This window comes from Macrotis lagotis, chromosome 1, assembly GCF_037893015.1.
Source record: "Macrotis lagotis isolate mMagLag1 chromosome 1, bilby.v1.9.chrom.fasta, whole genome shotgun sequence".
Classification (NCBI taxonomy): Eukaryota; Metazoa; Chordata; class Mammalia; order Peramelemorphia; family Peramelidae; genus Macrotis; species Macrotis lagotis.
Genome location: NC_133658.1, coordinates 458,491,077 through 458,563,165, shown reverse-complemented (window position 1 = coordinate 458,563,165; position 72,089 = coordinate 458,491,077). Strand labels below are relative to the sequence as shown.

Here is a 72,089-nt window from a genome sequence, read left to right as displayed (position 1 = left end):
ATGAACTGGTCAAAACATTCTGGCAAAAAAGAATTGTAATTATGTGAGAAAAGTCACCAAACCATTCATAACTTTTGACCCAATGATTTTATACCTGGGAGTGTATTAGAAAGAAGGCAGAGTCACAGAATTATTGGAATCACAAATTACTAAAAGGGATCTTAGGTACTATCTAGTCCAAACTATACACAAAAGGAATTCCCATCATAAAAAAACAATAGCCAACCTTTATTTAGCACTTTATATTCTTATAAAAAGGACCTTATATATATTATATTGGGTGATTTTTCACAACAGCCCTGTGAGGTCAGTACTATTGTTATGCTGTTAAACAGATGAAGAAACTGGTAGTAGAAGAGATCATGACTTGTCTAGTATCATTCAGCCTAAAAGTGTTGACAAATTACAAATCATTAATGCTATGAGGAAGAATCTGAATTCAATTCTTCCTTATTCCAAGTTCAATATTCCATCATCTCTGCTTCCTATCAGCCTCATCATATCCAATAAGAGTTAATTGAGAGTTGAAGACCTTCAGGAAGAGAAAACCACCACCTCTCAAAGCAACCCGTTCCATCATTGGGTAGTTGGGTTAGGAAGTTAGAGATCTTGGCTCTTATTATCTGTATTAACTTTGGTCAAGTTATCTACCTCAGTTTCATCATCTATAAAATGGAAATAATAGTGCTTATAAAAATTTTGTGAAACTTAAAGTAATATTTAGAATTTTAGATAATACTATAGTTATTAAATGTTTTCTTATAACTAGCTTAAATCTTTTTCTGAAGCTTTCACCCATTGTTTCTATTTACACTCTTTGGGGTAAATAGATAATTTTTTTAAATGTTAAACCAAAAAAAACTTCTTGTGAATATGTTCCCTATTCTTTTCATCTCACACCTGAAATATTTCAGTAGCCTGTTATTTGTTCTTGACAAATCAAGTTTCTCTCCATCTTCTCAGTCATCAAGGTGAGCTTTAGGTTTGACCATGCCATTGACTCCTATTTTATGGCCAAAATCAAATATAAAAATCTCTGCTTTGTTTCATAACCTGACCTACCTTTCTAGCCTTCTACTACCTTATATTCCTCCAGATACTCTATGATCCAATGACACTGGCCTCCTTACTGTTCCCCACACACAACCCTCAAGGTCCTGACAGAGCATTTTCATTGGCTGTCCCTCATACCTGAAATTCTCTTCCTCCTCTTCTCCAACTCCTAGATTACCTGACTTCATTCAATTCTCTACCAAATTTCCTCCTGCAAAAAGCATTTCAGAGTCTTCCTTCATGTTAATATCTTCTTTCTGATAATACCCCCAATTTTGGGGACCACAGTGGTCCCAAAATTCTTAGTACAATTTTAAATTATCCAAGCTTGATAACTTAAGCACTAAGGACTTGTGTAGCTTGAACACTGAATTGAGATTTTTTTGAAACAACCTCATGTATCTATTCTTAGATGTTTATACTTCTTGTTGTCCCCATTAGACTGTGAGTTCCTTAAGAGTGGGAAATCTCTTACCTTCCTTCACATACCAGCACTTGATGACAGCTGGTAGGCATATAAAAAAATGTGAGTTGCCTGCCTGACTCATGACTGAAATGATTTTCTTCCTCCCCTCTGCCTTCTAGCATCCTTAACTCCCTTCAAAGCAAAATTAAGGTAAGAGGTAAGGTCCACCTTAGTTAAATGCTTAGTAAAGTACTTAAGTGCTCTTCACTCTACTACTAAAATTCCTTATTTTGTAAATATTTCATATTTAATTCGCTGTTTATACATTCTCTCCAGTTAAATGTAAGTCCCTTGAGGGCAGATACTGGGTTATGTTTTTCTTGTCTTTATATTCCTCTAGTCTCATACAGTGCACAAGCTTATGGCTTATGGAATTAAATTTAAGCCTAAATTGTTCAAAAAGGTAGATAAAGCTAAAGGAGTTACTCTGTCTTATACCCAATCGATCTTTCCTTCTTCTGCAGACATTAATATTACAAATTGTGATATGTGGTCAGCTTTTGGAGTACCTACCTATACCTCACATCCTTATAAGTGAATTGTTCAAAGAACATCTTTGAGGTGTTAATGAACTAGAAATTAACACAAATTAAAAAAATCTCACACATTCCCAAGGGAAAATGCGAGATATTTCACTCCAAAACAAACCCTCCTCTTCCAATTTAACACCAATAAACTTTTTTTTAAGAATCTAATTAGGTCAAGGCACTGAACTAGGACAAGAAATATGGAAACAAAAAAGGAAAATCAGCCTCTGTCCCCAATATTACATTCCATTATGTGTATATATATATATATATATATATATATATATATGTATTTAAAATTAGTAAATCAATATAATCCAAGCCCCAATGCCCAATGGCATGGGACGTTTTGCTCATTGATGAAGATCAATGCTCTGAGTCTGCAATCAAGGATGGGGAGGAGTTGGGAAGAACAGGAGAGGAGAGATCCAATCTCTCTTGAGACTCTTCATCTTTTCTAGCTCTCGAGTTTCTTTCTTTAGCTCATTTTCAGGCTTCCAGCTTTAAAAGAGAAGTTGTAGCATGACACATTCTCTCTTTGGTCCCTGAAGAGTAGAAAATATTCTGGGAAGAAGCCAACATGAGACCTATTAAGTTCCTGTTCGACCAGCTGCTTAGGAAGTGTTAGGTTCCTGCCAGCTAGCTTATCCTTACCCAGGCGAATGTTGAAGGGGTGGGAGATAAGGATAACAAGTTTTCCTTAAAGTTCTCCTAGTTCTCCAAGATCTCCTAGATCTCCATTTATTAAACCAAATACAAGTGCTTAAATATCCTCCCCACTCCCTGGTCCATTTCCACTCCTGTGGCACTCTGCAATCAATTAGTAAATAAGGCTCTGGTGCTAGAAGACATCAGGTGATGAAAATTTACAGTACTCCCACACACAACAGTCCCTTACAGAGAGGAACTGGAAGTCACCATCATGTCCTTATTGTACTACACTGTGTCTCTGTTTCTCTGTATCTCTGTTTCTCTGTCTCTCTCTCTCTCTCTCTCTCTCTCTCTCTCTCTCTCTCTCTCCTTCTCCTCCCTTATCCCTCTTCCTCTTCTTATCAATCTCCTTCTTCCTTTCTTTCTATCTCCTTCAGTTGAGTTGGCTTGCCCCATTCATGTTACCTGGTATATATTCTCCTATGTATTTTTGTTTGGATTTATATTTTGCTACCAAATTAAATAAATGAATTTCTTTGTTACTTTATATATGTGTCCATTTTGTAACTAATATTTTATGGAAAGGGAGTTAAGCCTTGAATATGGTATTTGGGATTAATTCTCTCCTGTTAATAAATAGTGACAAAGTATTTAACTTGACCTGAAAACTATATGCCATTAGACTGATACCATTTAAGGGAGCAAATAGATATGTCTATCCAGTCACCCTCTCTTTGAAGAAAGAAAAGTAACAAGCCTCTGGACCCAACCTCTACCTTCCCTTCTTGTTTCTTGTTCAGTTATGTCTGATCCTTCATGAACCCATGAATCATAGCACACCAGGCCCTTCTGTCCTCCACTGTCTACTGAAGTCTAGTTAGTCTCATGTTCATTACATCCATGATACTACCTATCTATTCCATCCTCTAGCCCTGACCTTTTTGTCTTTCTTTCTCAACATCAGGGTCTTTTCCAATGAATCCTGGCTATTCTGATATGGCCAAATTATTTAAGCCTCAGATTCAGAATTTGTCCTTCCAATGAACAGTTTGAATCAATTTCTCTAAGTATTGACTGATTTGACCTCCTAGCTGTCCAAGGGACTCCACAGTATCACAATTTGGTTCTGCAGTACTCAGCTTTTCTTACAGTCCAATTCTTACAACCTTTCATTACCACTGAAAAAAAAATAGCCCTGACTACAGGAATTATCGGCAATATGATATCTTTCCTTTGTAGAATACTGTTCAGATGTCCCATAGCTCGCATTCCAAAGATCAAGCATCTGGAGCCAAGATGGCGATGAGAGGATCCTGTCTTAGGTGCTCTCTCATAAAACTTCTAAACAAAGGACTCGGAACCCACAGAGGGACACAATGAGGCAGTTCTCCTACTCAAGGTAACCTGGAAAAGAGCAGAAAGGCTCTGCTCCCCAGGGTTGGAGAGGCGGCCACCAGAGGGGTGGCCCCCCAGAGCGAAAGAACTTCAGCCTCCTGGAGGCAGTCCCAGGAAGCTAGGATCTGTGGCTCACAGCAGCGGGGGAGTTTCCTGACCTATGCCCCGGGAGCACCAGGCACAAATTGGGGTAACAGAGGGTGACCTCTGCCAAAGCAAGCACATGAAGCCCAGCCCTCAGGGCACACAACTAGCAGCTTAGCTGCAGCAGCCCAGATCCAGGAAACAAGCAGGTGGATCCAGTAAGCAGGAGCCCCCAGGGCATGAGCCCATTGAACCTAGGGAGGGGAGTGAAGAGAGAGAGACTGCAGAGCTCAGCCCCTGGAAGAGGACTCTGGTGTTCTGACCACATTCAGATCCTGATCGCAGTCTAGGCTCCCCCATAGAACAGCAGTGCCCCCCGCCACCTCAGCCCCATGGCAGAGTGGGTTGCTTATGGTCATTCACAGACCAGGAGGGAGGACAGAGCCTCACACACTGAGACCCTTGTGGGAGTGTCCCAAAAGCTCAGGAAGCACCCCAAAACCAGGCTAAGGCAGGGAAAATGAGCAAGCAGAGAAAAAATAGGAACACCATTGAGAAATATGTTGCCTGTGAGCCCAAGAAGGATCCAAACACTCAATCTGAAGATGAGGAATCACAAGCTCCTGCATCTAAAGACTCCAAGAAAAACAGAAATTGGGCTCAGGCTACAACAGAGCTCAAAAAAAAGACTCTGAAAATCAAATGAGGAAGTTAGAAGAAAAACTGAGGAAAGAAATGAGAGATGCAGGAAAAACATGAAAATGAAGTCAGCAGCTTAGTCAAGGATATCCAAAACAATGCTGAAGAAAATAGCATGCTAAAAACCAGCTTAGGTCAAATGGATAAAACAGTAAAAAAAGTTATTGAGGAGAAGAATGCTTTAAAAAGCAGAATTGGCCAGATGGAAAAAGAGATAAGAAAGCTCTCTGAGGAAAACAAATCCTTCAGACAAAGAATAGAACTCAGGGAGATTGATGAATTTACGAGAAATCTGGACTCAATACTTCAAAACCAAAAGAACAAAAAATTTAGAAGAAAATGTGAAACATCTCATTGAAAAAAACAACTGATATGGAAAACAGACTTAGGAAAGATAATTATAAAATTATTAGAATACCTGAAAGTCATGATCAGGAAAAGAGCCTTGACATCATTTTCAAAGAATTACTACAGGAAAATTGCCTTGATATTCTAGAAGCAGAGGAAAAAATAGAAATGGAGAGAATCCACCGATCCCCCTGAGAAAGAGATCCCAAAAAACCAACCCTCAGGAACATTATAGCCAAGTTCCAGAACTCCCAAGTCAAAGAGAAAATATTACAAGCAGCCAGAAGGACACAATTCAAATACCATGGAGCTACAATCAGGATCTCACAGGACTTAGCAGCAACTACATTAAAAGCTCATAGAGCTTGGAATATAATATACCGGAAGGCAAAAGAGCTTAGAATGCAACCAAGAATCAACTACCCAGCAAAACTGAATGTCCTCTTCCAGGGAAAAAGATGGACTTTCAATGAACCAGGGGAATTTCAAATGTTGATGTTGGAATGGCCAGAGCTGAACAGAAGGTTTGATCTTCAAATACAGGACTCAGGTGAAGCATAGTGGAGAAGGGGAAAATATGAGGGACTTCATGATGAACTGCATGTATTCCTGTATAGAAAAATGACACTTATAATACTCCTATAAACCTTCTCAATTAACAGAGCAGGTAGAAAGAGCTTTTATAGATGAAGCACAGGAGAAAGCTGAATTTGAAGATAAAATATGGTGTAAAAATGGAGTCAATAGAAAAAAGGGAAATGTAAAGGGAGAAAGAAAAAGGATAGGGAGAATAGGCCAAGATAATTCATATAATAAGATTTTTCTTTATTACAATGAGCTATTGCAATGATATGGAAAGGGAAAAGGCAAGGGGGAATGAGGGAATCTTTGCTCTCATCAGAGGTGGCTAGGAGAGGAAACAGCATGTATACTCAATGGGGTATAGACATCTGGAGTAAGAAGGAGTGGGGGGGGACAGGGGAAAGGGGTGGGGATGTGAATAAAGGAGGAGAGGATGGATGGGAATGTGGTCAGATATAATGCATTTTGTTTTTTACTTCTTGCAAGGGGCTGGGATTGGATGGCCTGTCCGGGACCATAAGGCCAGGTGGATGCTGGGCCTAAGGGGTGATATGGGGGCTCAGGGCCTCTTGGCCCCAGGACCAGGAATTTGTCTGCTGCGGCCACTCAGCTACTCTACAGCAGAGTCAGTCATCTCTTCAGGGTATAGATCCAGTAATGGTATTTCTGGATCAAAGGGTATCAACATTTTTGTTATCCTTTGGGCATAATTTCAAAGTGCTTTCCAGAAAGGTTGGATGAGTTCATAGCTCCACCAGCAATATATTAGTGTCCCAGATTTCCGACAACGCGTCCAACAATGATCATTGTCTTTTCTGGTCTTATTGGCCAGTCTGAGAGTTGTGAGGTGGTATCTCAGAGATACTTTAATTTGCATTTCTCTAATAAGTAATGATTTAGAGCCATTTTTCATATGACCATGGATCGCTTTGATTTCCTCAGCTGTAAATTGCCTTTGCATATCCTTTGACCACTTGTCAATTGGGGAATGGCTTGTTTTTTGAAAATTTGACTCAGTTCTCTGTATATTGGTTAGAAATACTAGTTGTAAAGATTGTTTCCCAATTTACTACATTTCTTTTGATCTTGGTTACAATGGTTTTGTCTGTGCAAAAACTTTGTAATTTAATGTAATCAAAATTATCTAGTTGGCTTTTAATGATGTTCTCCATTTCTTCCTTGGTCATAAACTGCTTCCCTTTCCATAAATCTGATAGGTAAACTACTCCTTGATTTTCTAGTTTGCTTATAATTTTTTTTATGTCTAAATCCTGTATCCATTTGGATCTTATCTTGGTATAGGGTGTGAGGTGTTCATCTAATCTAAGTTTCTTTCATACTAACTTCCAATTTTCCCAACAGGTTTTATAAAAGAGAAAGTTTTTATCCCAATAGCTGGACTCTTTAGGTTTATCAAACAGCATTACTATAATCATTTCCTGTTATTGCACTTAGTCTATTCCACTGATCCACCACTCTGTTTATTAGCCAATACTAGACAGTTTTGATGACTGATGCTTTATAATATAATTTTATAGGGTTTTTTTTGCAAGGCAAATGGGGTTAAGTGGCTTGCCCAAGGCCACACAGCTAGGTAATTATTAAGTATCTGAGGCCAGATTTGAATTCCAGTACTCCTGACTCCAGGGCCAGCATTCTATCCACTACGCTACCTAGATGCCCCCTATAATATAATTTTAGATCTGGTTAGGCTAAGCCACCTTCTTTTGCATTTTTTTCATTGCATCCCTGGAAATTCTTGACTTTTTATTTCTCCATATAAATTTACTTACAACTTTTTCTAACTCATTAAAGTAATTTTTTGGAATTTTTTATTGGTAGGGCACTAAACAAGTAGTTTAGTTTTGGTAGAATTGTGGTTTTTATTATATTAGTTCGACCTATCCATGAGCAGTTGGTGTTTGCCCAGTTATTTAAATATGATTTTATTTGTATGAGAAGTGTTTTGTAATTATTTTCAAAAATTTTGAGTCTTGGGGCAGCTAGGTGGCACAGTGGATAGAGCACCGGTCCCTGGAGTCAGTAGTGCTCGAGTTCAAATCCGGCCTCAGATACATAATATTACCTAGCTGTGTGGCCCCGGGCAAGCCACTTAACCACATTGTCTTGCAAAAAATAAAAATAAAAAAATAAAAAATTTTGAGTCTGCCTTGGCAGGTAGACTTCCAGATATTTTAAATTGTCTGAGATTACTTTGAATGATATTTCTCTTTCTAGTCCCTTTCTGCTGTATCTTGCTAGTCATATATAGAAATGTTGAGGATTTATGAGGGTTTATTTTATATCCTGCAACTTTGCTAAAGTTATTAATTATTTCTAGTAGTTTTGTAGATGATTTTTTTGGGATTCTCTAGGTATACCATCATGTCATCTGCAAAGGGTGAGAGTTTTGTCTTCCTTCCCAATTCTAATTCCTTCAATTTCTTTTTTCTTCACTTATTGCTGAAGCTTACATTTCTAATACAATATTGAATGGTTGTGGTGATAATGGGCATCCTTGTTTCACCCTGATCTTATTGGGAATGCTTCTAACCTATACCCATTCCATATAATGCCTGTTGATGGTTTCAGATAGATGCTGCTTATTATTCTAATGAACAATCCATTTGAGAATAGAAGATATGAGGGAAGGAAAAATGAAAGATGTATGAAAGAGCTTCTGTGTGGAAGATAAAAATCAAACTACTTTCTGAAATTTTGCTTACTGGTCCTTGTTTATTCCATTAGGGATTTTTTGGTAGTGTATGGGATTTTCAGGGTGTACTATTGCTCTGGTATGAGAGCAACCAAGCTCAATTCAGGACTGCTCATCCACCTTTGGTATCTACTTGCCATCCAACTTTTACCTGTGGTTCAAAGAGGGTATAGCTCATGTTGTTCTTAGCAAATGGGCTAAACCAGGTTGAAAGTAACTAAATGAAGTGCCTCAAATCTGTTGGTGAGTTAGGAGGCATTGTCTATCATAAGCCTAAGACTTCTATATGTCCATATGTCTATCATAAGACTTCCCTAGTGGAATAGGTGGATATGAACAATTTGTTCCAATAGGCCATAAAGGAGGTGAAAGCAGATGTTGTGGAGCACTTAGAGCTTGGTCAGACATCAAAGATGCCAATGTCTTTTCACTGAACTCTGATGACTTTGATAAAAGTGAGGTCGAGGATTTCAAGCAATTCTTTCTCAATTCAAATTTCAAAATTCAAATTTCACTCAAAACCAAAGACATCATCCGTACCATTTTACTTTTTTATTATTTTACCTACCTAGAAGTCTTGTGGCGATGGCCTAGTGATAAAGCAGCAGGTTAGGAAAGGACGGTAGTTACAACTCTGTACACTGACAGCCTAGGCCATAGGATCATTTGCTCTTGGCACTGAAGCAGCAGTAGCCTTTAGCAGCTTCCTGGGTTTCTGAGAAGCAAACATTGGCATTTAATAGGCAATGCCTTTGTAAGGAGAAGGGAGAGGCTGTAAGAGTGACAAAGGGGTGTGTGTGTGTGTGTGTGTGTGTGTGTGTGTGTGTGTGTGTGTGTGACTAAGTGCTGGACTAATCACTGACTTATCATCTCCAAACTAAGCATTCAAATTCAACAAAAGTGGTGTCCCCAAGGCAAGACAATTATTAGAAGACTCAACATCAACAAATTAGAAGACTTCTCCATGCATACATGTGTTACTAACTTGGACAGAAAGCTAAACCAACATATGATTGGGAACAATAGAGCAGAAATGAAGTGGGTAACTTTCAGAGAGTTGTTTTATAGCAATAGATTGTACAGCAACAGCAACTCATCTGGAGGTCTACAGATCCATTGTGGCAGTCAACCAGCACCATGTCAAAAAAATTGAACTATGTCCATTTTAATTGTGGGACAATTCTGAAGATCATCTGTCAGGATAAGGTACTGAACCCTGAGGTTTTTTCTTGAGCTGAATTGTCAAGCATTCAATTCAATAGCAGAATGTACAGCTGCAAAAGTCAAACACATTTAAAGATCAAATGTGCCTAAAAGTCTATTTTATGGAGAACTTGCACAAGCAAACATTCATACAAAGGTCAGAAGGAGCAATACAAAAACATTCTCAAGGTCTCTCTGACAAACTTTAATAACAGTTTAGACGCATGGGAGAAACTTAGCATAAGACAGTCCTGCGCATGTTTGAAGACTATGCCTGCTTGAAAGAAAATGCTACGTTCTATAAGCAAAGCAGAATTGAAATAGCTCAAAGGAAATATGAGATGCACAAATTTAGAGACATCTCCTTTCCAAATATTTATACAGACTATTTGTGTCTGACCTGTGATAAAGCCTTTTGCTGGACACCATATTCATTGTCCCTGAAATCATGCCAAGAAATCATTGGTTCTCTTCAAGTATAAAAGACAACAATAATGAGGGATATTTTTTAGGTTTTTGCAAGGCAAACAGGGTTAAGTAGCTTGCCCAAGGCCACACAACTAGGTAATTATTAAGTGTCTGAGACCAGATTTGAACTCAAGTACTCCTGACACCAGGGCCAGTTCTCTATCCACTGTACCACCTAGCCACCCCAAATGAGGGATTTTTTTAAAGCATAATGCTACTCCCACACTTCAGGCCTTTTAATACCTGCAAATGGCTTTGGGAAAGTATTTATTTGTGTTAAACTATAAGGATACAAAATATATGTAAATAGTTCCATCCCAACCATCAAATCTTCAATCTTTTGACTTTGTTGTATTAGTTATTGTTTTTCTATGGAGTCATTAAATTCTCTGTGGTCCATCCTATTTTTCAAGAAGTCCACTACTTGAGTAACGTTTTCCGCTTTCTGTTCTAAGCTATTTATTTTCCTTTCAATTTTTTTCTGTACATATTTTAATGTAATGTCATTTCTAATTTCATCTCTCTTACTTCATTTTTCCCAAGTCACTCTTGTAGTCATTAAGACCAAATCATTTTTTAATTTAGTCTCTACTTATAGTTTTTATGGGGCTACTCTCTTCTGCGTTTACTTATAGAACTCTCAATTCATAGTATTTCTTTATTATGTCTAACATTTTTACTTGTTTACTTGTATTTTTCAATCTCAAGAGATGTGCTTTGGTCAGTTCCCTCAGGCTTTCTGGGATATTTTGGGTAAGACTTGTTTTGTGTTGTCCTCTTTGTAGTCTGGATGCTACTAACATTACTAATTCAGATGAGGTGATTTATTAGACCTCACCCTCTGACTGAATTTCTAGTTTCTATCTCAGTTGTCTTGTGGTCCAGTTTAGGTTCTGGCTTCAATCAGACTTTGATTCTTCTCCTTATATGATCTCTATTCAGGAATATTGGAGATTACATTGGTTTCAGTCCTGAACACCTCCAGCACTGATGTCCAGGTGTTAAATTGGTTTTGTGTCCTGTACGTCCTTGTGTATCCAGGAGTGAACAGTTAGATCATGTTTTTCTTCAGAATAATCTATGAGGGCAGATGTTTCTATTCTGATAACTCAATATTATTATCTAATTTTAGGTCTCTGACTGCCAAAGCTCATCATTACTGGCAACTCCCAAGTTCAGCTCTCTGATTTGATAGAGTGAGTGCTTCCTTTGAGTTAATTGGTCTGACTTCTCTCTCTGGATCAACCAGCTTCCAACTGGTCTTTCCTATCTCAAACTGACTTCCCTAAAGAGAATCTTCTACCCACATCTGATAGCTTCTGGTCATCTTTTTGTGTAGGGCTGAAGTGAATGGAGAAATTTCCTTCTAATGTCTTCCAGTTTTCTTTCTCATTTTTCTTTTGTGATTTATGTGGAACAATTGAACTTCTTTGTGACCTTTCACAACATTATCTTATTTCAAAGTCCCACTTCAACCTTATTAAAACTCCAGTATTTAATCTACATGACTGGTGCTATCTGCCAGAGGCATAATGAGAGCTGGGGGAGGGGGGAGGACCCTTCTTGCAAAGTCTTCCTCACAGATGAAAAAACCTGGAAGAGTGAACACTGAGACAGAAATAAAAGAATTCAGAAGACAGACTTGGTCTCTGAGTTTTTGCTGAGTGGCTCTGAACCTAAACACTTTCCACTCCCATTCTACCACCACCCCTCAAAAAAAAAAAAACAATAGACCTGAGCTATGTGTTAACTTACTAACACAGTTTCAATCATTAGCTATAGGAAGATACTGAATTTCAGCCTCAATTTAGCATAGAACCATTGAGAGATAACACAACAAAGCAAATATTAGTGGTTGATAATCTATGAATAACCAGCAGATGGTAGTGCAAATGAGAAGGCAGCCCAGCAGAAGCAACCAACAGCTTGTACCTCTAGAGAAAACAGTTCTTTTTTAATTAATTATTTTTTTTTAGGTTTTTGCAAGGCAAATGGGGTTAAGTGGCTTGCCCAAGGCCACACAGCTAGGTAATTATTAAGTGTCTGAGACTGGATTTGAACCCAGGTACTCCTGACTCCAGGGCCAGTGCTTTATCCACTGTGCCACCTAGCCACCCCTTTAATTAATTTTTAAATTTTTTCCATCTATTTATTTTTTTTCCATGCACATGTTATAAGTTACAAAATTTCCTTCCACCTTCCCTTCCCCACTTTCTCCCCTCAGCAGCAGTCAGATTAGCACTGTACATATATATCTTAGATAAATATGTTTAGATTAGTCATTTTCAGTATGAGGAATTAGGATTAAGGGAGATTCATAAGAGATAATTTTTATAAAGTGTTCAACAGATTCTGAAGGGATTTTTTTGTTTTGTTTTGTTTTTCTTCCTCTGGATGGGGATAACATTGTCCATAGCCATTCTAAAACTGTTGTCCTAGCTCTCTGAATTGCTAAGAGATGCTGCTTCCATCAAGGTTGATCATCTCACAATGCTGTTAATATGCACATTGTTCTCTTGGTTCTGCTCTCTTTGCTCAGCATCAGATCTCAGAACTCATTCCAGGCTTCTCTAGAGTCTGACCATTTATGGTTTCTTATAGAACAATAATATTACATAGTATTCTTGTACCATAACATACTTTGTTGTATCACAGCTTCAGAGATTGCATTGAGCACATAATCATATGTAATGGAGGCATCCTTAAACTCCTGAGGAATAATCTCTTCTTGTCATATAACACAGAAAATTTCAGTCAGTTTTTGTATGAACCCCTCCTCCCCCACCTTGTAAGTCTACTCATTCATTATCATCCTGTTAGTGATAGAGGGGTGTCATGTAAATATCCTGGCTGTGTGACCCCAGACAAGTAACTTTTTTTCTTACTATCTCCAGTATCTGTCATATAGTTGCTACTTGTTTTGATGGTTTATATCCCCAACAACTAGTACAGTATTTTGCAAATAGGACAAGGGATAGATACTGGACTTCTAGTTTCATTCATATTATTGTTGCTCATGATTCATTCTCAAAGAAGACCAATAACATCAGGCAGTTGATGTCTTGATTTTCAAGTGAAATGAATTTAAGTAAGGCAGGGTTGTGCAAAGTTATCAGCCTCACTTTTTCCTCCAGAGTCATCTGAATCCAATGGCAAGGCATAGGGTCTGGATAATTGATAATGACCCAGGATGTGATAGGAGACTTTACCTTTTTCATGCTGAGGTCTTTCCCAGGTCTTAGTATGTCTGAGGCAACATCTATTCAGTAGTTAAAAACTAGGTAAGAATTGAGGCAGGGAGGGCGGAGCCAAGATGGTGACAAGAAGGGATCCAGTCTTAGGAGCTCTCTGATAAAACTCATAAACTAAGGACTCTAACTAAACTTTCGAGAGACAGAACACACAAAGGGACCCAGTGAGGCAGTTCTTCTACTCAAGGTAACCTGGAAAAGAGCAGAAAGGCTCTGCTCCCTGGGGTTAGAGGGGCGGCCGGCCAGAGGGGTGGCCAACCAGAACAAAAGAACTTCAGCCTCCGGGAGGCAGCCCCAGGGCACTGGGAGCTGGGGCTCACAGCAGTGGGGGAGTCTCCTGAACTGCACCCCGGGGAGCACCGGGCACAAAGTGGGGGAACAGCAGAGGACCTCTGCCAGAGCAAGCACTTGGAGCCCAGCCCTCAGGGCACACAGCAAGCAGCATGGTCTTTCAGCAGCTCAGATCCGGAAACAAAAGCAGGCTGAGCTAGTAAGCAGGAGCCCCCAGGGCATGAGCCCATTGAGCTGAGGGAGGGGAGTGAATAGAGAGAGAGAGAGACTGTTGAGCTCTGTCCTCTGCCCCTGGAACAGGACTCTGGGGCTCTGACCACATTCAGATCCTGATCCCAGTCTAGGCTCCCCCATAGAACAACAGGGCCCCCCCACCTTGGCCCCATGGCAGAGGGGGTTGCTTATGATCATGCACAAACCAGGAGGGAGGACAAAGTCTCATACACTGAGACCCTTGTAGGGAGTGTCCCAAAAGCTAAGGAAGCACCCCAAAACCAGGCTAAGGCAGGGAAAATGAGCAAGCAGAGAAAAAATAGGAACACCATTGAGAAATATATTGCCTGTGAGCCCAAGAAGGATCAAAACACTCAATCTGAAGATGAGGAAGCACAAGCTCCTACATCTAAAGACTCCAAGAAAAACAGAAATTGGGCTCAGGCTACAACAGAGCTCAAAAAAAAGACTTTGAAAATCAAATGAGGGAGTTGGAAGAAAAACTGGGAAAAGAAAGGAGAGAGATGCAGGAAAAACATGAAAATGAAGTCAGAGGCTTAGTCAAGAAAATCCAAAAAAATGCTGAAGAAAATGGCCCCAGATGGAAAAAGAGATAAGAAAACTCTGAGGAGAACAAATCCTTCAGACAAAGAATAGAACTCAGGGAGATTGATGAATTTAACAGAAATCAGGAATCAATACTTCAAAACCAAAAAAATGAAAAATTAGAAGAAAATGTGAAATATCTCATTGAAAAAACAACTGATATGGAAAACAGACTTAGGAAAGATAATTTAAAAATTATTGGAATACCTGAAAGTCATGATCAGGAAAAGAGCCTTGACATCATTTTCAAAGAATTACTACAGGAAAATTGCCTTGATATTCTAGAAGCAGAGGGCAAAATAGAAATGGAGAGAATCCACCGATCCCCCTGAGAAAGAGATCCCAAAAAACCAACCCCTAGGAATATTATAGCCAAGTTCCAGAACTCCCAAGTTAAAGAGAAAATATTACAAGCAGCCAGAAGGTCACAGTCCAAATATCATAGAGCTGCAGTCAGGATCACACAGGACTTAGCAGCAACTACATTGGAAGCTCATAGGGCTTGGAATACAATATACCGGAAGGCAAAGAGCTTAGAATGCAGCCAAGAATGAACTACCCAGCAAGGCCGAATGTCCTCTTCCAGGGAAAAAGATGGACTTTCAATGAACCAGGGGAATTTCAAAGGTTCCTTTTGGAATGGCCAGAGCTGAACAGAAGGTTGATCTTCAGATACAAGACTCAGGTGAAGCATGGAGATTGGAGGAGAGGGGGGAAATATGAGGGACTTAATGAGGATGAACTGCATGTATAGAAAAATGATACTGATAATATTCATATGAACCTTCTCAGTTAATAGAGCAGGTAGAGGGAGCTTTTATAGTTGAAGCACAGGAGAAAGCTGAATTCGAAGATAAAATATGGTGTAAAAATGGAGTCAATAGAAAAAAAAGGAGATGGAATGGGAGAAAGAAAAAGGAGAGGGGGAATAGTCCAAGATATTTCACATAATAAGATTTTTTTATTACAATGAGCTATTGAAATGATATGGAAGAGGGGAGGCAAGGGGGAATGAGGGAACCTTTGCTCTCATCAGAGACAGTTAGGAGAGGAAACAGCAAATATACTCAATGGGGTATAGACATCTGGAGTAAGAAGGAGGGGGGAGCAGGGGGAAGGGGTGGGGATGTGAATAAAGGAGGAGAGGATGGACCATGGGGGGAGAGTGGTCAGATATAACACATTTTCTTTTTTACTTCTTGCAAGGGGCTGGGATTGGAAGGCCTGCCCAGGACCATAGGGCCAAGTGGATTCTGGGCCTAAGGGGTGGTATGGAGGCTCAGGGCTTCTTGGCCCCAGGACCAGGGATCTGTCTGCTGTGCCACTCAGCGACCCTACAGCAGAGTCAGAGTGAAAGGAGAGAGAAAATATAGTACATGGTAGTGGAGAAATAAGAAAGGAGGGAGTTGCGATCAGCAATGGCAATGTTGGAAAAATATGGAAGTAACTTTTGTGATGGACTTATCATAAAGAATGTGATCCACCCGTGACAGAGTTGTTGGTGTTGGAACAAAGACTGAAGCACATTTTTTGTTATTATTATTTGGGGGAGGGTGCAGGGCAAGTGGGGCTGGGTAGCCTGACTGGGGCCACATAGCAGGGTGATCTTTGGGTGTCTGGGCCTGGATTTGGACCCAGGTGCTCCTGGCTCAAGGGCCAATGCTCTGTCTGCCACCCAGCCATGCCTACTATTATTACTATTTTATTTTATTTTGGTCTTTTTTTTTCTTCTTTTTGGTTTTTGCAGGGCATTGGGGATCGGGTGGCTTGCATGTCACATGGCTGGGTGATTGTTGGGTTTACAAGACTGGATATGGACTCGAGTGCTCGTGGCTCCAGGAATGGTGCTTCGTCCATTGCACCACCTGGCCATACCTACAATTATTACTATTATTTTTTTATTTTAATTTTTTTTCTCTCCCCTTTACTTTTTTTGCCCAAGCAAGTCTGTCAATATTCATGGGGGAGAGGGATATTTTGTTTACTTGTAAACAAGAATATTTTATTAATGTAAAAAAACATTCGTACAAAATGAGAATAAAAAATAAATTAAAAAAAAAAAGAATTGAGGCAAAAGATGTCCTAGTTTGCCTTCACAAGAGCTTCATTCAAGGGAAGACCCTCAGAGTCTATTTGCACTTGCTCTGAGTAATCATAATCCAAACAATGAACAAATAAGGCTTGGACTAAGACTTCTCATTGGTAATAAGTGAGTTTTCATTGATATGAAGATGGTGATGATGACATTTGTCCCTTCCTTCTCAAAGAACACCTTGACATCAGAGAGGTAATGCCATGACAAGCATATGAATTAGATCTGAGTGAGGAGATGCTGTACTAAGTTACCAGTCTCACTTTCTCCTCCAGAACCATTTGGGTCCAGCCACCAGAAATGAATCAGGACAACTGGAGATGGCCCTGGATGGATTTCTGGCCAAGATGGCAGACAGAAGACAGGCACTGTGTTAAGTGCTCCTCTTTCCCCTCAAAAATAACATGAAAGTTGCATGAACTCATGCTGAGCAAGATGAATAGAACAAGAAAAACATTATACACCCCAACAGCAACATGGGGATGCTGATCAACCTTGATGGACTTGCTCATCCCTGCAGGGCAACAACCAGGGACAATTTTGGGCCATCTGCAATGGAGAATACCATCTGTATCCAGCAAAAGAATTATGGACTTTGAAAAAAAAGACCAAAGACTATTACCGTCAAATTAGAAAAAAAGTTACATTATTAAGTAATTTTACTATCTCATACTTGATTTCTTCCTTTAAAGGATATGATTTCTCTGTCATCACATTCAACTGAGATCAATGTATAACATGGAACCAATGCAAAGACTAACAGAATGCCTTCTGTGGAGGGTGAGGGGAGGGAAGCAAGAATGGGGCGGAAAATTGTAAATCTCAAAATAAATAAAATCTTTCTAAAAAAATAACATGAAAGAAACCTCTTAACAAAAATTCAATCGACAAAACCCAGAAAGAGAAGCTAGAAGAAGAAAACCTACCAATGAGGTCTTTCTCAAGGGACCTTAGTGAATGAGGAGACAAGAGCAGAGGGTCAGCCAAGAAGCTGGAGGATGCCAGAGTCTCAGCAGCAGAGACTTTGGTGAGTGGCGGGTGTGAGATCCAACTTTAGCCAAGGAATCTTTGGCTGGGGAAAGAGAAGCTACAGGGGAGTGAGATCCATGACAGAGTTTCAGAGCACACCTGGAGAACAACCAGCTGGGCTGGGACCTGAGCTCCATACTTTCAGTGGAGCCCTTTTCCCAGAACAAATAATAAACAACCTCTCACCCCCCTCAGGCTCAATTGTGGGCCACAAAGTTCACTCAACAGAAAGAGATTAACTCCTTTCCCCAGGGCTCAGCACATTGTTCAAGGTCAACTCAGACCTTGCTGCTGAGGACCTCAAACACTCCAGAGAAAGCAACCAGTGATCCCTACTGGCCAACCCTTGGAATTACTAAGACAATTGAACAAAGCCTCTAGGATCTTCAAAAGCAAACCTTTGAGAGCCAGACCCCCCCCAATACAAGATCCTAGAAAGATGAAGAAAGACCAGCAAAAGGGGGGGGGGGGCATGGAGAAATACTTAGAAGAAATAGATTCTAACTAAGAGAGATCTAGCACTTCTGAGGAGAATATGAATTGGTCTCCAGACCAGAAAGATTTCCTTGAAGAAATCAGGAAGGAGCTTAAAAATCAATTGGAAAAATTAGGGAAAGAAACTCAAGAGAAAATTAGCACCTTGCAACAAGAAAACAAATCCTTGGAAAATACAATTGGACAAATACAAAATGAGAATAACTCTCTCAGATCTTCACTTGGGCAAATACAAAAAGGAAATGATACTCTCAAACTACATTTGGGCAAATGGAAAAACTCCTTCAAAAATAGAATTGACCAACTGGAAAAGGAGTTCCAAAAGGTAAATGAAGAAAATTCTTCTCTAAAAAAAGAATGGAATCAGTGGAAACTAATGACTTCATGAGAAAACAAGATTCTGTTAAACAAAAACAATAGATCAAAAAAATCGAAGAAAATGTAAAATACCTCATCAGCAAAACCACTGACATTGAGAACAGATCAAGAAGGGACAACCTGAGAATTATAAGCCTTCCTGAAACACTGAAGAGAGAAAAAAAGATTGTACTTAATATTAAAGGATTTAACAATGGAAAAATGCCCTGATATGATGGAACTAGGGGGCAAAATAGCAATTGAAAGAATACATCTGTCCCCTCCAGAAAGAAATCCTAAAATGAAAAAACCAAGGAATGTTGTGGCCAAATTCTAGAACTATCAGATAAAAGAGAAAATCCTGCAAGTAGCTAGAAAGAAACAATTTAAAAACCAAGGAGCCACAGTAAGGATGACACAGGACCTGGCTGCATCAATATTAAAGGATCGAAGAGCCTGGAATGAGATATTCAGAAGAGCAAGGGAACTTGGAATGCAGCCAAGAATCCACTATCCGACAAAGCTGAGTTTTCTCTTCCAGGAGAAAAGATGGACATTTAGCAAAATGGGAAAGTTCCAACATTTCCTGATGAAAAGGCCAGAGCTAAATAGAAAATTTGGACATCAAAGAGGAGGCTCAAGAGACACCTGAAAAAGTTTTAAAAAAAAGGGTAAAGAAAAAAAAAAGCTGCTATCCAATAAGATAAAATTGGCTATATACCCACTTGTGAGAAAGATTCATAAATCTTGAGAATTGTAACTCTATGAGAGAGAGTATACTTAGCCAGACTTGATGGACACTAATAACTTTTCTGTGACTCAGAAAGAATGATTTAAAAGGGGCAGCTAGGTGTCATAGTGGAAAAAGCACCAGCCCTGGAGTCAGGAGTACCTGGGTTCAAATCCAGTCTCAGACACTTAATAATTACCTAGCTGTGTGGCCTTGGGCAAGCCACTTAACCCCATTTGCCTTGCAAAAACCTAAAAAAAAAAGAATGATTTAAAAACAATACCTCCTTAAAAAGGGGGACAGTAAGGAGAGAGGAGGATGGAGGAGATTGAATGGGGTAAATCTCATTACATCAAGAGGTACAAAAAACCTATTGTAATAGAGGGGGGAAAATATTATAGAAATATTATATTATTAGAGGGGAAAAATAATAATCCTACAAGATCCTGTTTATAAGAAACTCATTTGAAGCAGAGAGATACATATAGAGTAAGGGTAAAAAGTTAGAACAAGATATATTTTGCTTAAACAGGGTAGCAATCCTTATCTCAGACAAAGCAGCTACAAAAATAGATAGCTTTAAAAGGGATAAGGAAGGAAGCTATATCTTCCTAAAAGGTACCATAGATAATAAAGGAATTTCAATATTAAATATGTATGAATCGAATGATATAGCATCCAGAATCTTAGAGGAGAAGTTGAAAGAGCTACAGGAAGACAAAGACTTCTAGTGGGAGACCTCAACCTCCCACTCTCATCTTTAGATAAATCTAATCATAAAATAAACAAGAAGGAAGTTAAGGAAGTAAATAGATTGTTAGAAAACCTAGATATGATAGACTTATGGAGGAAACTGAATGGGGATAGAAAGGAATGTACTTTTTTTCTTGCAATACATGACACACAAAAATTTACCATGTACTAGGGTATAAAAACCTAATGACCAATTTCAGAAAGGCAGAAATGGTGAATACATATTTCTGAGATCATAATACAATGAAAATCATGTGCAATGTTGGGCCAGGGAGATATAGAACCAGAACTAATTGGAAACTAAATAACCTCATTTTAAAGAATGAGTGGATCAAGCAACAAATTTATAAAAAGAATTAATTATTTCATCCTAGATAATGAAAATAATGAAACAACATACCAAAACTTTTTGGGATATACTCAAGGCAGGGATCAGGAGTTATATTATATCTTTAAATGCTTATATGAATAAATTAGAGAAAGAAGAAATTAATGAACTAAATATACAACTAAAAAATTAGAGAAAGAAGAAAATTAAACCCCCCCAATTAAATATCAAATTAGAAATTCTAAAAATTAAAGGAGAAATTAATAAAGTCAAAAGCAAGAAAACTATTGAACTAAGAATTAAAACCAAGAGTTGGTTTTATGAAAAAACCAAGAAAATTGATAAACTTCTGGCCAATTTGAATAAAAACAAGAAAGAAGAAAAACAAATTTTCATAAATGTAAAAGGTGAACTCACCACCAATGAGGAAGAAATTAAAGTAATAATTTGGAATTATTTTGCCCAACTCTATGCTAACAAATTTTTCAATCTAAGTGAAATGGACAAATATTTACAAAAATATAAGTTGCCCAGATGAAATGAAGAGGAAATTAAAAACCTAAATAACCCTATCTCAGAAAAACAAATTCAACAAACCATTACTGAGCTCCCTAAGAAAAAATCTCCAGGGCCAGATGGATTCATAAGTGAATTCTATCAAACAATTAAGGAACAATTGGTTCCAATTCTATATAAACTCTTTGGAAAAATAGGTGAAGATGGAACTCTGCCTTACTCTTTCTATGACACCAATATGGTGCTGATACCGAAACCAGAAAGAGTTAAAACAGAGAAAGAAAATTATAGGCCTATCTCCCTGATGAATAGAGATGCAAAAATCTTTAAAAAAATCTTAGCTAAAACGATTGCAACAAGTTATCACTAGGATTGTGATTGTGAGCAAGTAAGATTTATCCCAGGAATGAAGGGCTGGTTCAATATTAGGAAAACTGTTAGCATAATTAGTTATATCAATTACAAAACAATAAGAAAACTTATGATCATATCAGTAGGTGCTGAAAAAGCTTTTGACCAAATACAGCACCCATTTTTACTAAAAACACTAGGGAGGGGCAGCTAGGTGGCACAGTGAATAGAGCACGGGCCCTGGAGTCAGGAGTACCTGAGTTCTAATCTGGCCTCAGACCATTAATAATTACCTAGCTGTGTGGCCTTGGACAAACCACTTAACCACATTTGCCTTGCAAAATCCTTAAAAAAAAAAAAAACCACTAGGGAATGTAGTAATAAATGAATTATTCCTCAGAATAATAGGCAGTATCTATCTGAAACCATCAACAAGCATTATATGCAACAGGGATAGGCTAGAGGCATTCCCAATAAGATCAGGGGTGAAACAAGGGTGCCCATTATCACTACTACTATTCAATATTGTATTAGAAATGTTAGTTTCAGTGGTGGCTAGGTGGCACAGTGGATAGAGCACAGGCCCTGGAGTCAGGAGTACCTGAGTTCAAATTCAGCCTCAGATACCTAATAATTACCTAGCTGTGTAGCCTTAGGCAAGCCACTTAACCCCATTGTCTTGCAAAAAAAAACTAAAAAAATAAAGAAAAAATGAATGGTAGCTTCAGCAATAAGAGAAGAAAAAGAAATTGAAGGAATTAGAATTGGGAAGGAAGAGGCAAAACTCTCACTCTTTGCAGATGACATGATATACCTAGAGAATACCCAAAAAATCAACTTAAAACTACTAGAAATAATTAGCAATTTTAGCAAAGTTGCAGGAAATAAAATAAACCCTCATAAATCTTCAACATTTCTGTATATGACTAGCAAGATATAGCAGAAAGAGCTAGAAAGAGAAATCCCATTCAAAGTAACCTCAGACAATATAAAGTACCTGGGAGTCTACCTGCCAAGGCACACTCAAAATTTTTGAAAACAATTACAAAACACTTCTCACACAAATAAAATCAAATTTAAATAACTGGGCAAACATCAACTGCCACAGATTGATAGGTCAAGTTAATATAATAAAAATGACAGTTCTACCAAAACTAAACAACTTGTTTAGTGCCCTACCAATCAAAATTCAAAAAAAAAATTACTTTAATGAGTTAGAAAAAGTTGCAAGTAAATTTATTTGGAGAAATAAAAGGTCAAGAATCTCCAGGGATTCAAAGAAAAAAATGCAAAAGAAGGTGGCTTAGCCTTACCAGATCTAAAATTATATTATAAAGCATCAGTCATCAAAACTATCTGGTATTGGCTAATAAATGCAGTAGTGGCTCAGTGGAATAGACTAAGTGCAATAGCAGGAAATGATTATAGTAAACTGCTGTTTGATAAACATAGAGTCCAGCTATTGAGATAAAAACTTTCTCTTTGATAAAAACTGTTGGAAAAACTGGAAGTTAGTATGAAAGAAACTTAGATTAAACCAACACCTCACACTCTATACCAAGATAAGATTAAAATGGATATGGGATTTAGACATTAAAAAAAAATTATAGCAAACTAGAAGATCAAGGATTAGTTTACCTGTCAGATCTGTGGAAAGGGAAGCCATTTGTGACCAAGGAAGAGATGGAGAACATCATTAAAAACAAACTACATAATTTTGATTACATTAAATTAAAAAGCTTTTGCACAGACAAAACCATTGTAACCAAGATCAAAAGAAATGTAGTAAATTGAGAAACAATTTTTACAACTAGTATTTCTGACCAAGGACTCATTTCTAAAATATACATAGAACTGAGTCAAATTTTCAAAAAGACAAGCCATTCCCCAATTGACAAATGGTCAAAGGATATGCAAAGACAATTTATAGCTGAGGGAATCAAAGCAATCCATAGTCATATAAAAAATTGCTCTAAATCATTACTTATTAGAGAAATGTAAATTAAAGCATCTCTGAGGTACCACCTCACACCTCTCAGACTGACCAATATGACCAGAAAAGACAATGATCAATGTTGGAAGGGATGTGGGAAATCTGGGACATTATTGGTGGAGCTGTGAACTCATCCAACCTTTGTGGAGAGCAATTTGGAATTACACCCAAAGGGCAACAAAAATGTGGATACCCTTTGAGCCAGCAATACCACTACTAGGTCTATACCCTAAACAGATTATGAAAAAGGGTAAAAACATCACTTGTACAAAAATATTCATAGCAGCCCTGTTTGTGGTGGCAAAGAATTGGAAATTAAGTGAATGTCCTTCAATTGGGAATGGCTTAATAAGTTGTGTTATATGTATGTCATGGAACACTATTATTCTATTAGAAACCAGAAGGGATGAGAATTCAGGGAAGCCTGGAAGGATTTACATGAACTGATTGATGCTGAGCAAGATGATCAGAACCAGAAAAATATTGTACACCCTAACAGCAAAATGAGAGTGATGATTAACCTTGATGGACTTGCTCATTCCTTCAATGCAACAAGCAGGGACAATTTGGGGCTATTTGGGATGGAGAAAATCACTATATCCAGAGGAATTGTGGACTTTGAACAAAGACCAAAGACTATTACCTTCAATTTAGGAAAAAATACCAATATCTTATTATGTAATTTTGTTATCTCTTATCCTTCATTTTTCTTCCTTAAGGATATGATTTCTCTCTTATCACATTCAACTGAGATCAATGTATACCATGGAAACAATGTAAAGACTAACAGAATGCCTTCTGTGGGTGGGGGGGAGGGAACAAAGAATGGGGGGCAAAATTGTAAAATTCAAAATAAATAAAATCTTTCTAAAAAAAGAGAATGTAGCACAAATACAAAATGAGACATATCTTTTAATTGTCCTAGAAGACTCAGAGCAAATTCTAACCTCTATAAGAGGCATGTATTTAACCCCTGAAAATGAGGAGGGGACCTCACAGGCATTTTTTGACCTGTTGGAATATGTTAACTGTTATAAATGAATGAAAACAAAAACCTGCTAGAGTGAGAGATAATTGTACTTTTTATTCATGAACCTTGCAAAATATGGGTACCTCAACTGAGGCACACATTGGTCTTGGGAGTCAGGTAATTTATGGTCCTCAGAAACTCTTTCCCTTCCCTCTTGGATGTTCATAGGCTCTCAGAGTTTGAGTTACAATCTAAAAGTTCCACCCATTCCATGACATGCCCCTAATTTGATCCCCCTACACACATATCATGATATGTTAATGAACCCCAATCATTACAGGGGGGAGTGTGGGTTAATATTCAATTACCTAATTGTACAAACTCAGTAACTTTAGGTCAAGATTTTGCTATCCCTGGAATAGGATCAGGAAAACTCTTCCAGTTTTGTGATTGGCAGGGCCTTCTCCCCTTTGTAATAGATTCCCTAAGGGTTCCCCTCCACACCCTATGAAGACCAACACCGTACATTTCTCACATTAACCTTCCCAGAGTTTGTCATATTCAGGAACAATTGTTACTAGAGATTTGGGCCTTAAGGAAGAGCAAAATAGAATTTATTGATATTTCTCTAAATTGTAGATTTTCATGACAGAGACCTTAAATAGACAAAATTGTCAAAGAAAGGTAAACCTTTCCCCCACATAGACAGGGGAGAAGCTGGGTATGCCCTGAGGGACTCTTAATGATTTTAAGAAAGCAAGTCTTTGTTCTGTTTTACAAATTAAGGGATACATCTCTAAGCACCTTTTTCCCAAAAGGGTTTTTTTTGCATTTTGATAACACTAGATAGTCTTTTCTAAAACCAGAACTGAAGATAATTCAGTCCTAAGCTTTCAATTCTAAAACAATTTTGAAAATTGAGTAACATCTCCTAATCATCTTCATGAAGAAAAAATGTTATGGGGTAGCCTCTTGTAAACTAATTAACCCAACAGTTGTAAGCCTTCATGGTTTCTTATTTGTGATGACAATTCCCTCCTTCTATTTAATCAAAAATCACCAATAAGGTTCATCTTCTTTTACATTTGTCCTTATCAATGGAATTTGTTCTGTGAGAAGAAAGGTAGGGACACTGAAGCTTTAGTTCAGTTGGACTTCTTAAGGTCCAAGAAAAGTCCCCCAAAACAGAACAGAGGCACTCGACATGATGGAGATGCAATAGCAAGGGTTTATTAAACTAGGTCGAGCTAGGGTTCCATCCTAGGACAGGGCTAGGATCCTGGAACCTGAGTAAAGTGAGGAGAGACCTTATATATTGTTCAGTAGGGGATTTCCAAGCATCTGCTGGTTGTCTTGAGATAGGATGGTGTGTTATCATTGAATGCAGGTCCTCGGGGAGGTTCCCCTGTTGCACAATCCAATAGATGACCAGGCAGAAACTTAGGAGCAGAATTTAGGCAAAAGTTCACAGGTTTCAGAACTCAGGGTCTTACAGACTTCAGGTAGAAATCCTAAGTAACCAATTGTCTGACAGGTACAGAATTATCCAGGTAGGTTTTGTACATTTGGGAACCTAAGAATCTAATTTTCTTTTTATCATAGGACCTAGAGAAAGCAGGAACAAGTCCCCAAAGGAGACAAAGCACCTTTTTTTCCTTTTTCTTTTTTTTAGAATTTTCAAGGCAATGGGGCTAAGTGGCTTGCCCAAAGCCACACAGCTAGGTAATTATTAAGTGTTTGAGGCCGGATTTGAACTCAGGTACTCCAGAGCACCTTTTTCAATTGCTTCAATTGCTAAATTAATTTGATTACCAGAAGGTCTTATTGGGACCTCACCTACCAAAAGTGTTTTCTAATTTAATTCTGAAACAAAAGGAAGCTTTCGTGAAAAGTGAGTTTCTAGTCATTTGTACTACAGAAATATGTTGCATATGTGAATATGTATCTATGTGTGCATGTATGTGTGTATGAATATATAAACTTCACTATTCACCAAGGTCTTCCCCAATTTCCCCATTGCCCCTCCCCATCACATTGTCCAAGCTTTGAGAATATCAATGAACTTTTAGTAAAGTACCTTGCCCCTCCTTGGTAAGGTTGCCCAGTAAATCCCTTACCCCAGGCTATGAGATGAGGTCAATAAATTTACAAAAGTCTAGCCTCTACCAATAAAACAAGGATCCCTGCCTTAGCCTGAAGGAATTAAATCTGTGAGCTACCATCCCTCATCTCCATATTCTTCATTACCCCTTCTCTTTTCTTTTCTCCTTTTTTTGAGCTACTGCCCCTCATCAACAAATCTCCCCCCGACACACACCTACATCCTCAAAAGCTCAGCTCATATCTCAGTTGCACTGCTCCTCTACCTCTGGAGGGCAGCCCACTTTGGGGGCTAACTGCTATGCTTTTGCTTTTCTCTACAATTTGTCTACTACTTATATTACTTGTCTTCCTTTAATCTAGCTCATTCTTGGGGAGTGCAATCCCACCCCCGTTTTTACACTTCTCTACTACTTATCCCTAAAAATCATTGCTGTTAAGATTCTTGCCAGCATACCCCTCCAGAGGCTGATCCTTCACCCAGAAGGTGAATCACATACATGAGAGCCAAGGTGACTTCAAAAATGGCCAAGGAACAATCAATATGGTGTTTGCTGCTCTAACTACTCCAGGAAAAATGCCAAGAGCAGAACAGAGATTTATATACAAAGCTTGTGGGGCAGCTAGATGGCACAGTGGATAAAGCACTGGCCCTAGAGTCAGGAGTACCTGAGTTCAGATCCAACCTCAAACACTTAGTAATTGCCTAGCTGTGTGGCCTTGGGCAAGCCACTTAACCCCATTGCCTTACAAAAAAAAAAAAAACAACCTAAAAAAACCTATATACAAAGCTTGTAAAACTGACCAGGGTTTTTTGATACCATCAATTGTGAGGGCTTATGGTAAATTTGTTAAAATTTGGTTGCCTGGTTAAATTTATCAGTATTATACATCAGTTTCATGATATCATGCTTGCCTGGGTTCTGGATAGTGGACAATGCTCTCAAGATTTCCTGGCCACTAATAGAGAATGAAACAAGATTATGTCCTTCCTCCCATGCTTTTCAGTATGATTTTTCAGTTACGTTATCAAAAGATTTAATGAGGATGAATATGGCACGGATGGTAAATTCTTCAATTTGAAAAGGCTACAACCAAGACTAAAGTGGAGAGTGTTGGTGCATAATCTTCTCTTTGTAGATTATTCTGCTCTCAATGCAGCCTTTGAAGGTGAGATAAAATAAAAATCCAATAAAAAGTATGGATCAATTCTCTGCTGCTTGTGCTAATTTTTTTTCATCATCATCATGCCTTGGTCAGTTTCTTTCTTTTTTGTTATTTAAATTTATTTTTATTAAAGATATTATTTGAGTTTTACATTTTCCCCCAATCTTGCTTCCCTCCCCCCCCCCCCCCCCACAGAGAGCACTCTGTCAGTATTTACTTTGTTTCCATGTTGTACCTTGATCCAAATTGGGTATGAAGAGAGAGAAATCATATCCTTAAAGAGAAGAGAAGTCTGAGAGTTAACAAGATCAGACAATAAGCTATCTGCTTTTTTTTCCTCAATTAAAGGGAATAGTCCTTGCAATTTGTTCAAACTCCACGGCTCCTTATCTGGATACAGATACTACTCTCCTTTGCAGAGAGCCCAAAATTGTTCGCAATTATTGCCCTGATGGAATGAGCAAGTCCTTCAAAGTTGAGCATCACTCCCATGTTGCTGTTAGGCTGTACAGTGTTTTACTGGTTCTGCTCATCTCACTCAGAATCAGTTCATGCAAATCCCTCCAGGTTTCCCTGAAATCCCGTCGCTTCTGGTTTCTAATAGAACAATAGTGTTCCATGACATACATATACCACAGTTTGCTAAGCCATTCCCCAATTGAAGGACATTTACTGGATTTCCAATTCTTTGCCACCACAAACAGGGCTGCTATAAATATTTTTGTACAAGTAATGTTTTTACCCTTTTTCCTCATCTCTTCAGGGTATAGACCCAGTAGTGGTATTGCTGGGTCAAAGGGTATGCACATTTTTGTTGCCCTTTGGGCATAGATCCAAATAGCTCTCCAGAAGGGTTGGATGAGTTCACAGCTCCACCAACAGTGTAATAGTGTCCCAGATTTCCAACATCCCTTCCAACAATGATCATTATCCTTCCTGGTCATACTGGCCAATCTGAGAGGTGTGAAGTGGTACCTCAGAGAAGCTTTAATTTGCATTTCTGCTAAGAATTAAGGATTTAGAGCACTTTTTCATATGGCCATGGATTACTTTGATCTCCTCATCTGTAAATTGCCTTTGCATATCCTTTGACCATTTGTCAATTGGGGAATGGCTTTTTGTTTTAAAACTATGACTCAGTTCTCTGTATATTTTAGAAATGAGTCCTCTGTCAGAATCATTAGTTGTAAAGATTGTTTCCCAATTTACTACATTTCTTTTGATCTTGGTTACATTGGTTTTATCTGTGCAAAAACTTTTTAATTTAATATAATCGAAATCATCTAATTGGATTTTGGTGATGTTCTCCAACTCTTCCTTAGTCATAAACTGTTCCCCTTTCCATAGATCTCACAGGTAGACTAGTCCTTGATCTTCTAATTTGCTTATAGTATTGTTTTTAATGTCTAAATCCTGTAACCATTTGGATCTTATCTTGGTAAAGGGTGTGAGGTGTTGGTCTAATCTAAGTTTCTTCCATACTAACTTCCAATTTTCCCAGTAATTTTTATCAAAGAGAGAGTTTTTATCCCAATGGCCAGACTCTTTGGGTTTATCAAACAGCAGCTTACTATAATCCTTTCCTGCTTTTACACCTAGTCTATTCCACTGGTCCACCACTCTATTTCTTAGCCAATACCAAACAGTTTTGATGACTGATGCTTTATAATATAATTTTAGATCGGGTAGTGCTAAGCCACCTTCTTTTGCACTTTTTTTCATTAATCTCCTGGCAATTCTTGACTTTTTATTTCTCCATATGAATTTACTTACAATTTTTTGTAATTCGTTAAAGTAATTTTTTGGAATTTTGATTGGTAGGGAACTAAACAGATAGTTTAGTCTTGGTAGAATTGTCATTTTTATTATATTAGCTCTCCCTATCCATGAGCAGTTGATATTTGCCCAGTTATTTAAATCTAATTTAATTTGAGTGAGTAGTGTTTTATAATTGTTTTCAAAAAGATTGTGAGTCTGTCTTGGCAAATAGACTCCCAAATATTTTATATTGTCTGAGGTTACTTTGAATGGGATTTCTCTTTCTAGCTCTTCCTGCCGTTTCTTGCTAGACATATATAGAAAAGTTGAGGATTTATGAGGGTTTATTTTATAACCTGCAACTTTGCTAAAATTGCTAATTGTTTACAGTAGTTTTTTGGATGATTTCTTGGGATTCTCTAGGTAGACCATCATGTCATCTGTGAAGAGTGAGAGTTTTGTCTCTTCCTTGCCAATTTTAATTCCTTCAATTTCTTTTTCTTCTCTAATTGCTGATGCTAACATTTATAATACAATATTGAATAGTAGTGGTGATAATGGGCACCCCTGTTTGACCCCTGATCTTATTGGGAATGCCTCTAGCCTCTCCCCATTGAATATAATGCTTATTGATGGTTTCAGATAAATACTGCTAATTATTTTAAGGAACAGTCCATTTATTCCTACACTCTCTAGGGTTTTTAATAGGTATGGATGCTGTATTTTGTCAAAATCTTTTTCAGCATCTATTGATATGATCATATGATTTCTGATAGGTTTGTTATTGATATAATTGAGTATACTAACAGTTTTCCTAATATTGAACCAGCCCTGCATTCCTGGAATAAATCCTACTTGATGATAATGTATTATGATAGTGATGACTTGTTGTAATCATTTCACTAAGATTTTATTTAGGATTTTTGCATCTATATTCATCAGGGAGATAGGTCTATAATTTTCTTTCTCTGTTTTAACTCTTCCTGGTTTAGGTAACAGTACCATATTGGTTTCGTAGAAAGAGTTAGGCAGAGTTCCATCTTTCCCTATTTTTTCCAAAGAGTTTATATAGGATTGGAACCAATTGTTCCTTAAATGTTTGGTAGAATTCACTTGTGAATCCACCAGGCCCTGGAGATTTTTTTTTTAGGGAGTTCAGTAATGGCTTGCTGATTCTTCTTCTGAGATAGGGTTGTTTAGGTATTTAATCTCTTTTTCATTTAACCTGGGCAACTTATATTTTTGTAAATATTCCTCCATTTCACTTAGATTATCAAATTTATTGGCATAGAGTTGGGCAAAATAGTTTTGAATTATTACTTTAATTTCCTCCTCATTGGTGGTGAGTTCACCTTTTTCATTTATGATACTAGCAATTTGGTTTTCTTCTTTCTTTTTTTAAATCAAATTGACCAGAGGTTTATCAGTTTTATTGGTTTTTTCATAATACCAACTTTTGGTTTTATTTATTAATTCAATAGTTTTTTTCCTTTCAATTTTAGTAATTTCTCCTTTAATTTTTAGAATTTCTAATTTGGTACTTGATTGGGGATTTTGATTTGTTCTTTCTCTAGCTTTTTTAGTTGCATGTTTAGTTCATTGATTTCCTCTTTCTCCAATTTATTCATATAAGCATTTAGAGCTATAACATTATCCCCTGAGAGTTGCTTTGAATGAATCCCATAGGTTTTGGTATGTTGTTCCATTATTATCACTATCTAGGATAAAATGGTTAATTCTTTCTATAATTTGTTTTTTGGTCCACTCATTTTTTAAAATAAGGTTATTCAATTTCCAGTTTGTTCTCGGTATATATCTCCTTGGCCCTGTATTGCATATAACTTTTATCGCATTGTGATCTGAGAAAGATGTATTCACAATTTCTGCCTTTCTGCAGTTGATCATTAGGTTTTTATGTCCTAGTACATGGTCAATTTTTGTATAAGTTCCATGTACTGCAGAGAAAAAGGTATATTCCTTTCTATCCCCATTCAGTTTCCTCCATAAGTCTACCATATCTAATTTTTCTAAAAAATTATTTACCTCCCTAACTTCTTTCTTGTTTTATGATTCAATTTATCTAGATCTGATAGCAGGAGGTTGAGGTCTCCCACTATTAGAGTTTTGCTGTCTATGTCTTCCTGTAATTCCTTCAGCTTGTCCTCTAAGAATTTGGGTGCTGTCCCACTGGGTGCATATATATTCAATATTGAAATGACTTTATTGTCTATGGTACCTTTTAGGAGGATAAAGTTTCCTTCCTTATCTCTTTTAACGCTATCTATTTTTGCTGCTGTTTTGTCTGAGATAAGGATTGCTATTCCTGCTTTTTTTACTTCAGCTGAAGCAAAATATATTTTGCTCCAACATTTTACCTTTACTCTATATGTATCTCTCTGCTTCAAATGAGTTTCTTGTAAGCAGCATATTGTAGGATTCTTGTTTTTAATCCACTCTGCTATTTGCTTATGTTTTAAGGGAGAGTTCATCCCATTCACATTCAAGGTTATGATTAATAATTCTTTATTGCCCTCTGTGCTAACTTCCCTCTGTTTGTATTTTTCCCCCTTTCCCCCCCTTTTATCCATATTCCCCAGTCTTTTGTTTCTGAAAACCACCCCCTTCAGTGTTTTTGCCCTCCTATATCACACCCTCCCCTTTCTTTCCCCTTTCCCTTTTTCCCTTTTCCCTTCCCTTCCTTTTGTTATGTCCCCTTATTTCTCCCACTCCCCTTCCCTTTCTCCGTCCCCCCCCTCTTTTCCCCTTTTAATATTTGAAAGGTTAGATGTTTTATAAGTTAACTGAGTATGTGTAGGTTGACTTTAAGCCAAATCTGATGAGAAGAAGATTCAGGTGTTTCTCCTCTGCTCCCTTCTTCCCCACTATTACCATAGGTTTTTTGTACCTCTTAGTGTAATGCGATTTACCCCATTCAATCCCCTCCCTCCTCCCATCTCTTTCCTGTCCCCCTTTTTTAGGGTGGTAGTGTTTTTTTTTAGATCCTTCTAAGTCATAGAAAATTCTGAGTGTCCCTTCTAGTTCTGTACATTCTGTCGAACAGAGTCAAAATTCCTGAGAGTTATTAGAGTCTTTCTCCCAAGTGGGGTTAAAGCCAGTTACATCCCATTGGATAGTACTCACATGGATAGGTCATGAGTGTCCATCATTTCTGGCTGGGTGTATTCTCTCTGTTAGAGTTACATTTCTCAAGGTTTATGAGAATCTTTTTTTTTTTACCCCCATGCTGGGGTTTAGCCAATTTCAACTTACTGGATTGCATTTTTTTTTCTTTTACTACCAGCCCCCCCTTTTTTTTTTACCTTTTCATGTGTCTCTTGAACCTCCTGTTTGATGTCCAAATTTTCTGTTTAGCTCTGGTCTTTTCATCAGAAATTTTTGGAATTCTTCCATTTCGTTAAATGTCCATCTTTTTCCCTGGAAGAGAAGGCTCAGCTTTTCAGGAAAGTAGATTCTTGGCTGCATTCCAAGCTCCTGTGCTCTTCGAAATATCTCATTCCAGGCCCTTCGATCCCTTAAAGTTGATGCAGCCAGGTCCTGTGTGATCTTTACTGTGGCTCCTTGATATTTAAATTGTTTCTTTCTGGCTGCTTGCAGGATTTTCTCTTTTATCTGATAGTTCTGCAGTTTGGCCACAACATTCCTTGGTGTATTCATTTTAGGATCTTTTTCTGGTGGGGATCGATGTACTCTTTCAATAACTACTTTGCCCTCCGATTCCATGATATCAGGGTAGTTTTCCATCACTAGATCCTGTATATTAAGTCCAGGCTTTTTTTCTCTTCAATGTTTTCACGAAGTCCTATAATTTTCAGGTTGCCCCTCCCTCCTCGATCTATTCTCGAGGTCAGTGGTTTTGTTTATGAGGTATTTTACATTTGCTTCTATTTTTTCTATTTTTATATTTTGTTTAACTGACTCTTGCTGTCTCATGGAGTCATTAGTTTCTGTAGACTCCATTATTTTGGGGGGGGGGGAGGAGTTTTCTTCATTAACCTTTCTCAACTCCTTTTCCAATTGGTCAATTCTACTTTTGAAAGAGCTTTCCATTTGACCAATTGAGGTTTTGAGAGAATTAATTTCTTTTTGCATTTGCTTGTTTGAGGATCTGAGAGAATTATTCTCATTTTGTAATTGTCCAATTGATGATCTGAGAGATTTATTCTCCTTTTGTGTTTGTCCAAATGTACTTTCTAAGGTATTAATTGTCTCCCCCAAATTTTTAAACTCCTTCCTTATTTCTTCAAGGAAGTCTTTCTGTGCTGGAGACCAGATTGTATTCTCCTCAGAGGTTCCAGGTCTCTCTGAGTTGGGGTCTTTCCCTTCCAGGAATTTTTCTATGGATCCACCTTTCCGCTGACCCTTCTTCATTATGCTAAGACCTTTAGTTGGGGGGGAAGGGTTCACCTGGGCTTGGGATAGCTAAAGGCTTTACTGAGTGCAGTTTCTCTGGCTGGCCAGTAGGAGGTGCTGGTTGCCCTCTCTGGAGTGTCTGTGACCTTGGTTGGGAGGCCTTCTCCCTTTGCCTGAAGGCAGGAGTTGAAACTATTGAATTCTTTTGCCTTCAGTCAATGGTGGGCTTTACCCTGGCCTGAGGTTGTTTCTCAGCTGGGCTGGTTCTTTTGCTCATACACCTGGGCCTGAGGCAGAAGTAATTTGCCTTTGTTTGAGGAGAAGCCTCTGTGCAATGGAGAGGTGCCCTCAGAGTTTCTCAGACCCGAGAAGCATAGAGATCGTGTCTGCCATTCTCCTGCACCAGAATACTTCCCCCAGCCTGGTCCCGGAGCTCCAGGGGGACAGCACCAACACCAGCACCTCTACTTCCCCGCAGACCCAAGCCCCTTTCATCCAGCCCCACTGCTGATCCAGCAGGTCTGGTTCTCAGGCCCTCAGACTCCCAGTTCCAATTCAGCTGTTACTCTGGCTGATCCAGGGCAGATCCTCCCTTGGAGCGCAGACTCACCCGCCCGGATTCATCCAAGGCTGCTGCATGAGACAAATCCTGAGGTAGCTGTTCTGGCTTTTCTTTCTGGGTTTTCTGGATCGTATTTCTTTTAAGAGGTTTGTTTCATGTGATAGATGGGGAAGAGATCAGGAGACTTTAGAACTGCGCCTGTCTTCTCTCCGCCATCTTGGCCGGAAGTCTGCTTGTGCTGAATTTGACCTAAAAATTTATAACAAGAAAACACAGGTACTCCATCAGCCAGCATCACACTGTCCATATGTAGAATCATAAATTACAGCAAATGGAGAAGTTTTGAGTACTGTGGATAAGTTCACTACCCTTGGCAGTTTATTTTCCAGGGAGGTATGCAGTAACAAGGAGGCTGACACACATTGTCAGAGCTAGCTAACTCAGTGTTTGAGAGTCTCTGAAAGAAAGTATGGGAGAGAAAAGGTATTAGACTGTCTACCAAACTGAAAGTCTACAGAACTATTGTGCTGGCCTGATTGCTGTATAACTGAAACCTGAAAAGTCTACCAACACTATGCCAGGAAACTGAATCACTTCCATTTAAATTGTCTTGGGAAGATTCTGAATGTGTGTGACAAATGCCACCTAAATAAATTTCAGAGATCTCTCAAGGTATGAAGAGAAAGCTTTATTTGTTTCTCAAAGAATGGGTCACAATCAGTTACAAAGATTGAGGCAAAAGCAAAAGGCCCAAGAATCACATTTATCCTAACTAGATTCCCAGCCCCCACTGACCCACCCTTGTTAATGAGAAATGTGGTTTTACAATCTAGACTTGCAAACTAATCTAGGGAAAAGAACATAAAATTCAAACCAAAACCAGATTATCTCTTCAGCCCCAGGAATTTAATGGTCATCCAGCCTTCAACAGATAGGGTGGGGTCACAGTTAACTTTTCACCAATATCCCAGAAGTTGCTTTGTGAAAGGAGGGATACATAGTTAACTATCCTCCAATCTATATTAGTCTACTGAAGAAATCTCAGACTTTATCCCACTCAATCCCTCCTCTTTTATTTTGGTGAGATTTTTTCAAATTTCTGAGTTGTCCCTTAAGTCTAAATAACAGCTCCCTGATCACCTCCTTACTTTCCAGGGACCCTTTTAGATACTCCCTATAACCACCATGATAACAGGTACATTTCAAAAGTTACTGCACCTCTTTCCACTGCAAGCTTTTATACCAATGTCTTTAGGAAGGTCGTCCAGGCTCCAAAATTGATCATACTAAATTCCTGATTTTGTGTCATTGGATCAACCCCAGGAATAACTAATATACTTAGTGATGTTCTTTAAATTATCTTTCTTGCAAATGGCCATTTCTGCACTTTCCTTGAAAGTCCATACTAACTCATAATCAGTTTCCCTTAATAAATGCCCCCATTTGCACATCTTTTACAAAGGATCCAGGTACCATTATTAATCTCACATGAGTCCGAGGCCACCTATCTAAATTGTGCAATCCAGAATATATGCACCCCACTTCTGGACATATTCAGACACTTTCTACTGCCCGGATAAATATCCTGGCCGGTCAGTTATAAACAATAGTCACCCTGAACAGAATCAGTCATATGCCGCTGGTGTTTCTCTCCTCTGGATCAGGAATCCTGTGCCATAGTGCACCTCTGATGAGGGACTGAGAATCTAGGTCAGACCTAGGGGTACTGCCACCCACTAATCTCTCTTTTTCTCTCAATGGAGAACATTTTCCCCTGCCTCCCCTCTTCCTTTCCATAAGGAGAAGGGCATAAGTAAGGGTGTCACACAAACAGAGTCAAGGGGAAGTTACAGATAAACAATGTACACATAAATAAGAGATGGTGGAGATGAACTGGTTCAGTGTCTCTCCTCTCTTCTCCTTCTCTTCTCTTCTCTTCTCCCTTGGAGGCATCCAATGTCCTTCAGCATCCTCTGAATCTATTCCACAAAGTCCTCTCCAGCTCTGGTGACTACTTGTCTTCTGGTAAAGAAACTGCTTAACATCTTATTCAGTTCAAAACGCATATCTTCCATCAAAAAACAATGAGATTCTGGAGCTTATTACAATTTACATTTTGCCTTACTGCCATATTGACACACATACTTCACTTTTAACACTTTTAACTTCCATTAGTATTTCAATACATGAGCAAACTCCCAATGAAAATGATCACATTGACTCAAGCTTGTAACACATTCAACAGTCATCATTGTTCTAAGAGTACCCAGCATCAGGTTTAAAATAAAACAATTTTAACCTTTGTTCTCATTACAATAATGACTCAAACAGCCTTAACCAAAATGATTTTTTTCAAATATTCCCATATTTTCCTTTTCATGGTATACTTATCTAACTCACATTCCTTTTCTTAAACTAGAATTTGAAACTGTAATTAACCTAAGAATTTCTCATTCTTCTCCTTACCTAAATATCCCCTCTAACACAAAACTAAGGAACCTTAATTCTTATCTTAGCATGTAGCAGCTGTCAGAGCCAGACACCTAACCTATCTCTGGCTATTAGATCCAACTCACCTAAAATTTCTTTTTCTAGTTTGCTTAGTAACTAACTATAAAGATCCAGGACATTAAAGGAAAGTTCCTTTACAAACATAAGTATTGAATGTCAGTGTTCAGGCAGAGGTCACCTGGGTAAGTCAAATGTCTCAGGCCAGATTTATTCTTCCAGGTGAGATATTATCCAAATGTCATTTTGAGGAAATCAAGTCAAAGGAGTCCAACCTCAACCATATGGAGAAGCCGCCCCTTCAGCTGCCCATCCCTGTCATCTGGGGATAGAAGGGAATATATCTTTTTCTCTGCAGTACATGGAATTTATACAAAAATTGACCATGTACTAGGACATAAAAACCTAATGATCAACTGCAGAAAGGCAGAAATAGTGAATACATCTTTCTCAGATCACAATGCAATAAAAGTCATATGCAATACTGGACCAAGGAGATATAGACCCAGAGCAAATTGGAAACTGAATAACCTCATTTTAAAAAATAAGTGGACCAAAAACCAAATTATAGAAAGAATTAACCATTTTATCCTAGATAATGATAATAATGAAACAACATACCAAAACCTATGGGATTCATTCAAAGCAACTTTCAGGGGATATATTATACCTCTAAATGCTTATATGAATAAATTGGAGAAAGAGAAAATCAATGAACTAAACATGCAACTAAAAAAATTAGAGAAAGAACAAATCAAAAATCCCCAAATACCAAATTAGAAATTTTAAAAATTAAAGGAGAAATTAATAAAATCAAAAAGCAAAAAAACTATTGAATTAATAAATAAAACCAAAAGTTGGTATTATGAAAAAACCAATAAAATTGATAAACCTCTGGTCAATTTGATTAAAAAAAGAAAGAAGAAAACCAAATTGCTAGTATTATAAATGAAAAAGGTGAACTCAACACCAATGAGGAGGAAATTAAAGGAATAATTCGAAATTATTTTGCCAACTCTAAGCCAATAAATTTGATAATCTAAGTGAAATGGAGGAATATTTACAAAAATATAAGTTGCACAGGTTAAATGAAGAAGAGATCAAATACCTAAACAACCCTATCTCAGAAAAAAGAAATTCAACAAGCCATTATTGAACTCCCTAAAAAAACATCTCCAGGGCCTGATGGATTCACAAGTGAATTCTACCAAACATTTACAGAACAATTGGTTCCAATCCTATATAAACTCTTTGGAAAAATAGGGAAAGATGGAACTCTGCCTAACTCTTTCTACGAAACCAATATGGTACTTTTACCTAAACCAGGAAGAGTTAAAACAGAGAAAGAATATTATAGACCTATCTCCCTGATGAATATAGATGCAAAAATCCTAAATAAAATCTTAGCGAAACGATTACAACAAGTCATCACTAACATAATACATTATCATCAAGTAGGATTTATTCCAGGAATGCAGGGCTGGTTCAATATTAGGAAAACTGTTAGTATACTCAATTATATCAATAACAAACCTATCAGAAATTATATGATCATATCAATAGATGCTGAAAAAGCTTTTGACAAAATACAGCATCCATTCCTATTAAAAACATTAGAGATTGTAGGAATAAATGGACTGTTCCTTAAAATAATTAGCAGTATCTATCTGAAACCATCAACAAGCATTATATTCAATGGGGAGAGGCTAGAGGCATTCCCAATACGATCAGGGGTGAAACAAGGATGCCCATTATCACCACTACTATTCAATATTGTATTAGAAATGTTAGCATCAGCAATTAGAGAAGAAAAAGAAATTGAAGGAATTAGAATTGGGAAGGAAGAGACAAAACTCTCACTCTTTGAAGATGACATGATGGTCTACCTAGAGAATCCCAAGAAATCATCTAAAAAACTACTGTAAACAATTAGCAATTTTAGCAAAGTTGCAGGTTATAAAATAAACCCCCATAAATCCTCAACTTTTCTATATATGTCTAGCAAGAAACAGCAGGAAGAGCTAGAAAGAGAAATCCCATTCAAAGTAACCTCAGACAGTGTAAAATATTTGGGAGTCTATTTGCCAAGACAGACTCAGAATCTTTTTGAAAACAATTATAAAACACTTCTCACACAAATTAAATCAGATTTAAATAACTCGGCAAATATCAACTGCTCATGGATAGGGAGAGCTAATATAATAAAAATGACAATTCTACCAAAACTAAACTATCTGTTTAGTGCCCTACCAATCAAAATTCCAAAAAATTACTTTAATGAGTCAGAAAAAATTGTAAGTAAATTCATATGGAGAAATAAAAAGTCAATAATTGCCAGGAGTTTAATGAAAAAAAATGCAAACGAAGGTGGCATAGCACTACCCGATCTAAAATTATATTATAAAGCATCAGTCATCAAAATTGTTTAGTATTCGCTAAGAAATAGAGTGGTGGACCAGTGGAATAGACTAGGTGTAAAAGCAGGAAAGGATTATAGTAAGCTGCTGTTTGATAAACCCAAAGAGTCCAGCTATTGGGATTAAAAACTCCCTCTTTGATAAAAACTGCTGGGATAATTGGAAGTTAGTATGGAAGAAACTTAGATTAGACCAACACCTCACACCCTTTACCAAGATAAGATCCAAATGGTTACAGGACATAGACATAAAAAACAATACTATAAGCAAATTAGAAGATCAAGGACTAGTCTACCTGTCAGATCTATGGAAAGGGGAGCAGTTTATGACTAAGGAAGAGTTGGAGAACATCACTAAATACCAATTAGATGATTTCAATTACATTAAATTAAAAAGCTTTTGCACAGATAAAACCAATGTAATCAAGATCAAAAGAAAAGTAGTAAATTGGGAAACAATCTTTACAACTAATGATTCTGACAGAGGACTCATTTCTAAAATATAGAGAACTGAGTCATATTTTTAAAACAAAAAGCCATTCCCCAATTGACAAATGGTCAAAGGATATGCAAAGGCAATTTACAGATGAGGAGATCAAAGCAATCCATAGCCATATGAAAAAATGCTTTAAATCATTAATTATTAGAGAAATGCAAATTAAAGCTTCTCTGAGGTACCACCTCTCAGATTGGCTAGTATGACCAGGAAGGATAATGATCATTGTTGGAAGGAATGTGGGAAATCTGGGACACTATTACACTGTTGGTGGAGCTGTGAACTCATCCAACTCTTCTGGAGAGCTATTTGGAACTATGCTCAAAGGGCAACAAAAATGTGCATACCCTTTGCCCCATCAATACCACTACTGGGTCTATACCCTGAAGAGATGAGGGAAAAGGGTAAAAACATTACTTGTACAAAAATATTTATAGAAGCCCTGTTTGTGGTGGGAAAGAATTGGAAATCCAGTAAATGTCCTTCAATTGGGGAATGGCTTAGCAAACTGTGCTATATGTATGTCATGGAACACTATTGTTCTATTAGAAACCAGGAGAGATGGGATTTCAGGGAAACCTGGAGGGATTTGCATGAACTGATGCTGAGTGAGATGAGCAGAACCAGAAAACATTGTACACCCTAACAGCAACATGGAAATGATGTTCAACCTGGAGGACTTGCTCATTCCATCAATGCAACAATTGGGAACAATTTTGGGCTGTCTGCAAAGGAGAGTGCCATCTGTATCCAGATAAGGAGCTGTGGAGTTTGAACAAAGTACAAGGACTATTCCCTTTAATTTGGAAAAAAAAACCAGATATCTTATTGTCTGATCTGGTTACCTCGGAGAATTCTGTTCTCTTTAAGGATATGATTTCTCTCTCATCACACCTAATTTGCGTCAAGGTACAACATGGAAACAAAGTAAAGACTGACAGAGTGCTATCTGTGGGGGTGGGGTGGGGGGAGGGAAGCAAGATTGGGGGAAAATTGTAAAACTCAAATAATATCTTTAATAAAAAAAATAATAATATACCACAAAAAAATAAATAAAATAATAGGAATACTAAAGAAAGGCTCTACATATGTCTGCATGCCTGGATACACTACAAATAACCAAAGTACTATAGTATTTATATCAGCTGCCAGGTTTTATGGCAGAGCTAACTCCCAGTGCCTCAGTGAGCAGGTGTGTCAACCAGTTATGAGGCATTCTTGTTTTGGAACAGCCTTAGAATCTCAGATACTAATATGAGTAGATGGAAGGTTTCCAGGGAAGAAATTAAAAGCATTTCATCTGACACTTAAAGGTTAGATTTCCAGTAATACAAAGCTTGGGTACCAAAGGACTACCTCCCTGGCGAAGAAACTGCTACCTTTTTTCTATCAAACTGAGTTACTGAAATAAAACTAATGCACTGAAAAAAAAAAGTGAAGGACAAGAACAGTGACCAGACCTATTTATGACCTGCTGGCTTATCTTCCTATGGGAAGTCAAACTGCTCAGGGGAGCATGATTCTCCAAACTCTTCCACCCTCTTCCTGCTTCTAACAAAATTCACTATCTTGCTACTTCTCCAAAGAATCTACTTAGGAGTCTCTTGTCACTTGCGAACTTTATGTAGTAACTTATAAAGTATTTTTGCAAATTGTGAATTAAAATTAAAGCCTTTCTTACCTCTCTGAGTCCAAGAGATTGGTGAGTGTTTCACCCCAAATGAACCTCATAGCTCCTTAAGTCTCTGCCTTCCTAAGCCCCATTTTCTTGTCTTCATAATTTTGGTGCTTTTTTTGCACCAAAACTGTTGTGAATCAACTCTATTGACTGAAACAAAAGGAGGCTTTATGTGAAAGGTAAATTTCCAGCCACTTGTGTTACAGAAATATAAATTACATATATTTATACATATATATATAAAACTTATATGCATATAATTATAGCTGTATGTGTGTGTGTATAAAATTCAATGATCACCGAGGTCTCCACTTCCCCCATGTTATTAGAGCCTTCTCACAAATACTAACTTCTTTATACTACAAGTATGTAGCTTATAGATAGCTAGTTATTTACATTCTCTCCTCTATTAGTCTATAAACTCCTTGAGAACAAGATCTGTTTTTGTTGTTCTTTATATCTCAAGTACTTAGTACATATAGTAACTGCTTGTTGATTGATTGACTCTAATAGCAACTCTTTATCTAATGCTTTACAGTTAGAATTTTATGCTCATCTTATCTGATCCTCACTATAGCAGAGGAAAGTCCAGCAATTATTAGTATTATCCCCACTTGATAGATAAAAAAATGAGGCACAAAAATGAGGAAATCTTTATCTTCACTTGATAGATGAAAAAACCAAGGCACAAAAAAATAATTTATCCAATATCACATAGGAAATTAGAGATAGAACTTGACCTCTTTTGACTCCTACCTGCAGTTCTTTCAATTGAATTCAAATCAACAAACTGTCTATTACACAGTTTTTTTTAAGGTTTTTTTTTTTTTGCAAGGCAAATGGGGTTAAGTGGCTTGCCCAAGGCCACACAGCTAGGTAATTATTAAGTGTCTGACACCGGATTTGAACCCAGGTACTCCTGACTCCAGGGCCGGTGCTTTATCCACTAAGCCACCTAGCCGCCCCTATTACACAGTTTTAACCTAGTGTGTTACAATCCCTGCTTCAGGCCAATGACTGCCAGGAATTGTGTGTATTTTTCTTAGAGCTAAAAGGGTCCTTAAGAAAAGGAAAACTTCACATTTGTATGTATGCTGGAAATCAAGCCCTCCACTTTCCCAATCTCTTTTCCTGTTTCATGCATTATTAATAAAGCAGTGTTAATTTCCAGTTGGCTAATTTGTTCACATCATCATGATTTCAAATATCACATGAATAATTCAAAAAATGATTTTAACTGTAGTTCAATAAGGCTATTAGCTGTCATACATTTAAATAAATTAGCTTCTCCTTCCCTAACAAAAGGAATTGGCATAAGCAGACTCCCTATCAAGGGTTTGGTACATGGTGGATCTCTTCTCTCATGAAATCAGACTGTTAGAAACTTTACTTAAATGAAAAAGAAAAGAGCCAGGTTCTACTTCCTCTAAAAAGAGAAAATCTGTTGAGTCATTTACTACTCAGAAGTTTTAAGTGTTGCCTGAGAGTAAATTGATCTCAGATCACAATAAGATTTCCCATTATCCCCAAAGGACTCAAAATGAGAGCCAAAAACCATGATTTTTATCTGTTTCTACTCTGCTTCAGCACACATTCTGTTACGGAGTTATGGGTCTTGTCACAACACAGCTCCCTAAAGGCAGATAATACCAAAGAATTCCATTTTTGTATGTATATGACTTCTGTTCAAACACAAAAGTAAACAATATTTCTAGAGTAGCAAGCTAAACAACATGATATTCAGTATCTCCCATGAAGGAAAAACTCTTTTGCCAACACTTACCCTCACCCCAGAATTTCTTATTTTGTTTGTTCTCCTTTATATTGCTTCATCTTTTATACCAGGTACTGAACATTCCTGCCTCTGTATTTTCATTAATTCCTCTATTGAATTAATTCTCTCTTCCCATTCCAGATTTTCACCTAACCAATCATATCCTTCTAAGTTCAAGAATCACCTATAAGTAAAAAGCTTTGCTGACTAATTCTTCTCTACATCCTTCAGCCCAATTCCTTTAAAATTTATGTTAGGCAACTTTGGGAGAATCTCTTCACTTCTCCAGGTCTCAGTTTCCTTATGTGAAAAAAGCTACAGTTTTTATGATTCCTTCCAACTCTAAGATTCAAAGAAAGGATTATTTAGTGAGGAAAGAGGGAGGAAGACATTCCTAATCACTGACTGGTGAAACAATAAGGAAGCATCAGACCACTCAGAAAAGATATAACATCACATTATAAATTATAAGACATTTCATCTGGTATGTGTGGGATTTTGCACAACCTACTACTATTTCCAGGGCATTTATCTGGCTTAAATTCCCATAGATTACTCCTCATTGATAAAACAGTTTGTGCTCAAGGGCAATTTTAAGATTCTAGCAAAGGATTATTTTAAGATTCTAGCAAAGTTCTTCCAGGAATTAATAAATTTTCCTTAAAAAAAAACAGTGGTTACTCTACCAGAAGCTACAGAATATAGACCTTGTTAGCCTTTCCATAATGCATCCAACAGATGGCTGTTTTTGAAAAAATAGCATGTAACCTGTCCAAGGGATTCTGTTTACAGAATTAATGGAAGACATCCAAGACTAGGGTCCTCCAGGTTATCCTTCTTGAGTTTTTCAGAAACATCTAGATAACTTTCATTAGTACAATTTTGACTATGTATTATCAATAGAAGAATTATTTCAGGAGAGTTGAAGAAGGGAAGTTGTTCCACTTATAGTCTTCTGATAACAGGCACATATGCATACATAAAACCATACTCAGAACAACCATAGCTTCTCTGGTCCCTACAATATCTGTCCTTCACTGGCTTTCACTATGAATCTCTCATTATTAAGTACTTCAAGTGATTGTTTTATTTGGAAAGCACTACCGAATCAATTTCATTAATGATCCTGGTTTTTCCCTACAAATATATATTCCTAATGACTCTGGAAAGTTATTTTTTAAAATGAACTTGAAAAGTTCTACTTAATAATTTCAATGCTCTTCTCTCTGTGGTCAGACATATGGACCCAGATGAAATTCCTTCAAGCAATAATCTTTATAATGTTAATAGATTGTATTTCTATAGGGTTTAAGTTTTCAAAATTCTTTTCCCAGAATGACTCTGCAAGATGGGTTGTATTCACAAGTACTTAACAGATCAAGAATCAGAAGCTTAGAAAAAGAGAAAAACTTGCATAAGGTCACACACTATGAAATACCTGGATTTTAATACAAATTTCCCTACTCCAAGTCTAGTTCCTTTCATTCTAAACTATTTTACCCTCCTATTTTAAATGAACTTTGGAAAATTCAATCATGTTCAACAAGTATCCACATAGAACAAATGCTGGGTTTTTAAAGGGATATGGAAAATTGAGAAAATAGGGACCTTGCTTTCAAAACGTTGAGCAGCTAGTTGGGGAGAGGAGATTCATACATGAAACTAAATATAATTACTCAGCCTAATAAATTCACACTCATCAAGAAAAAGAACATAACCCTGTAGAGATGAACTGAACATTTCCATAGTATTCTCAACAGACGATGCATCATCAGTCAATGCTGAAGTCATTGACCATTTACCTCAAGTTGAAGTTAATTACTCTCTAGCCAAACTTCCAACAGAAGAAGTTTTGAAAACCATTAGACCACTCTGCTGTGAGACATTGTGCTGATTCCATTCTAGCAAAAATCTACAAAGCAGAGGGTCCACATACAAAAATTGATGGAAAATTTTTGCATTCTGTGATAGGAGGTAGTTATCTCCCAGGAGATCAAGGATGTTGCTATTTTCCCTCTCTATAAGGAAAAAGGAATTGGGCTTCCCTGTGGCAACCACAGGGGTGGGGGTTTCTCTCTTAGTCAAGGCTGCCAAGATTCTTGCCAGAGTCCTCCTAGTCATTTGTCCTTTACCTGAAAGATGGTCAGCCACCCAAGAGACACTGTGGTTTCAGAATGTTCATTGTACTACAATTTAAGGAGAAGTGACAGAAACAGAAAAGAAGTCTATCTAGAACTTTTGTTGATTTAACCAAGGCCTTTGATACTATGGGCTTGGTGAAATTTGGTTGCTTAGAGATGTTCATCAGTATAGTACTCCAATTCCATGATGGCATATTTGCAGGAGTTCTGGATAATGAACAATGTTCTCAAGCATTTTTAGTCACCAATGGAATGAAAATAAGATGTGTGCTTGCTCCCGTGTTTTTTGCATGTTGTTTTCAGCAGTATTGTCAGTTGAAGTTGAAAAAAAACATCAATATCAGCTACTGAAGTGAAGGTACATTCTTCAACTTGAAAAGGCTACAAGTAAGGCTACAAGGGGACAGTTAGTGCTTGACGTTTTGTTCACAGATGATTGTATACTCAGTGCAACCTCTGAGGCTGAGATGCAATAGAATATGGAACAATTTTCTACTGCTTGTCCAAATTCTGGCATGACCATTTTGGCCTGACTGCAAGAAAACAACATTCTCTACCAGCCAGCACCAACCAAATCATCAATATATGGAACTATTGGCAACAGCAAACAGAGAAATTTTGAAAGCTGTGGATAGATTTGATAACACTGGCAGTATACTTTCCAGGGATGCTCATGTAGTTAGTGAGTTTGATGCAAGTATTGCTAGAACTAACTCAGTGTTTGGGAGTCTCTGAAAGAAAATGGGAGGGAAAAGAGACTACCTACCAAACTGAAGGTCTAGAGCCAATGTGTTGATCTCATTGTTATATACCTGTGACACATGGACTACACACCATGAGAGAAAATTGAACCACTTCCATTTTCATCTTAAGAAGATTCTGAAGATCTGACAAGATAAGAGACTGAACCCTGAGGTCTTTTCTCACATAAAATGTCAAGGATTCATATTTCACTTAACGAGAGTACACCTCTGATGGGTTGGCCACATTGTTCAAAAACCAAAGGGACATTTGCCTAAGACATTTTTTGGAGAACTCACAAAAGGCAAGCACTCACACAAATTTCAGAAGAAATGATGCAAGGATACTTCCAAGATCTCTGATGAACTTTGGTATTGATTGAAAGACATTGGAGATGCTAGCATAGGACCATCCAGAATGATATGGCAGCTAGGCAGTGCAGTAGATAGAGTACCAGCCCTAGAGTCAGGAGCCTTTAGAGTCAAATTCAGCCTCAGACCCTTGACACGTGCTAGCTATGTGACCTGGGGCAAATCACTTTACCCTGATTGTCTTAAATTCATCTCCAGTCATATTTGGTCATTGGACCCAGATGGCTCCGAAGAAGAGATGATGCTAGTGACTTAGCACAGCACAGCCTCACTCAAATTCAATTCACTACTTGTCATGTAATCACCTCCCTGATGTCACAGTCTTCTTTGAAACCAAAGGACAAACATCAGACATTCTGTACGTGGTTCTGATTTGCTAATCAAAATTTAATAGGAGCTTCTTGATTAGATTTAGCTATGAAGCCAGAAGATTCTCTTTATTTGACTTCCTGTTCTGTGGTATTCTATAGGAGATCATGTTTCCAGAGAAGTAATCTTGGGTCCTCTCTCTACCCAAAGTCAGCATGTAATTCCATGAAAATGGGCTTCAGTTCTTTGTTTTTATGTTTGTTCTTTCATTTTAAGGGAAAGAAGTTCAAAGTGAGAACCTTGGTTTTGAAAGTTCGAGTCAGTGAGTCACCCAAGGTCCTGGAGACCAGGAGTTGGAAGTCTGGAAGTTGTTCATGTTGGGTTTTTTAGCCAATCCAGAATCAATGCCCTGAAGAGCAAGGGCATTTAATCTAGTAGTAGCTAAAATAAAGATTCATCCTGCAGTTACGCTACAAGAATATATAAATTTGGAGAGATTGATTCTATGTAAAGCTATGCTAAGTCTGAACCTAATCCTCATGAAGACTGAAGTGATATTGGAGAGAATGTACTCCAGTATTTGTGCCCCTGTTTGTTGTATCTTGTAGTATCCCTATGTAAAAACTAACTGATGCTAAGTGGTTATGTGGAACTAGAAATATTAAAAGTTATGACACAGAATGTAGACTCAAGTTAATAGTAGCAAGTAGTAATGCAATAGTAGTAAGTAGTAATCCTAAAACACTGAAAGTCAATGTAATGTCTTCCTCTGGTGTAGTGAGTCCAGAAGCAGTTTCATTACACATGAAATCCTTTGTAGGATCATGTAGAAGATACATTTCACACTCACTTCAGTTCTACCCTGAGTAACTCAAGGTCCATATTATCTGAAAGGGCTCATCCTCAAGTGTCCTGACACTCAACAGTTGAGTAGAAAGGGCAATCAAAGAAGTTGTCTCTTTAAAATCTACTGAATGGGTAGCTCTCCTATTCAGTGGTTAATTCTTTTTGGCATGTCCCTTCCCCACCCCTTCATAGGAACCAAGGGACCAACCAAGAATATTCCTTTTAGCAAGAGACTAGGGCACATGAGTCATCAGAAGTAACCCATCTTGGATGCATACTTAATTCAGTGAGTAGTATCCCAGCAAGAAGAGATAAGAGAGGGTGTCATTCCCCTGATTAACCTCAGTAAAAATAGTTATAAGATAATTTAGGGAGATACTACCATGGAAGAAAAGAGGAGGTAAAGATCAAGAAAGGATAAATTGAGGGCACATAAGGCATTGTAAGAGGCAGAGCTAAGGTATTTCTGTTTCCATAACATCATTTGCATATGTCTCACTTCACTCCAGAGATTCAAAATAGCATGCTAGACATGAAAAGCAGAAAGGAGAGGTTGCCTGGTTCAAAGTTTCTATGAAGGAAGTAATATGTAATAAGTTGGAGTCAAAGAGAAGAGTTTATAATGGATCCTGGAAGGTAACAGGAAGTCACTACAGTTTATCAAGGGGGTGGGAGGTAACTTAATCAGACCTACCCTTAAGGAAAATCACTTTCTTTAGGAGTTAAATGGAGGATGGATTAGGGTAGGGTAGGTTTTCAGACAAGGAGATCATTTAGGAGGCAGCAGCAATAGTCTGGATGAGAAGTAATGAAAGCTTGATCTAGAGTGGCAAATAACTAGTGTGGCATAGATAATAAGTGTTGCAGTTTGCAGGGGATTAAGTGGTCAGGTTAAAAGCTTCCTAGCCAAGATATTCTTGGAAGAATGACAGATTTTTTTCCCCAGTTCATTCCCTCATCTCCCACTCCTTCCCAGAAATATCCCTGGGCCTCCCAAGTATAAATCTTAAAATAATCTGCCTCCAGCTGTGGAGCTCTGTTAAAATAAAGAACAAGAACTCCTTGATGGTAATCAATATGACTTTGGAGACTTCAGGGCTACAGAACCAAGTGAAAATCTGTAGGAAGAGGCATCCCAGATCACTCGACTAACAATACTGCAAACTAAATTCAAGTAAGTAGGAAGAATCAAGAGAGAATTCAATTCAGTTCTTCCATACAGTTCCATCAAAACTCAGTCAAGGGGGTGGCTAGGTGGCACAGTGAATAGAGCACCGGCCCTGGAGTCAGGAGTACCTGAGTTCAAAACCAGCCTCAGACACTTAATAATTACCTAGCCCAAGTGGCCTTGGGCAAGCCACTTAACCCCATTGACTTGCAAAAAAAAGAACCTAAAAAAATTTACAAAAAAAACCTCAGTCAAGTTCCAGAACTCAACGGGGACAGTAATATCTTCACATCATTCAGCCTAAAGCCTGTAAGTATTAGAATCACAGGAATAGATCTTATCAACAAATTAATCAACAAACATTTAATCAGTACTTGCAATGTGCCTACATTAATGAAATCACAACTTCAATCCCTATTTCTAAAACCCTGGGAATACAAAAACAAAAGCAAAGCAATCTCCGCCCTTAAGAAGATGATGATGATGATGATGATGATGATGATGATGATGATGATGATGATGATGATGATTATTGAAATAATATTCACATATATAAATACAAGCATATTTTAAGGAAACATAACGTTATTTTGACAAGGAAAATGTTAGCAGCTGGCTAGGAAAACCAGAAAAATCTTCCCACTTAAGCTGAATCTTGAAGAAATCTAGAATTTTAGCAAGGTAGAGGCAAGAAGAGAATACATTCTAGGTATGAGGGACAACCAAAACAATGACATCATGAAGACAAAAAACAGAATGTAATATATAAGGGCTAGCAAGTAGGTCAGTATGACACCCAGGGTGTAGAGAAAAGAAATGTGTAAGAAGGCTGAAGAAGTAGGAGGAAGCAGATTGTGAAGAGCTTCAAATGTCAAGCAGAGAAGTTTACAATCAATCAATCCTAGAACTAAGATTGTTTTAAATAGGCTTGAGATGGTCTGGGGGGTGACATGGTCAGAGTCTAGGAAAATCACTTTGGTGACCATGTGGGAGAAAGTTAAGTGTGGGAAGAGATTTAAGTGAGGATATCAAATAGAAAGCTATTTTGTAATAGTTCAAGTAAAATCTTATGAGGTGGTGAACTAAGATGATGGCTATGTAAATGGAGAGAAGGGGATAAATGTGACAGATGTGGAGACAGAAATGACAAGTTTTGGCATCTGAGTGGATAAGGAGAAGAGTCACATATAATATTGACCTTTTTAATCAAGGTGACTATAAGGAGGATGGGGTCTTTAAGAAGTAAGAGGAAGTTTAGAAAATAGATGGATTTCAGGGAAAGATGATGTTTTGGATATTTAGAATTTGAAATGTCCAACAAGGTGTTTGTGATGTGGAACTGGAGGGCAAAAATAGAGATTAAGAGGGGTGGCTAGGTGGTACAGTGGATAGAGCACTGGCCTTGGAGTCAGGAGTACCTGAGTTCAAATCCAGCCTCAGACACTTAATAATTACCTAGCCACGTGGCCTTGGGCAAGTCACTTGACCCCATTGCCTTGAAAAATCTAAAAAAAAAAAAATAGAGATTCAGGTTGGTTAGAGCTCGGAGTCATCTGCATAAAGATAGTAGCTGAATCCATGAAAGTAGATGAGATTAATGAGAGAGAACAGAGAGAAAAAAATAAAGACTCAAAAATAGAGCTTTGAGGTAAAACTGAAAATGATCTTGTAATGATCCTTGGACCCAGCCTTTCTTCTGATATCAGGCATATCAGCTACTATTATCACCTTTTCTCAAAAGAGATCACTAAGGCTCATAATCCATTTCCTATTTGTTCTTGCTCAGAAATCCTACTATCTAGGCTTCTCATTAGTTTCCCCCATGTCCCAAATGCAGTAAATTCTTAAATCATTATCAGGTACCCTCACCAAGTTCACAAAAGAGGAAATTAAGTCACACAGAGGTATTGGTGCTATGTATAGGTGTCAGAAATAGGCCCTTCTCCTTATGATCAGAAGACTACCCTATCACTGGGAAAAATGACTAGGAGAAATTTACCATACATCAGAAAGAATTCCATTTGCCAAGCATCAATCCATCAACTGCCTTCTATTTTCCTTCTGCAGGAATTTTACACTGTATTTTTGAAATCCTTTCTTCAGAAAAATTACAGAGGAGATGAAGTTTACCTCCAAGCCATCTTCATGGCTACACCCTCATCTCAAGATCTCTCAGGATCTAGTGGTAAAAAAATTAAATAAGTCCTGTATCATTTTTCCTTTCAGAGTTGGAGAAGTCATAAGAGTTAAAGCTGCTCAAAGTTGCTACTTGCCTTACCTACTTACCAATTTACCCTAGTACTTCGTATTCACATCTTTGTGACTAATAGAGAATATATATTTCTAGCCACCAAAACCTAATCTTCTAGAATAAGATTTAGCTCCATTTGTGATATATTAATTCCTAATATTTAAAAGTTACTCTCATTTCAGTGGTTCTCTCCTAATATAGAGAGCCCAGATTTACTTAACACTTCACTTTTCTGGTTTATTGATCAGGATTTAACATTCCCTTAAAGGTAGGACAAGTACTCAGGCTCACAAGGTTCAAATCATACAAATTTAATTTACAAATTTATGAACATAGAAAGAACTATAATCCAAGCCCATAGAGATTTTTGAAACCCTACCCTCATCTCAGCAGACAACCCTCCACTCAGGGAATTGTATAGCCCTTTAGAATCACTGCCCATAGGGTGTTACACTGGAAATGCCTCAAGTAAGGAGCAAAATCCTCATCACCTTTTCTGGGAACCCTTTGTCTGCACTGCATTGTCTTTTCCCTAGTAGTGTCCCTAGTTACTGTCCTTCATTCCTTTCTTTTTTCTATAGTTCTGCTCCCAGAATCAAGGCAGCTCTATTTCCTGTGGCTCAATTCCTTTGTCACTAGCCATGGATCTACCACTCTCTCCAGAGAAATGTGTTTCTTTCCCCAAGGAACTAGATCTCTAATCACTGAGATTTAGCAATGAGTTTAAAACCCCTGCTTCATCCAATTGAGTTTGTAGCTTGAAAAACATCTCAGGAATAGAGAAACTCCATTCCTTTGAGAATTATTCTTTGTACATCTAAGTTGCTACATCCTTTGCCATTATCATGCCAAAGGTCTTACAAGATCACATAAGGAAAAGTACCTCTGCAAATAAAAACTACCTGCCCACATCTGGGAGATGAAAGCCCTGACTACTCTTTATAACATCAAAGCCTCTTCTGGGATTCAGCTTCTCTATCTAACAGTAACTTAGAGTTCCTAAATGGAACTCCTAAAAGATCCAGATACTAGGATACTCTAAGCACTATGGTACAGTAGAAAGAATGGAGACTAAGTGGAAGGAGAGTCAGCTCCATTTATACAATGTTCTCTACTCTAACTACATTCAGAGTTATGGCAAGTTAATAACTACATCATCTCTCCTTCAGTCTCTGGATCATCATCCTTTTTCCATAGAGTATTGGGGTTTGAAGGGAGACCTCCATTATCTCATCATTTATCTTGCCATCATCCTTTCTCAAGGGTGTCTGAGTTTGGTTATTCATATTACACTGGGAGAGCTTTAAAAAAAAAGTCTGTGAAAGAGATGGGAATTTGTTTCAGCTGCTCCTAGCATAGTATATGCATCATGGAAAAGAGAACCTTTTTAGTCCCTACAACATAAGTATAAAGATTCACAAAGGCTTTGTAATTTCAGTGGGTTGTAAGAACTCCCAGGTTGGAGTTTTTCTCCTCAGTTATGATGCAGATCACAAATGAGCTATGACTTAGCTGATATCTCTTGAGGAGTTGCCTTATGCTCTGAGATATTAAGAAGCAGCTAGGTGTCACAGTGGATAGAGTGCTGGGTCTGGAGTCAGGAAGATCTGCATTCTGATCATATTCCAAATATTTACTAACTGTGTGATCCCTGGACAAGGCATTTAACCCTACTTGCCTCCATTTCCTCATCTGTAATATGAACTGGAGAAGGAAGTAATAGATGACTCTGGTATCTTTACCAAAAATTGCTAAATAAGGTCATGAAGAGTGGGATACAACTAGACAACAACTGAGAGTTTAAGTGACTTGCCCAAAGTCATACAACTGCTATTGCAGTTAGAATGAATCTTGGATCTTCCAAACTCCAAATCTAGCACTTGGTTATTCAATTATGCTGCTATGTACAAACATAGTTTCCTTTTTATTCTTGAATTCATTCTAAGGCTATTAAAACAGGTGTAATTCTGAGATGATCCTGTTCAGGTCTGACCCAGGCTGAGTTTTATCCTATGGAGGGCAGGGGGAGGAGAGGAGATTGGAGACCAGGAAAGGGCTCATTTCTGGATCTTCTGATTTAAAGGGCTGGTCTAACACAGAAAACCATCCAAACAGCCCAGGCAACTCAAATTGCAGAGCCAGTGCTCATGCTCCTTGGTAGAAGGAATTTCTTCATTGGCAGCTCCAGTTCCACTGGTTCAATTACATCTCTGAGATCACAGATGGCCCAAAAACCAAACTATGATAAAAGCTCATATTTATGGAGTGCTTTAATGTTAACCAAATGTTTTTCTTACCACTACCTTGTGAGATAGGTAGATAGACCAGTCATATCTATTTTACAAATGGGAAAATATTGTCTTTCCAGATATTCATCCTTCATGTGTGGATGAACTGCTCCAAGTTCTGAGGGACTATTTTACATCATCTCTGACTATATTCCTTCAGCAAACATGACACTTCTTCCTCCCTAATCAATTCAATTAGAAGAGAGGTTCAAGAAGACTGTTGCTGATTTTCAAGTTGCCACAATAGCTCATCATTTAGAGTATCCCTGAGTACATGGGTCAGTTTTAAGTCATAAACTTCAGTTACTCCATAAACTTCTGTATTTTAATATCACACCTCTATGAAGTAGCTTCTCTAACCTTTTCACAGAATGAGATCCTTTTCTCTTCCTGCACTGGGCAAGTAGTTAGGAATTTAACAAGCTTGTCCACTTTCCTCTCTGTACCCTGGAATTCACTATCCAGTATAAAAAAAAATTCAAGTCCATTAACACAGGGCTATTTCATCCTTTAGTTGCCAAGACCATTAGAGGTAGGTCCCCTGTTTTTTTTGCTAATAAAAATCTATGTTTTCTAAATTATGTTCTTTTAAAAAGTTCTTTTATGGGGCGGCTAGGTGGCGCAGTGGATAAAAGCACGGGCCCTGGAGTCAGGAGTACCTGGATTCAAATCCGATCTCAAACACTTAATAATTACCTAGCTATGTGGCCTTGGGAAAGCCACTTTAACCCCATTTGCCTTGCAAAAACCTAAAAAAAAAAAAAGTTCTTTTATGTTTTATCTTTCTTTCTCACATTTTTCTCCCTTAGTTCTAATTCTTCTTTCATAACATGACTAATATGGAAATGTGTTAAACACAATTGCACATGTACTTATATCAGATTGCTCACTGCCACCAGGAGGGAGCAGGGAGGGTGGTTAAAAAATGTGGAACTGAAAAGCTTGCAAAAGGATGGATGTTGAAAACTATCTTTATATATAAAAGAAAGAAAAAAAGAGAAGAAAATCTAAACTTTCACTTTAACAAAATACCTAATAGTGATTCAAAGGAATGAGTGATGATCTATGCTACCCACCTTCTGACTGAGAAGTGATGAATTCAGGATTCAAAATGAGACATACATTTTTGAACATGGATAATGGGGGGAATTTGTTTTGCTTAGTTTTATGTATATATATATATATATATATATATATATATATATATATATATATATGTATGTATGTATAATATATGCAAATATATTTGTTACAAGGATTTTTAGGAAACACAATGGATAAACCACTGGATTTGGAGTCATGAAGTCCTGGAATACAAATCAAATCTCAGGTAATTACTAGTTGTGTGACCTATGGCAAGTCACTTAACTTCTGTCTGCCTAAGTTTCCTCCACCAAAAAATGGGAATAATAATAGCACTTACCTCATAAGGTTGTTGTGATTAAGTGAGATAATATTTATAAAGTGCTATGGTGCCCACACATAGCAAATTTTTGAAATTCTTAATCCTTTTTTTCTTTTCCTTTCGTTCCCTGCTCTTTTAAATTGGAAGTATAGTAGGAACAAAAGGGAAAAAGTGAAAAATATAAAATATAAAAATATAAAATCGTAATGCAGGAAGAGGGAAGAATCTTGCTTTCCTGAAGCAGTCTGTTCAGTTTTGATTCAAAGAGTTCATTTCCAGGTAAGTGAACCACCCTAGGTCACTCCTTACTCCATTCCCAATAACAATTATTGTCTGTAGAGAATTTCCTCTGGCTTTATTATCTGCTTTTAGGTCTGTCTCATAACCTGAGCCCACATCTCTATTGGCACGAACTCATCAGTTAAGAGGAGAGTACTTAAACACTCCAGAAATGCAGCCACATTCTCTAGATTCCATTCTTCCTTCCCTAACCAAAAAAACTTCAAATTCCATATGAATTCTGGATCAGTGACAGAGAGATTTTTATTGCTATGCAATCATTCACAAATAATCTCAAACAATATGGCAACCACATTGTCCTTCTTGCTAAAAAACCTTTCCTAGTACTTCAGACACACTCAGTGTTCATTGAAATCTACAGAATGTTTTCAAGGGTACCCTTATGCTTTTCCCCCCACAAAAAAATCAGTGTTCCTTTCTTAGGATCTATACTCATCCCTGTGTACCAACCTTCTGATAACTGGGATGTATTGCTCACCATTTGAACATGCAATAAATCACAATTGTATAAAGCTTCCTAAGTTTATACCTGACTGGTCACTTGCAAAATTATTGTCCCAACTGGGCTATTTCTAATTTTGAAAGCCTGTGCTGAAAAAGAAATCAAATTCTCATTGAACCTAGGTGTCATCCTTAATATTTCACTCTCTCTCTCACCCCCCCCCACATCTAGTCAGAGGTTAAGTGCTGTAGTTTTCACTTTTGTAACACATATTGAGTATACTCATGTAGCTGTATATGTATGTGTGTATGTGTATGTATATGCTCCTTATTCTTCTCTGACACTGAAACTATGCTGGTACAAGTCTTCATTAGCCCACACTTGCCCTATTGCAGTGGTCTGCTGCTTAATTTAACTGCCTCAAGTCTCTCTTCACTCCAAATTCATCCTCCAATTCACTGTCAAATTGATGGTAAAAAGAAATTCAGGTCTAATTTCCTAATTTCCTCTTTTCAGTGAATTCCAGGATCAAATATAAAGTCTTGTTTGACTTTCAAAGTCCTTCATAACCTGGCCCCTTCCTAGATTTCTAGTCTTCTTTAACATGTTACTTCCCCTTTACATAATTTACAAGTGAATGTTACTGACCTATTTGCTGTTTGACACTCATGCCTCGATTCCAAGAATTTTCCCTGGCTATCCCCTATGCCTGAAATGTTCTTTGCTCATCTATGACTCCTAGTTTTCCTGGCTTCCTTCAAGTTTCAGCTAAAATCCTACCTTCTCCAAGAAGACTTTTCCAGGCCTTCTTAATCTTAGTGCTTTGTGGGATCTTCTGGGGGGAAGCCATGATGGTAGAGCAAAGCTAGGAAACTTCCAGAGCTTGTCCTGAAATAACTTTTAATGAAACATCTAAACAGATCCTAAAGCAACCAACAGAACCCACAAAAACAAACAAAAATAGTGAAGGAACTTCAGGAAAAGGAGTTATCTCATGGATAAAAAGGGAAGATAACCTAATGTAGGCAGAAGAACTGGGAAGGTAGCAAGAGACTTTTAGCCACAGCACAGCTAAGGTCTCAGTGAGAGTCCCAACCTCAACTCAGAGAATAAGGTTTCAAGTCCTGCAATGCTGGTTTGTGTTGGGTTATTGTAGCGCAAGGAGAAAACCAGGAATACCTAAAATACCAGAACAGAAATCTAGGGACCAGAAGCCCCAGCCACCTGCCAAAAATAAACTTGGTACTATACCACCATACCACAGTCAAAATAAGAAAACAACAAAACCTGCTAACCATTGACAGTATTCTAAATAGGAATGATAAAAACACCATCTCAGAATAGGAAAGCAGTGACAAAATGCTGACATATGAAGTGTCAAAGGAGCTGCTGAATTGATCTCAGATTCAAAAAACCCCTTGGAAGAGCTAAAAAAAGGATTTTAAAAACCAAAGAAGAAAAGAAGGAAAATGGAGAAAAGAAATGAGAGTCATGCAGGAGAATTATCAAAAATTAACTTAAAGAAAACAATAATTTTAAAGTAAAATTGACCAGCTGGAAAATAAAATTAACCAACTGGAAAAGGAAACAAAAAGCTAACTGAAGAAAACAAAACCTTAAGAGCTAAAATTGTACAAATGGAAATGAATGACTCTATGAGGCACCAAGATTCCAGCAAGCAAAACCAAAAGGCTAAAAAAATAGGAGAAATGTAAAGTACCTCTTAGAAAAAATGACCAACTTGGGAAACAGATCCAGGAGAAAAAATTTCTATCTGAAAAACCATGATCAGGAAAAAGAGCCTAAACAAGATCCTATAGGAAATTATCATGGAAAACTGTCCTAATATCCTTGATATCCTAGATAAAATAGTTCTTGCCATCTATCACCCCTAGAAAGAGATTCCAAAACAAAAATACAAGGAATATTGTGGCCAAATTTCAGAATTCTTAGCTAAAGGAGAAAATACTATAAGCAACCAAAAAGAAGCAATTTAAATACCAATGAGCTACTGTCAGGATTGCAAAGGACTTATTGCCATCAACATTTAAAAGATCAGAGAACTGGAATAGAATATTCCAGAGGGCAAAGGAGCTCAGATTATACCAAGAATCAACTACCCTGCAAAATTTAGCATATTCTTTCAAGGGAAAAGGTGAATTTTCCATAGAATAGAGAACTTTCAAATCTACCTGATGAAAAGATCAGAATTGAACAGAAAATTTGATCTTCAAATATAAGACTTAAGAGAGGCATAAAAAGGTAAATAGAAGGGGGGGGGGGGCATGTTAGCTAATAAGACAAAACTGTCTACATTCCTTTACAGGAATACAATACTTGTAACTCTTGAGAGCTGTATTTCTCTTAGGTCAATTAAAAGGGTCATCCTTAGAAAGAGGGTGTGGGTATAAATTGACTGTGATATGATTAAAATTTTAGCTCTTGAGGATTGTATTCCTATTGGAACAATGGAAGATAGGGTACTTGAAAAAGGGGTATGGGGGGCAGCTAGGTGGTGCAGTGGATAGAGCACTGGCCTTGGAGTCAGGAGTACCTGAGTTCAAATCTGACCTCAGACACTTAATAATTACCTAGCTGTGTGGCCTTGGGCAAGCCACTTAACCCATTGCCTTGCAAAAACTTTTAAAAAAAGGGGGAGTATGGGTATAAATTGACTGTGATGTGAGCAAACTCTTAGCACTTGAGGGTTGTATTTATATTGGGACAGTCAGAGGGATCATTCTTGAAAAGAAGGTGGGGGAGCAGCTAAGTGGTGCAGTGTATAGAGCACTGGTCCTGAAGTCAGGAGGACCTGAGTTCAAATCCGACCTCAGATACTTAATAATTACCTAGCTGTGTGATCTTGGGCAAGTCACTTAACCCTATTGCCTTGCAAAAATCATTTTAAAAAGGAAAAGAGAGTGGGAGTATAAATTAATTATGATATAAGGATGCTAATGGCTTTTGTGAATTGTACTTCTATCAGAACAGTGAAAAGAATATACTTTAATAGAGGGAATGGATACAAGACAACTATAAAGCAATTAGGACATAGTTAAAGAAAAGGAAATGACAAGCAGAATGATTTCAGAAAAATCTGGAAAGATTCACATGAACTGATACAGAGTAAAGTGAGCAGAACCAGAACATTGTACAATATTATTGTACAATGAAGAACTATGAATAACTTAGCTATTCTCAGCAATACAAAGTTCTAAAATAATCCCAGGGGACTTATAATGAAAAATGCCATCCACCTCCAGAAAAAGAACTGATGGAATTTGAATGCAGATCAAAACATACTAATTTTTACTTCATTTTCTTAAATGTTTTGAATTTTCTTCCACGATATGTTTAAAATGGAAATGTTTTACATGATTGTACATTTGTAATCTATATTATCCAATTGTGGATAATATATAAGATATATATTATATAAGATATAATACTATTGAATAATAAGATATAATACTATTGAACACAAAAGAAAATAACAATGTAAACATAACTTTTATATTAATGGGGAAACAAAAAAAATTGTGCCTCATTTTATTGTGATATTTGCTTTATTGTGGTAGATTGGAACTAAAACAGAAATATCTCTGTGGTTTGCCTGTACTTGTCTTCCCATCTCCCATATTCCTCTGGGTCAGATGGGGCATGTTTTGTAAATTAACTGAAATTGTTCTTTAAGAATTTCTGTGGACAAAGAATTTATTGAACTACATTCAACTTTGTAATGACTCTCTCCAAATTTATGCTTTAGGGATAAAGATTTAGCCCTTTCTTGGAATCAAGGAAGATTTGAAAGCTTAACTGTACCTCTAAGAATAGCACCAGAAGCCAGAATTAAAATTTCCCCTCCTAACAAAGTCATACTTATTGCTCTCTTTGATTTCCAGTTCATGTCAAGATACTAGAGATGGCCATCCTTCAAAACTACAACTTCTCCTACTGGAAACCAACATAGTTTAAAATGCCTGGCCAACTATGTGCTGGAAATAAAACCTTGACTTAGCCTAATTTATTCACCCTCAAGTCAAGGGCAGTAATCACAGAAGGTGGCCTTTAATGTCCACAAAAGAAATTGTTGTTCAGTCATTTCAATCCTGTCCAGCTCTTCAAGAGACCCCATTTGGGATATTCTTGGTAAAGACATTGGAGTGATTTGCCATTTCCCTCTCTAGTCATTTTATAGATGAGGAAACTGAGGTAAACAGAATGAAGTAACATGCCCAAGTTCACACAGCTGGTAAGTTTCTGAGGCCAGATTTGAACTTGAGAAAGAATCTTCCTGATCTCAGGGTGAGCAAACACTATCCATTGTCCTTTCTAGCTGCCACTAAAAGAAATCAGCAATAGATTATTTAAATAAATAATAATGATATCATTTATAGATAAAATACAAATATAATTATATAAAAAATAAATTACATAGATAAATTCTAATAAATTATCAAATAAATTATAATGACATTATAATGGGAGAAGGAATGGACTTGGGATTTCACTGATATAGAAAGTCTCCAGGATGAGGAAACTCCTTTTTACCAATGAAAGAAAACAATCTCTCTGTAATTTATAGTCATAGAGAGTCATGTAGAGTTCTCAAGCTTTTTGGCTTTAGTATTCCATTACACTCTTTTTTTTTTTGCAAGGCAATGGGGTTAACTGGTTTGCCCAAGGTCACACAGCTAGGTAATTATTAAGTGTCTGAGGTCAGATTTGTACTCAGATCCTTCTGACTCCAGAGCCCGTGCTCTATTCACTGCACCACCTAGCAGAACCACCACCACCATCCCTCTAGTTTTTTGTTTATATGGGTTACAACTATAAGTATTTAGTATATCAGAAATTAAACAACTTAGTATTATTACAAGGTAGTTTTGATTACAGACCCCCTGAAATCATCTTAGGGGTTTCCAGAGATTCCCAGACCACAAGAAGTTAACTGTGTCACCCAGGATCACATAGCTAATATGTATCAGAAGCAGATCTTTGAGTGTAGATCTTCTTGACTCTAAAGTCAACTCTCCATCTATCATGACATACTACCTCTTTAATAAAATGATGATAAATAAATCACAAATCTGAATTACTTTTGGCCATGATTTTTGAATAATGGAAAGGGGTAAAAGACAAACCACAAGATCCCCAGCTATGTCTTTTGATTAAACATGGGGCAAATAAGAAAGTGGCTGTTAACTGGGAAATTTCATGGCTGCTATCCAGGAAATTCTTTCCATCAAGAGGAAAGTCAATCTTCCAGAATCTCCCCATTCAAAAGGAAAAAAAAAATCTTATTCAATATGGCAGCACCTGTAGTCAGTTCTAAATTATCTGAGCTTATGGAAGGGAAGTTGATACACAACACTGGGTCTGAGCTTAGAAAAAATTGAGTTCAAATCCCATTTTTGAAATGTATTAACTGTGTGACATTGGGCAAATCCCTTAACTTCTCTATCTCAAGTAATTCCCTAGGACTTCTCCATGAAGTCCTGGATAGGTTTCAGTTTGTTTGTTTAAACCATGACTTTGCCCCCATGCTGGCTGAAATCACAAAACTTTCCTTCGTTGATAGATATACAGAAAATCATGAAACAAGTTATTGAATTTCAAATTATGTCTTCTACTCAAACTGGCCTTTATAATTTGGAAAGGCAGCATGCTATAGTAGTAATAATGTAGTCAGAGGACCTGGTCTCAAATCCCAGCTCTGTTCTGTACTTTTATCACTTCCTTTCTTTGGTTCTTAATTTCTTATAAAATAACAGGATTGGTCAAGATAATCTTTAAGTATCCTTCCAGTTCATGAGACTAATATATCTTTTTTTCCTCTCTTTTAAGGGCAGATCCTTTCATTTGCCTTCCCTGGATAGAGAGAAGTCTAGAATGCTAGAAAAGAGGATGGAAGCAAATTTTCTCACAGTTGATTGACATAAGGATAATAGTTATCTTTGACAGTCCCAGAACCTTTCAGGAAACTATTCAAAGATGTTCTTTAAAGGGTTTAAGGGTCTCAGAACCTCAAATTCAGAGAACTCAAATAGGTTTTAAAGAGTCACATTTGTTTCTATAAAATTTCTAAGAGATAAATACATACTCAGCCTTAGACCATAGATATATATCCTCTTGCTGTCTTTGCCCCTTTGTGGTACACATGAGGCTTTACATTCATGAACACCCTGAGAATTTGTACATGTCAAATTCCCTCCCTCCTCCCTCTCCCAGAAGATACTTGCCCACTATATAAATGAGGGAGAGAGGAGGCTCGAAAAGTGGATTTAGATGTGTCCCTCTATCCAGATAGACTTGTATCCAAATGTATCCAAACTTGCCCAAGATACATTCCAATGAATGAATAAGGAATGGCTACTCTGATCATCCCAGGTAGACAAGGAGAGCAGAGTTGAGCTGTTTTAGATCCCTTGGCCTCAGGGCAAAATAAATATTATTAAACTAAAATGCCTCTTCCTTCCTTCCCAATTATTGGTCGGTCTCTCTCTCTCTCTCTCTCTCTCTCTCTCTCTCTCTCTCTCTCTCTCTCTCTCTCTCTCTCCCTGTCCTACCTCTCTTTTTCACCTAAAACCTCAAATGATTTCAAACATTAAAAAAATCTTACTCCACATCTGTAATGTTCACTCCAATAGGAATCAAAAATATTCACAGACTTGGGAATAGTCAAATTAGTGCTAAAAAATTCAGTGAAGACAGCTGTGTTCAGAGGCTATTTTTAAGGGTGGCAGGATCTGAGATTCACCCAACTTAAGAACTGTGGTTCTAATAATTTTTATTAATTTTGAAATATGACATTCCTTCCAACCATCCAAGCTTTTTAATTCATGCCAAATTCATTCACAGCAGTGTATTCAGCATCCAGAGGCTGACCCCAAAGTACAGAAAAAACAGCCCAAACCAGCCAAATTGGTTTTTAAATCTTCATTATTCTAATCTGTGCAGGGATTCTAATCCCCAGTGAAAGGAGATAGTGATGAGGTACTTTCTTTCTATCCACTTATCCTTCCTACATGTGTGTATTTTAAATATAATGACCTAGATTATAAAAGAGACATTTCAAATAAGGTTCAAATGAGCCAGGGGGCATAATCACACTTTACGACCTCTAGCCAGGTAATCAAGACCTTGCAATTAAAGCCAGTAGTGCTGGGAAAAAGGAAGGTGTACCTCTGGCATCTCAGTGAGCATAGTGACTTCCTGACAATCTCCCATCTGTTGCTGCCATGTGCCAGTTGAGTTTAGGCCCCAGGTTCTGTGAATTGATTACCATATATTAGCAACAAGTACATCCCACTAATTCAAAAGAAAATAGCTCCTCAATTTGCTCCAACTTATTAGATCACTCCCATCCCCAGGAAAGTCCTTTTGGTGGCCAGCCAGGAAGAATACTGGAGGATAGGTAGTACAATAGACATACTCAGCAGAGCAAAGAATGGAATTCTCATTTGTTCTCACTGTTCTATCTAAAATGCCTTCCCCACTACTCATATCCAATTCATAGCCAACCTTTAGGTCCAGATATAGCCCTGATTCCTTCAGGAAATTTTTCCTGAACATCTTCACCTGAATATCTTTCTCTTTACTCTGAATTCCTACACAATCTGATAATTTTCTGAAGACTGCCTGATACTATCAGTTCAATGAAGCAATGACTCAAGAAGTATTTATTATCTTTTATCTATTATCTTTCATTTATTATCTCTCCCAGAACCTCTAAGAAAGGTGCTTGGGCCAGAGCTCTCTATTCTTTTCCCACCTACCTATATTCCTTTGCACTATACATTCCCTCTTCCCATTTTTTCAGTTTCCTTTGGTGTGTTGTTTTCCCCTATTAAGGAGACTAGGTTGTAAAGACTTTAAAAGGTAGAACTGTGTTGTTTCTTTGTTTCTCCACTAAACAATCTCACGCAAAATAAATGCTTGGGATATATGTGGATTCTTATTTTATTTACTGCTTTAGACAAAGGTAAAATTGAAGTAGAAAGTATTGACTTGGGATGCTCTGTTCCTCCAGTACCCCTTTATTCATGTTCTATGACTTTTGCACCCATATAGATGGAGAAAAATGCTTTGTTAATTGGTTCTGATTAAAACAAGATTGTACTCATTGTGATATAAGAATTATTTGTAAATTTTAAAGCACTATATCAATTCCAGCTATTAGTATTTAGTATATATTTTTTTCTCCTAAGCCCAAATGCTGACAGATAACTTATGCAGAGGAAGGAGAGAGAAAATCAGGAGGAGTAGGGGTGGGAAATGGCATCAGACGGGGGGCAGCTAGGTAGTGCAATGGATAGAGTACCGGCCCTGGAGTCAGAAGGACCTGAGTTCAAATATGACCTCAGATAATAATTATCTAACTATGTGACCTTGGGCAAGTCACTTAACACCACTGCCTTGCAAAAACCAAAAAAAAAAGTTTTTTAAAAAGCAGAAATGACCAATCAAAATTCCAAAAAAATTACTTTAATGAGTTAGAAAAAGTTGTAAGCAAATTCATATGGAGAAATAAAAAGTCAGGGATGGCTAAGTGGCACAGTGGATAGAGCACTGGCCCTGGAGTCAGGAGAACCTGAGTTCAAATCCGGCCTCAGACAATTAATAATTACTTAGCTGTGTGGCCTTGGGCAAGCCACTGAATCCCATTGCCTTGCAAAAAAAAAATTGAAAACCTTTTGCACAAAATCACTGTAACCAAGATCAAAAGAAATGTAGTAAACTGGGAAACAATCTTTACAACTAATGTTTCTGACAAAGGACTCATTTCTAAAATATACAGAGAACTGGGTCAAATTTAAAAAAAAGCCATTCCCCAATTGACAAATGGACAGGATATGCAAAGGCAATTTACAGATGAGGAGATCAAAGCAATCCATAATCACATGAAAAATTGCTCTAAATCATTACTTATTAAAGAAATGTAAATTAAAACTTCTCTGAGGTACCACCTCACACCTCTCAGACTGGTCGATAAGACCAGAAAGTATATTGATCATTTTTGGAAGAGTTATGGGAAATCTGGGACACTATTACATTGTTGGTGGAGCTGTGAACTCATTCAACCTTTCTGGAGAGAAATTTGTAACTATGCCATAAAGGGCAACAAAAATGGGCATACCCTTTGATCCAGCAATACCACTACTGGGTCTATATACCCTGAAGAGATGATGAAAAAGGGTAAAAACATCACTTGTACTAAAATATTCATAGCAGCCCAGTTTGTGGTGACAAAGAATTGGAAATCAAGTAAATGTCCTTCAATTGGGGAAGGGTTCAGCAAACTGCAGTATATGTACGTCATGGAACACTATTATTCTATTAGAAACCAGGAGGGATGGGAATTTAGGGAAGCCTGGAGGGATTTGCATGAACTGATGCAGAGTGAGATGAGCAGAACCAGAAAAACACTGAACACCCTATAAGCAACATGGGGGCAATGATCAACTTTGATGGACTCGCTCATTCCATCAGTGCAACAATCAGGGACAATTTTGGGCTGTCTGCAATGGTGAATACCATCTGTATCCAGAAAAAAAGAACTGTTGAGTTTGAACAAAAACCAAGGACTATTAACTTTAATTTAGAAAAAAACTGATATCTTATTGTCTGAACTTGCTATTTCTTAAACTTTATGTTTCTTTCTTAAGGATATGATTTCTCTCTCATCACAATCAATTTGGATCAGTGTATACCATGGAAACAATGTAAAGACTGGCAAATTGCCTTCTGTGGGGGATAGGGGGAGAGAAGTAAGATTAGGGGAAAAATTATAAAACTCAAAATAAATAAAATCTTTTTTTTAAAAAAAAAGTAGAAATGGCAACAGATAGGAAATGAATTTTTCCAGCTTCTAGAACAGAAAGTATTCAGTCATAAAATCATAAAATCTCTGATTTGGAAGGGATATGTAAGAACATTAAAAAAAAGCAAAAAAAAAAATAAAAAATCCAGTTCCTGTTGTCAAGAAGTGTGCACTCTAATGGAGGAAACAATATTTAAATACCTAGGTACACAAGATAAATACAGAATATATGAAAATTATTAGCAACCAGAAGGACCAGGAAATGCCTCTTGTAGAAGGTGGGACTTAAGATGAGTCCTAAAGAAAGCCAGAGAAAAGTTGAAAGTAATGGGACAGAATATTCCAGGGCATAGACAGACAGCCAATGCAAAAGCATGGCAATGGGAAATGGAAATTTGTGCTGAATGAACTACATATATGCCAGGGTAGTTAGATCAAAGAACAAGGAGAGGAATTAGGCATGCAAAGTTTGAAAAGGTAGGAAGGGGCAAACTAAAATGCCTAGTGGGGTTGAAAATTAGGACAGACTACCACAAGGGTGGCCATGGGACAAGCCATAAACAATGCAAAACTCCCTCTTTCTCTCTCTGATCCCCGAACAGCAGAGAGAAAAGGCATCCCCTACTAGCGAAAGTGACTCTTTGTCATTGGGTTAGTCTTACTTTCATTATATATTACATGGTAGTCTAACTCCATTAGTAAACATAACAATCATTGCTTGATCTTTCAAGAAGTCACTGTAGATCTAGAAGTTATATTTCTTCCAAAATCAGGAAGAAATTAAGCTATTAAAAGTATAGAACTAGGAAGTGGAGTTTTCCATTACAACTGCAATTTTTAAAATTCTCCAAAAAGAGATATAGGAGACAATTGGGTACAGAAAGTTGGAAAGTGAGTGGCAGAAGGAGTCTGAGAAAGAAGAGCATCAGTAGGAAATGGAAGAATCTTTTCCAGATGATTGATTATAAATCTAATTGACTAAGTAGATTTACTACCCTCTCTGTTTCTCTTCCTTCTCTTTTATTGACAGGTGATAGGAAGCATAGTTCATTACTAAGTGTTTCTATGTTATCTTAAATTTTGCTTACTGGTTACTTCTATTTTAAAAAATGGTTTTCTAGATAAAATAATTTTACTTATGTCCTAAGTTAGAGTTTTTCTATATAATGTGATAAGTAGAGGAGAGATGAGTTGCTCAGGATAACTTATTTTGCCAACATTAACTTTTCAGTTTAGATTGGTGGGGACACAGAACACTTTATGAATTGTATTTGTAATCTGTATTTTAAGCTTTATAAGCTTTGCAGAGACAGAAAGTATGTCAAACTGAAACCTTTCCCATGTACTTAGAGCCTCATATATTGATGTCATTACCCAAAAAAAGTCAGATGATAAGAAATAGGTGTAGGGCAGCTAGGTGGTGTAGTGAATAGAGCACTGGCCCTGGAGTCAGGAGTACTTGGGTTCAAATCCAACCTCAGACACTTAATAATTACCTAGCTGTGTGGCCTTGGGCAAGCCACTTAACCCCACTGCCTTGCAAAAAATCTAAAAAAAAAACAACACCAAACTGATAAGAAATAGGTGTAGTCAAGAGAAACAATTCCATTCCCAAGGAGAGAGTACTTTTCATCCAAACTGCCCATCTCAACATTTGAACCCAGGTAAACTGACTCCAGAAATAGTATGTTTTTTTACTATACCATGCTATCTCTCGGAAACTCTGGATTCTCACACTTAGTGCTAAAACTTGAGATAGCAGACTCATAGAACCTGAAACCCCAGAACTTTCTCCACCAGCTCCCCCACCTAATCCTCAAATTGTGTTAATTTTAAGTACAAAATCTGACAAAAGAAGTTCAATAAGAGTCAAAGGTAGATGGAATACCTGGTGGCCCATAATTTATATGTAGAATTATCCTCTTTAGCTTGCTATATTATTCCATTTTTCATATGCTATTTCTTACAAAGTGAACAGAAATGCATTTAAAACCTAAAGAAATGCAATGTCATAATGACTAGAGCTCTAGATTTAAAGTCAGGAAGAACTGAGTTCAAATCCCACCAGAGATACTTATTGCCCAAGTCTGAGCTTGGACAAGTCTCTCAGCCTCAATTCCTCATCTGAAAAAATGAGGGAATTGGTTAGGTGAACTCTGCATTCACTTCCAGTTCTAAATCTAAGACATATGCTCCCCTTCAACCTAAGATAAATGGAAAGTAATGTAGTTAAGTAGAGAGGGCTAAGAGCAAAAGCATGTACCTTTACTTCTAATCCTAGGCTTAAAACTGTCTCCTATATCCACAAGTTTCAAAAGACAAGTATATATAATAAAGATGACACTTCATATCTAGGTAATTCCCAGAAAGTGAGGACAGGACCAGTTAAAGCAAAAAGTCTGACTGAAAAACTCAAGTTGATAGGTTCCCTGAAGAGTCATAGGAATGTTAAAGAGTTCAGAGTTACAAAAAACTTGAGAGGTCAGCTCAACTCCCACCATAAAAATCAAAGCAGTTCATCAAAAAAATTATTAAAAAATATCAATCACCTTTCAGACTCCTCTTTGATAGACATTAGACTGATGGATCAAAGGAATGCCTGGCCAAAATATTCATCTGTAAAAAGCTCTAATTGAGAATCTTATAAATAAGCAGATATCTGGGCTAGATCCATGGTGTCAGACTCAGAAATAGGGCAACTAATCCATAAGGACACCTGAGGGCCACATATTGATTTAGTTTTTAAATACAATATTATCTATGTTTTTATTGAATTTTTATTTAGTTTGTTAAATATTTCCCAATTAGGTTTTTTTAGATTTTTGCAAGACAAATGGAGGTAAGTGTCTTGCCCAAGGCCACACAGCTAGGTAACTATTAAGTGTCTGAGACCGGATTTGAACCCAGGTACTCCTGACTCCAGGGCCAGTGCTTTATCCACTGTGCCACCCAGCCACCCTCCCAATTAGTTTTTAATCTAATTTGGAGACATATTTTGGGAGCTTCATGGGGCCTGCTTGTCATATATTTGACACCTCTGTGCTACATGATAGCAAAGTTAGATATACCCAGAACTAATTTAATAGGACCAAAAAAGTAGTAACAAATGAATTAATATTGATCAGGACAGAGATCTCTTGTAGAATGTCACTTTGCTTTGTACTGTTCAACATTCAGTTAAAAGTATGGGATAATGCGATTATCAAAATTGCAGATGACACAAACCTGAAAGAGTCAGCTAAAACATCAGATGGTGTTTTCTGTGGTCAGAACACATGTAATGATAATGAAGAGCTGTGGGAAAGTAGAATAGAGAGTTAGTAGAAAGCACATTGGAATGGGAGCCAAAGGACAAAATTTCAAATTCCAATTTTATCATGACATAAATATATGACCTTGGGAAAATAAACTCTTTGAGTCTTTTTTTTTTATTGTTTTAAGTACTGTGATAATTTTGTAAAGATAATTTTTAACATTCATTTTAAAATTTTTTAAATTTACATTCTTTTAAAAAATTAGTTCCAAATTTTCTCCTTCCTTCTTCTTTCCTTCCCCTGCCTCTCATTTAAAGCAAAAAGCAATTTGATATAGGTTATTTGCATGTGCAAATATGTCAACATACTTACATAATAGTCATAATGTGAGGGAAGAAATAAACCAAAAGGGGGAAAAAAGAATTTTAAAAAGTGAAAATAGTATGCTTTAATTGGCATTCAGATTACATCCTTGAATGTGAACAGAATTTTCCTTCCTAAGTCTTTTAAGAGGAACTTGAATCATTATATTGCTGAGAAGAGTTATTTTTTAGTATCCATTTTATGTTTAAAATTTTATTTATTTTTTCAATTATATGCAAAGTTTTCTCCATTCATCCTTCTGCAAGCTTTTGAATTCTACATTTTTCTACCACCCTCATGAGAAAGAAAAAACATAAAAGAAAAATATTCGAAATAAACATAGTATGCTCCATTCAGACTCCATTGCTTTTTCTCGAGATATGGATGGTTTCCATAATAGGTCTCTCAGAATTGTCCTTGCTCACTGAACTATTGAGAGGAGCTATATCAATCATAGTTGATCATCTCAAAATGCTATTGTTCATGTGTATGTTTTCCTAATTCTTCTCACTTCAATCAGCATCACTTCATGCAGTCTTTACAGGTTTTTCTGAAATCTGTCTACTTATTATTTCTTCTAGCATAATAGCATTTCATTACAGGGCAGGTGGCATGGTAGATAGAGCACTGGTCTTAGAGACAGGAGGACCAAAGTTTGAATCCTACCTCAGACACTTAACTACTATTAGTTGTATGACCTTGGGCAAGTCATTTAACTGTGTTCACCTCACATCTAGGGCCATCTCCAGTTGTACTGATTCATATCTGGCCACTGGACCCAGATGGCTCTGGAGAAGAAAGTGAGGCTGGTGACTTAGCACAGCACCCCCTCACTCAAATCCAATTCATATGTCTATCATGATCACCTCCTTGATGTTGTGATCTTCTTCAAGAATGAAGGACCAGGGGCAGCTAGGTGGCACAGTGGATAAAGCACCGGCCCTGGAGTCAGGAGTACCTGGGTTCAAATCCGGTCTCAGACACTTAATAATTACCTAGCTGTGTGGCCTTGAACAAGCCACTTAACCCCATTTGCCTTGCAAAAACCTAAAAAAAAAAGAATGAAGGACCAACATTATTATTCCATTACATTCATACATCACAACTTGTTCAACCATCCCCCAATTGATGGGCATCACCTCAATTTCTAATTCTTAGCCACCATAAAAAGAGCCGCTAAAAATATTTTCTGTACATGTAGTCCTGTTCCTTTTTTATGATCAACCTAGTAATGGTATTGCTGGATCAAAGGGAATGTACAATTTGCCTTTTGGGAATAATTCCAAATTCTCCTGAATGATTAGATCTGTGCATTCGTGTCCCAATTTTCCCACATCCCCTCCAACATTTCTAATTTTCCTTTTCTATCATATTAGTCATCTGAATGGTGCATGGTGATGCCTCAGAGTTATTTTAATTTGCATTTCTCTAAACAGTAGTAATTTAGAGTTTTGATAAATATCTATAGATAGTTTTGATTTCTTCATCAGCAAACTGCCTGTTCATATTCTTTGACCATTTATGAATTGAGGAATGATTTTTATTCTAAGAAATTGAACTCAGTTCTCTAAATATTTGAGAATGAGTCTCTATTTTCTTATCTGTACAATGAGCTGTTGGAACTCAATGATCTCTAAGATTTCTTCCTGCTCTAAGATTATATGTCTATTAAGTATTGAGTTCAAATATAAACATTTCATCTTAAAAAGAGATTTTAAGAGATCCAAGTGACCAGAGAGGTATCTGGAGATATCTGGATAAAAATGAGAAGCAAGGTTGATAATTAGAGCTAATTAGATAATTTGATTGACTTTAACTTAGGGGGAGACAACATGGAGCTATTTACCAATTAAAGGCACTTAAGAAAGCTGTCATCTTATCAAGAGAAAAGATGATGCCCACAATAAAGAAATTAAGCCTTCCTTGGAATCCCTATGGCAATCAGGCAATTTGACACTGCAGTCAGCCATGATAGCAAAACAAAGACAAAGTATTTAGAATCTCATTTAGGCACATTTGAGAAGCAAGATTAAAGTTATAGAAATCTTAGGGAGAAGACATTTGCTCTTCTACCAATTCACCAATATATGAGAAATTCAGGTTAATCTCTGACCTAGAGAACGCTAAAAGGGCTAGAGGAAGATTTACTCTAACACTTCAATGAATCTATGATCCCTCCTCTTAGATGCAAATCTCAATGCCTGGAGGTAAAGGTAGTTGCTAAGGCTATTTGGTTATATAATATGCAGAGATGTTAGACAGATTTTACATATAACAGATGACTAATAAAATGATGTTGGAGAATAGAATGTGAATTTCTGAACCATGGTATAAAAATGAGCTCTTAACCAAGGATGGAATCCACTTAACAAGAGCTGGCAAAAAATATATTTGCTTGCAGTCTTACACATTTGATGAAGACAGAAGAGAGAGGTAATTCTTACACAGATCTTCTATCTACCATTATATGACGAATAGAATTAGGAATTCATAGGAAGCAATTTCCAAGAAGAAAGCTACAATAAAACCTATGCTCTTAAATTGCTATATATGAATATGTGAAGCAGAGTATACCACAGAAATGATCTCAAGGAGACAATGACTTCATAGGTATGGTGCAGATTTAATGGGATAAAAAATGCATCTGGATTATGACTTTTGGGAAAAGTAAATACTCTTCATGGAAAGATGAAATAGAAATATATATTAAGAAGATAGGGGGTCAGTTAGGTGACAGTGGATAGAGCACCAGCCCTGGAGACAGGAAGAGCAGAGTTTAAATCCAGCCTCAGACACTTACTATCTGTGAGATCCTGGGCAAGTCACTTAACTCTGTCTCAAAACAAACAAAAACAAAAAGAAGATATGTCCAATATCATAGAAATCACAAGATTTAAAAATTAAAAGATACATTTATAGCTACATGGTCCAATACATACTCCCAGACCCCACTAAAATATAATCTGACAAGTGGTCATCTGGTCTCTACTTAAAAAAGACCTCCAAAAAGTAGGAACCCACCACTTGTTGAGGCAGTCCATTCCCCTTGTGGATAGCTGTAATTAAGAAATTTTTCCCAAGTTCAAGCCTTAATTTGCCTTTTAACAACTTCCACTAATTGCACAAAGTTCTTTACACTGGGGTCAAGCAGAACAGTCTTATTTCCTTTTCCGCTAACTCTTCAACTATCATGCCCCCCCCCCCCCCCCGCCCCGGAGTCTTCTCTTGTCCAATTGAAATACTCATGGTTCCTAAGTTGATACTTATATGGAATAGACTCAAGGCCATTCACCTTCTTGTTTGCCCTTATCTAGAAACTCTTCACCCTACCAGAACCCAAAACTCTAGCTGTGGTAAGATTAGAGAAGAGTTCATAGAAACTATTACATC

General features: G+C 37.4%; 1 long non-coding RNA gene across 3 annotated transcripts; it reads right to left on the bottom strand.

Moving 5' to 3' along the window:
- Nucleotides 1–32,158: 32,158 nt before the first annotated feature.
- Nucleotides 32,159–71,866, bottom strand: LOC141506634 (uncharacterized). Of its 3 annotated transcripts, XR_012473930.1 has the most exons (5): nucleotides 69,566–71,866; nucleotides 68,308–68,376; nucleotides 62,445–62,529; nucleotides 41,227–41,373; nucleotides 32,159–34,374 (listed from the first exon to the last, which is right to left on the bottom strand). It is a non-coding gene; the product is annotated as an uncharacterized LOC141506634 (long non-coding RNA). The 3 variants fall into 3 exon arrangements; XR_012473929.1 differs by lacking the exon at nucleotides 41,227–41,373 and having other exon boundaries at nucleotides 69,426–71,866; XR_012473928.1 differs by lacking the exon at nucleotides 41,227–41,373.
- Nucleotides 71,867–72,089: the final 223 nt, after the last annotated feature.